General features: G+C 47.1%; 1 protein-coding gene across 1 annotated transcript; it reads left to right on the top strand.

Moving 5' to 3' along the window:
* The first annotated feature begins 21,592 nt into the window (after positions 1-21,592).
* LOC8041175 (coatomer subunit epsilon) lies at positions 21,593-54,323 on the top strand. Its single transcript, XM_029968548.3, has 10 exons — positions 21,593-21,810; positions 24,418-24,584; positions 26,779-26,881; positions 29,067-29,116; positions 31,056-31,109; positions 33,065-33,146; positions 48,371-48,526; positions 49,607-49,675; positions 51,773-51,847; positions 54,213-54,323. Exons 1-10 carry the CDS (start codon positions 21,712-21,714, stop codon positions 54,252-54,254), a joined length of 897 nt encoding a protein of 298 aa, XP_029824408.2. The 5' UTR covers positions 21,593-21,711; the 3' UTR covers positions 54,255-54,323.
* Positions 54,324-72,089: the final 17,766 nt, after the last annotated feature.

Raw genomic sequence — 72,089 nt, 5'->3', positions numbered from 1 at the left:
TTGCGGTTGAAAGCATTCACGAAAAATCATGGTGTTTCCTGTATTAGGCAATGCCGACGCATATCGTTGTCGGTGTTAACTTTTCAAAAGGCGCAAATGCGCTGTGAACTTAGGCACCGACATCGTCTGTGCCGGTATAAGATTTGTTCTCTGACATGTCGCCAGTAGTGACAATAAGTGAACCACTTGACCCCCTGGTATCAGGACTCTTCGCATCAATCTTCCAAAAGCGCTAACGTGCTGGACTTTGGTGCTGCAGGCGGACTGTGAGGTCGGCCTGAACTTTAGAGTGCGTGCAAATGAGCACAAAGTTTCATGTAAAGAATCTGCATGCTGAAAGGACTTCACTCAAGATAAACTTTTCGAAACAAACAAGTTCAAGCAAACTGTCTAACACCACAGCAATGGGACGAGGTTGTGTAGCAGGAAAACGATCCCAAGATCATCTCTTCAAGAAAACAAGTCCTTAGGGGGAATAGTGTAGCGGCGTGCTAAGGCGCGTGCCGGGAACCACCGAAGACGACGACGAAGCGCGTGCAGACGGCGCGTGACACACTTCTAATTTGGTCTGATTTGGCTATGGACGTCCTTTTGTAAATTAAAAACGTAACAATATGGTGAGAGCTGAGGAAAAAAGCTCTCTAAGCAGCTTGACTGGTCGTCAGCCCCCCCCCCCCCCCCCCCCAAAGGTACACAGCGGTTGCAAAAGCATACACAAGAAATTATATAAAGAAAAAGACAATAAAGGCTTAACCTAAAGACCCGTAATACCCAGCGGCGTACCGACTTGTTTTTGAGTGTGTGTGTGTGGGGGGGGGGGGGAGGGGAAGGGCAAACCAGACCTCCCCCCGCCCCCCCCCCCCCCCCCCCCCCCCCCCAGGGCCGGGGCAGTGTCCTTGCTATCCGTTGGGCGCCGCCTCCAGTGTTTGCTCTGTCCAGTGGCGGCTGTTACAGGGGGGGAGGGGGGGGGGGGGGGCAAAACACATGCCTTGCCCCCCACTCTGAGAACTGGGGGGGCAAGCGCCCCCTTGCCCCCCCCCCCCCCCCCCCCGGGTTGGTACGCCCGTGGTAATACCTATTTTTGCCCAACAGCCAATGCGAATGACGGAGCATATTCCTGTGGAACAAAATGGCGTCGTTCATTTCAGTCGACGTTGATAGGAGTCTTCTGCTGTGCGCCGCCATTCGCTTCCTACACTGTTAGCAAAAATAACACGCCCAGACGTGTAAACCGTTGTCCCATAGCGGACACGTCGAAACGTGTTCGCTTTACATGAGGCCATCTGTGTTTTTCGTCTACACATGAGTTGCTGTGTAAACTTAACACGTTACACCGTGTCTGCCTTCCGCAAAACCGTTTCGAGCGTGTTCCTTATGAAACATGGCGGCCAGAGGCCGAGAACAGGCGAGAGACGAGCCCAGCGAGCCGCGCGCCTTTCAGCCGAATTGAAAGCACACAGGGCGCGTTAGTTCTCGTTCGATGTCTTTTATACACAGTAAAGTCTCCAAGCGGCGGACGTAGCTACTTGCAAAGGTACGTACGTGTGTTGTCGGCGGTCGGCGGCGTCAATAGCTTCAACGAGCCGCTAGACAAAAAAAGAAAAAAAACGAATGCCGAACTCACCTGGATAAATAACTTGAGCAAACTATTTAGAATCGGGCGGTAACTTGCGCCACCTATCGAGATTTCTAGCAGCCTGTTTTTTTAAAAAAAGACGAGTCTGTTAACACTGGGAACGACCACGGCCACACAGCAACCCTACATACAACGCAGGCAACACAGCACACAGCTACACGGCACCGACATATACACAAACACAACAACCGACACAACGCCCGACACTTCCTACTCGACACTTCCTACTCGACTTCCATGTCTCCCCGCGGCGCATATAAGCTTGACATGTGCGGGTGAGCTCCTTGGTCACTGACCATTACAGATTTATAGAAGAATACGCAAAACACGGCGCAATGGACAGCCGTGTGTTAGAACTGTTTGCATTTAAAAAGTATGGAGGCAAAATCTATAATGCTAGTCCGTTGCAATAAATAATGATATGCTAACAATAAATCTTAAACCGGTCATGAAAAAGTTCAAATTTTTGTTATTTTCTTGCTTGACCAGTGTTATGAGCAGTCCGACTGGCATGAATCAGATAGAAAAACAAATTATTGGGATTTTGTCATTACGTATACAATAATTAATGAAAATGATCCTTGCGCAAAGCATTTTTTAAATATTTTTGTGAAGGACATCCGGACATCCGTCCAACATTTCACTTCCGCTAGTTGCAGCAGTTGCAGTACGGGAGCAGACGCCTTCACTTTTGGGGCGTTTTGATGCAGTTTGTCGTGTCGGTGTCGAGAAGAGCGGTGAGGCTTGGGAGTTTGTGACCGGTGTTATTCGTGAACACTGGTGTGGGGCGCTGATGCGTCTTTTTTTTACACTGCCACCACCCCGAACTTTGAAGATACACGGGCCCGTAGCAGTGTATTATGCTGAATCGCGAGCTCCTTCTCTGTTGACGTCGCTTTCCTGGTACCACTCGTGGATACTGCAAGCGTTTAAACAGTGTGCACCGTCTCGCCTACATCCCCGGTGACGTACTCGACCTGTTGAAACTTATTGCTTCCGTCGTTTTAGAGTACGCAAGGCAGATATCTCGTTGTTCTGGTTTCGGATATAAAAGCAAGGCAAAACGCTCGTAGTTCCCGCCCTCAGTACACGTTGGACATCTTCCACACTTTGACACCGGATAACTGAATGAACGAGGATTTACATTCACTTCCGAGGTTACTCTCGCCGCTTCCTCACCGTTGAGCAGCAGGATGAGCTGGCGACAAGCCGCGGATGAAAGGCTGGAGCATCAACAGCCCAAGCGCACTCGGTGCCGATGCGGGCGACGCGGGTTTCTGTCAACCGGGAGGCCAGCACAAACCGTGACCATTCCAGCTCTTCGTCATGACACGGTGTTGCAGAGAGCACGGTAAAATACAGCTACACGGATCACCGAAGCAAACGACTGCTATCTTAAATCTTGGCTTGTGATTGCGCCTTTGTAGTAGATCATCTTATTCGTTTTGCTGGAGAGACGCAAAAGACGGGCGTAACAAAATCGCTTGCATATTCCGCATATCTCACAAAAGCATTTACCCTGTCACCTTGCGAAAAGCGCGAAACACGGAGTCCGCACCGTCCTAGCTTCCCGTTTTTTACCTGCTTTAGAGCAGTTTGTACCTGCTAGTAGATATGCCTACTGAAACTGAAACAGGGCAGTGCCAGAGAGAAAGAGACAAAGTTGAGAAAGCTTGCTCGCTCTCTAATTTCTCAACTCTCAAGTGATTGTACCATAATAAATGCACCAACGCGTCTTCCAAAATAAAGAAAGAGCACTGTAGAGGACGCTAGTGTAGCGACAGAACATTAGGGAGGCTCAAGTGAGGGTGGGTGCAACTGCTAGATCGGCGATCACGGGACATGGACGCCATTTAATTGCTAAATTTTGCTGGTAGTCTATGGGGCGAAGGGTCGTTTTCTTTCCTAACTCGGGTCATAAAAGCCCAATAAGGTGCTTGAATAATTTACACAAGGTATAAATGATTACTTTTCCATAGCCACCAGTTTTGTTGCGATAGGTTAAGTATTTTTTTAACGCGAAAAATGGTAAATTCCGCCATCTTGGACGTTGCTGCTTGTCTGGCAACTTTGCTTTCTCCGCTCGACGTTTGCAATTCTCGGAGCGAGAAGGAAGCGAGAGAGGCTGCGCCAAGGCGCTCGTTGCTTGCAATGGGAGGCGAGAGGAGGAAAGGCGCATGGAGGAACAGAGTTGCAACAGAGCGGGCGCCTGCTCTCGTGCAGGCAACACTGGCGCATATCCTTTCTCGAATCCTCTCCCTCTGGCGCCGCCATTAAATTGCAAACGCTCTCCAGGTTTTGAGTTGCGCCCACCCTCACTACAGCCTCCCTACAGAACATCTATGAATCGTGGCGCCACCTTCGGGTTTTGGAATGGTGTATTTAAACAAAGTGCGGAATAAACCGGGGGCTTTTTTCTCAACCGATCCACGTGGCTGGCGGGTCCACTCACTCTCGGCCGCCCCGGCCGCTCGCGCCTGATCCTTGCGCGCTCGAGCCTTCTTCATGGTGTCGGAAGTGCCAAGATGCCCGACACCCAGGAAACTTCCGCTGTCTCGCCGCTCCTGCCGTCAGCTGCTGCCTTCTCGCTACGGGCCCCGCCGCCGTTCACGTTCGACGAAGCCAGCCTGTGGCCTGCCTGGCTCCAGCAATTTGAAGATTACTCCTTCGCATCGGGCCTGTCCGTCGCTTCGGAGGAAACCAAAGTGCGCACCCTCCTATACTGCATGGGTCCCCAAGCTCGCGTGGTCCTTTCGTCCATCATGCCGGACGACGAGGCCTACCGCTCCTACGCCGACGTCGCAGCCAAGCTCACGGGCTACTTCGTGCACCCCGTCAACGAGGTGTATGAGTCAAGTCGCTTCCACAAGCGCACGCAGTTGGCGGGCGAGACCGTCGACGCGTTCTTCACGGCGTTGCGTAGCCTCGTCAAAAAGTGCAACTACCCGGCACCGGAGGTGGAAGACCGCATCGTACGAGACCGGTTCGTCGTCGGGCTGCACGACTCGCGTCTGTCCGACCAACTTTGCCGGAACCCGAAATTGACGCTCCAAGAAGCGCTCCTGCTGGCTCGGCAACACGAGGACGCTGAAAACGAGAAGAAACGTCAAGCAACCACTTCGCAGCCGAGTCCCCTCAACATTGACGCTGCGTCACGAAAGTCAACCAAGATGGCGCCTGCCTCCAAAGTTCGAGAACCTTCTCGAAGCCGGGACCAGGGCCGGGACAGCTACCCTCGTGGGTCGAAAGCGTCGTGTGACTACTGCGGCAACGCACCGCATTCACGTTCTGAGTGTCCAGCCAGGAGAGCTACATGCAACCACTGCCGAAAAAAGGGACATTTCGCAGCAGTTTGCCGCTCCAGAACGAAGCGCCTCAGCCTTATCCAGCTGCACTCCGTTGAGTCGTCGCAAGCGTCCGGCCGGTACGTCGTTGTACGCGTCAACGGCCTCCCCCTACGGTTCAAGGTGGATTCCGGCGCGGACGTTTCTGTTGTCCCCCGCTCTTTTCCGGGATGTCCTGCCTCGTTGGACCAACCCACGGGCGAGCAACTCGTCGGTCCGGGACGCTGCCGTCTCAATCTTCTCGGTACGTTCCCGGCTACCCTGGCATGGCGAGGTCGGACAGTGCACCAGAAGCTGTACGTTGTCGGCGGCGTAGACACTCCTCTGCTAGGCTACGCTGCAATCGTCGCTCTAGGGGTCGTCAATTTTGTCGATTCAATAACCGACGCCGACCTGCCGAAGACGACACCGTCGCCGCCCGCCCCGTCGTCGCCTGCCCCGACGCCGCTTGCAGCTGCGGCTCCGCTCTTCACGGGACTGGGTACAATGCCTGATGTGTACCATATTCGCATCAAGCCCGGAGCTGTGCCCTTCTCGCTAAGCGTACCCAGAAGGATCCCCATTCCTCTCCGCGGGGTGGTGAAAGATGAACTCGACAGAATGGAGAGAGAAGGCGTCATCCGACGTGTTGAGACGCCTACGGCGTGGTGCGCCGGACTTGTAGTACCCAAGGCTGCTGGTGGCTATCGCCTCTGCGTTGACCTGACCAAGCTTAACCAGGTCGTTCTACGGGAGAGACACCTGATGCCGACCATCGACCAGGTCCTGGGACTACTGGGAAACGCTGTCGTCTTCTCGAAACTCGATGCGTCGTCAGGGTTTCATCAAGTTCGTCTCTCCGAAAGCAGCCAGGAATACACAACATTCATCACGCCCTTTGGGCGTTACTGCTACGGGCGCCTTCCCTTCGGCATCACCTCGGCCCCAGAGGTGTTCCAACGCCAGATGTCGCGCATTCTCGAGGGTCTCGACGGGTGCGTCAACATGGTGGATGATATCCTCGTTTTCGGCAGGGACAGACCGGAGCACGATGCTAGACTCGACGCCGTCCTCAAGAGACTCCAGCAGTCTGGCGTCACCCTTAACGCCTCCAAGTGTCAGTTTGGTGTGTCATCCGTCAAGTTCCTGGGGGTGATCGTCAGTGCCAAAGGCATCGCACCTGACCCAGACAAGGTTTCCGCCATCACGAATATGCGACCTCCGACGGATGTACATGGGGTGCGACGCCTCCTGGGCCTTCTGAACCACGTTGGACGATTCTTGCCGAATGTGTCGGCCACGACTGCTCCGATCAGACTCCTCCTCAACAAGGATACAGTATGGACCTGGGGATCAGCCCAAGCTTCAGCCTTCGAGTCGCTGAAGAAGATGGTGGCCTCCAGCTCTTGCGTCGCCCGCTACAACCCAGAGTACCCCACGACTGTATCTGCTGATGCCAGCTCGTACGGCCTGGGCGCCGTACTCCTACAGGAGCAACCGTCAGGGGAACGCCGAGCGGTCGCGTTTGCATCGCGTGCCTTGACACCCGCTGAAGAACGGTACAGTCAGATAGAAAAAGAAGCGCTCGGAGTCTCGTGGGCAGTGCAGCGCTTTGAAGAGTTTTTGCGTGGCCTCAGCTTCACTGTGGAGACTGATCACCAGCCACTCGTCAGGTTGTTAGGCACTGCCGACCTCGACCTTATGCCTCCCCGCATCCAGCGTTTCCGCATCAGACTTCTGCGGTACCAGTTTTCTGTACGGTACGTTCCGGGGAAGTACCTGGCCACTGCTGACACGCTGTCACGGGATCCCGAAGGCCCCTCTCTAGCTGCCTCTTCCACCGACAGTGTCGAGCTCTTTGTGTCGCAAGTCGTGACAGCCCTTCCTTCGACTCTGGCGGTGCGCCTCGACGACTTCAGAAGGCATCAAGCGTCTGATGCCGAGTGCTCCGCGCTGAGGGTCTACTGCACTAGAGGTTGGCCAAGACGAGATAGACTCCCCTTGAATATGACCCGTTACTGGGACCACCGGGGCGACTTCTCCATTTGCGAAGACCTGCTGCTCATGGGTGGACGGCTCGTCGTGCCTTCGCTGCTGCGCAAGGACATCGTTGGCCTGCTCCACGACGGACACCAAGGTGTGAACCGGTGTCTGGCCCTGGCCAAAGACTCTGTGTGGTGGCCGGACCTCAAGAACCAGGTCAAGACTGCCGTTGAGAACTGTACTGCGTGTGCAAGCACCCGAGTTCAGCGTTGCGAACCCATGCTTGCCACCGAAACCCCTTCAGTGCCATGGGAGCGGGTTGCTGCTGACTTGTTCTACTTAGATGGCCAGGACTTCCTTCTCGTTGTGGACTACCGTTCGAGGTACCCCGAGGTCATAACGCTCCGGTCGACGTCTGCGGATGCAGTCATCTGTGCCATCAAGAGCATTTTCGCGAGGCACGGCATTCCACAGACCTTCTTCAGTGACAACGGGCCGCAGTTTGCCTGCAAAGCGTTCCGGGACTTCGCGAAATCCTACGGATTTACACACCTCACGAGTAGTCCTCGCTACCCTCAATCGAATGGTGAGGCTGAGAGGATGGTCCGCACAATCAAAGAACTGTTCCGGAAAGCGGAGGACCCCTTTCTGGCACTGCTAGCCTACCGGAACACTCCCGGTGTGTCGGGATACAGCCCTGCCCAGCTCCTGATGGGACGTTCTCTACGAACACGCCTACCCGTCACCGCCGCAAGCCTGGTTCCGGATTGGCCTCAAGTCAAGGACTTTAACGAGCGCGACGCTGCCCAGCGTCGTAGACAGCAGAAAGACTTCAATTCTCGCCACTGTACGCGGGATCTTCGCCCTCTCCAAGACGGGGAGGAAGTGTGGGTACAAGACGCCCAGTCCACAGCAACGGTTCTGAGTCCTGCTCAGAGGCCACGGTCGTATGTCGTCCAGACGCCCAGCGGTGTTCTCGTGCGAAACCGGAGACACCTCGTTCCCTGCAGCAGCCCTCCATCTTCTGCAACTCCTCAAACAACTGACGAATCGGCAGCTCTGCAGCAGGCTTCCGAGGACAGCGACAGCGGCGGAGCACCTCTTGCATCTCTGCGAGCACCTCCAGCTTCTCCAGGGACTTCACGACCGCGCTACTCCCGTTATGGACGGCGTGTGATTACCCCTAAAAGACTGAACTTGTAGGGCATGTTCTTTTTGTTCTGCTGCGCATAGGGCAGGACTAGACTGAGCATATTTCCGTTGCTCTTGTGTATCTAGGCATTGCTTCTCTTTACGGACTGGGCTGCGTAAAGTCTGCCAAAGGTTTCATTGTAAGGCTTTCCTTTAAGCTTCTAAGTTTCGTAAGCATAGGGCTCCCGAAGGGGGGATGTAGAGGACGCTAGTGTAGCGACAGAACATCTATGAATCGTGGCGCCACCTTCGGGTTTTGGAATGGTGTATTTAAACAAAGTGCGGAATAAACCGGGGGCTTTTTTCTCAACCGATCCACGTGGCTGGCGGGTCCACTCACTCTCGGCCGCCCCGGCCGCTCGCGCCTGATCCTTGCGCGCTCGAGCCTTCTTCAAGCACTACGCTCACAACATAAAAAATGGTCTCAGTACATGCATCTGTGAGCAGGTAGGAAACCTTGCCCTTATTTATTCACGCCGCATGATTGCCGCAACAAACTCGTTGCAGGACCGAATCATACTCGAGCGGTGTGCGTCGCTATGCAAACGCAGTCCAACACGAAGCATAAAAAACGGCAGATTTAACACAACAATCCGGAGTCCATTATTCAATTAAAACAACGTAATTTTGTAAAAAACGCCCGCTGCTTCTTACTCACGGTATGTGTCGGGATACTTCCACAGTTCGAAACGGAACGAGGGAAGATTTACTTTTAAAAACGCTCGCTGCGTCCTCCCGGACCAGCTGGACCGGATCAGCTGACGACGACGGGACTGTACCCGTTGAACCTCCACCACGCAACAAACAATTTGCGCTCCGTGTTAAAAGCGTGGTTCAAACAGACCCGGAATACAAAGCACCGCACCACACACGACGAATGTTTCAGCTCTTTTTCGCATCGCCGGGTTGCACCAAACAGAACGAGATCGCCGAAGTCAACGCCGCGCTGTCGTGAACCTTGGCTTGTGGTTGCGAACTCGTGGACCCTGTGACTCCCTTCGCTTTCAAAGCACACACGACGATTACGAATGCTACTTTCCGTCTTCCAGGAACATCACAGGGGCACTTCTCCGGTCACGTCTTCACTATGTGCTCGCAAACTCCGAAGCTCTATGCGAAGCTTCTCGCGTCCCGTCGAACCAAAACAGTAGCGACGCCATGCGTACTTGCCAGATTTTCTCCGGTCAAACAAAAACAACGAAAGCCAACCGGCGCTTGCTTCCAGCGTACATCGGCTTGCGCTTGCGCCGTGGCCAGATCGCCAGATCGCTTGCAGTTGAAGGTTGAAGCAAAAACGAAACCAACTGCAATGTCACGTGTTCACATCGAGGACACGCTTTTTATATCCATTTTAACTGTTTGGAACGAATAATTAGACCCATAACTTTATTTGTGGTGTTCAAGAAACTGTTATCAGGACCCCTAAACTAAATACAAACATGGGCGACATGAAGCAAGCCGCATTGCCATCGACCAGAAGATGGCGGCGAGCCCGGTAAGCGTGGGTTTCGCCAACGTCCTGCGACATGGCGCAATTGCTTTTGGTGCATATCTGTCTCCGAGACATGTTTCTTTCCGCGGCATTTGTCTCGACGGTCCTTTCTAAGTGTGTCCCCAAGCATTCCGGTGCTTCGATAGCCAGCAATGCCGCGGTCGTCGACGGGGGCGATGCGTGTTTTCGACGTCGGCTACACGGTTATGCGTGTATGACCGAACCAAAACACGTTTCTTACAACCTCGCATGATTTCTGAACGAATTATCCGTTACTCATCGTGTAAATTTATGGTAATTTGTGTAAATGGCGTGTTTTTCACCCCAAATATTCGCCAAATACACGGGACTTGCTAACAGTGTAATAGCTGCACCATCGCGCAGTGGGCGCATCAAAGACGTGTCACTACTTGTAGAAAGCACGAAGGGCTTCTACAGCCCTTACTACCCGGTCGGAAAATTGAGAGTCGCTGAGGTGTGGACGCATGGGCAGCGTCTGACGTACCGCACAGCAGCTCTACAGCGCATGCCCAGAGAGCTTCCTACAGTCTAGGAGACAAAAATGGCAGCGCGCAGAATGCGAATTGGCAATGCAGTTACATGTAGTCAAAGGTACGCCACGCGTACCCCCTCAAAGTTTTAGCGCTAATTAAAGCTGTCCGCGCCCTCTCGTCCTTTCCTCAAAATTTGCCCCCCCCCCCCCCTTTGCTTGTAGCGTTGGTTTCCACAAAAACGCAGTCTCAGGACATTTTAGTGACTTCAGAGGCAAGGGCATAGCCAGGGGGAAGGCTTATTAAGCTGCAGCCCTCCCCCCCCCCCCCCCCCCCCCCCCCGAAATACACATGCATTTTGACCCCCCTCCCCCTATCCACACCCCTAGTCATGGACATCCCAGCGTGGCGATTCCGAGTCAAGAGGTCCAACGAGTCAAGAGTTCCAATAATGGATCTCTTGACGCAGTGGTTCTCAAATAGGGGTCCCCGGACCCTTTGGGGTCCGCGAAGGCATTCCAGGAATCCGCGAAGCCCTTCCTCGTCGGTCAAGCCCGGCAATAAAAGCTGTCTTTTATGCGGTTGAGAAGGAGCGTTGCGATTTTCGGGTGAGTTTTCTCGTGTATATGTCAATGAGAGAAGTCTACCTCGCACCACCCCTTGGTAATATCCACTTATTAAATCATTATCATAATCAACCTACACCTTTCCCTTCCGCCGATCAACAAAGGGTCCGCGAATCATCAATGTTTGAGAACCACTGTCTTGACGCATTGGACCTCCTGACGCGTTGGACCTCTTGACTCGCAGTGGATCTCTAGACTCGTTGGACCTCTTGGCCCATATTGGATCTCTTGACTTGTGCCTCGATGTGTCAAGAGGTCCAACGCGTCAAGAGGTCCAATATTGGATATCTTGACTCGTTGCATCTCTTGGTGTGAAATATGTACAGGCAAGAAGTGTGAAATAAAAACAAGCAAAACAAAATAGAAAAAAAAAAAAAAAACTACGGGGCGTCTAAGCTTTCTCTTATGATGTGAGAATGCGCGAGCACTACCTTTGCCCGAGTTGTGTTGCCGCAGCGGATAGCGCGCTAGTTTCAAGATCAAGAGGGCCTAGGTTTGAAACCAGGCATTGTAAAAGCTTGGTCTGCTGGGCAAGTTGGTAGTGGACATTCATATTAAAAATAGCGCAAAAGAGACGGGACAAAAAGACGAAGAAGCACACAGGACAAACGCTAACTGGCAACTAAACTTTATTGAAAGCTTCCAACTTTGCTATCGCCATGCACGTGCTTAGTCTCGTTCAACAGAGACAGGGCGTACCGCCAAATCCGCACAATCATACCGCCCACCGCCTGTTCCAAAAAGTCAGCAAAACAGCTACATCACCCCGCCGCACAATCCGAACGAGAAAAGAATAGAAAAAACGCCGCTTTAATATTGTCAAGTTAGATAGTGTTAATGAAATGGTACTCTTTCTGCTGCATATACACCGATGCGACGCTTATGCAAACGTCTTTGTCACAATCATGTATTTTTGCTGCCTCCAACAACTCTCGTTCCCTCCTTCCTTTGTTTCGTCCCTCCACCTTCACACCGTCCAGCTTGGGGGAACAACCACAAGTTCTACAATGCCCCGGTAAGTGGGAACCGTAATTGTTGCCAAGAGAAGCCGCATGCTCTCGAAGTCGATCATTTAAGCAACGTCCCGTCTGCCCTATGTAAACACGGCCACACGTTAGAGGAATCCTGTAAACCACCTCAGTGGCACAAGGTACAAACTTTGTCACGTGTTTCTTGCTACAAACAGGTTTCTTCACTTTCGGCCCGCTCACCATAGCGCACAATTTTGACAATCTGCACGGGGCAGTGAAGACAACGTCCACGTCGAACTTTGATGCTATCCTTTTCAGATTGTGCGACACCTTATGAATATAAGGTAGCACTACAAAATTCTTTGGTTTCCTCTTAGGTACAACGGAAGAGCATTTCAACTTCTTTAGAAGGGATTCCGCAACTCCCTGTATTAAAACCGAGGGAAACCCGGAGTGTTCCAAGCGAAGTGTCTGGAGGTCAAAACTTTCACTAACTACATGCGGACAGGACTTGAACAGAGCCGACCGGAGGCAGAGCGATGCGATGCCCCTCTTTATCAATTTAGAGTGGGCTGAGTCAAAGGCTAAAAGGGCCTTTTTTGTGCGTGGCCTGTACATCCAGCACACATGGTCAAGGGAGTTAAAAGACAACCGGACATCTAAAAACTGTAAAAAACCTTCCAACGGAAGTTCGTAGGTGAAATGTAAATGCTTAGAAGATTTGCTAAAAACTTCCAGAGTAGTCTCGACTAAAGAGACCAGGCTTTGCTCTGCAGGAACACTAACAAAAATAATAAAATCGTCGCAGACGGGACGTTGCTTAAATGATCGACTTCGAGAGCATGCGCCTTCTCTTGGCAACAATTACGGTTCCCACTTACCGGGGCATTGTAGAACTTGTGGTTGTTCCCCCAAGCTGGACGGTGCGAAGGTGGAGGGACGAAACAAAGGAAGGAGGGAACGAGAGTTGTTGGAGGCAGCAAAAATACATGATTGTGACAAAGACGTTTGCATAAGCGTCGCATCGGTGTATATGCAGCAGAAAGAGTACCATTTCATTAACACTATCTAACTTGACAATATTAAAGCGGCGTTTTTTCTATTCTTTTCTCGTTCGGATTGTGCGGCGGGGTGATGTAGCTGTTTTGCTGACTTTTTGGAACAGGCGGTGGGCGGTATGATTGTGCGGATTTGGCGGTACGCCCTGTCTCTGTTGAACGAGACTAAGCACGTGCATGGCGATAGCAAAGTTGGAAGCTTTCAATAAAGTTTAGTTGCCAGTTAGCGTTTGTCCTGTGTGCTTCTTCGTCTTTTTGTCCCGTCTCTTTTGCGCTATTTTTAATATGAATTGAAACCAGGCCTAGGTTCGAAACCAGGATGGTTTAGTGCTCACGGAACCAAAGGGGTCACGTGACCAGCGGTTTTTTTCTCGGTTTGGTCACGTGACCACAGTTTTTTTTGTTCACGTGACCAGAGAAATGCACGTGACCAGATCTTTCTTTTTTTTTGGATTGTGTTGGATTAGTCACGGATTTTGCCGACGGCTTTTTTGCTGACTGAGCCAGGTAATGCTGACGCATTAAAAAAGCAGACCAACAGAGGTGCTACCAAAATAAGAGGGAAAAGAAAAATGTCGGAAAAAGAGCGAAAGGTTAAGCTGTGAAGACGTCCACATGGCAGGGGGGATCTCACCAACACGGCTTTCATACATTGTTTCTGGCCGGTGATGTAATCAGTGTCCGTGCGTATGACCCGTGATTTGCTTGGTTTCTAAAGCGACAGATACGCGCGCGCTGGGGTGTGGGGATCGCATGCTGGGCACTGGATTTGTAAACATCAGAAATCATCGTTGTTATAAACTGTCAAGCTTATAGCAACATTGGCATGTTGGGGACCTGCAGCCCTTGCAGTGTTGTGTGCCTTTGCTTTTCTACCCCTGACCACAAAGTCGTAAATCTGCATCTCCCGTGTTGCTCTCCCCCGCGAATATCGAACACGTCACCGCAATGGTCTTAACATTCCACAATTTGTGATGCCTCTTTTGTTTAGGCAGTGACTACTTCGACATCCGGGTTCAAAATAATTGTAAAACTACTTTGAACACAGCCTTCGTCACATACGAAAGATATGTCTATAGTTATTTGCTATTTCGATGTCTACCAACACACTAAAGCACTATTACGGCGTTTGACGTCATGATAACTGAAAATAGTTTGTTTTTTCTTCTGTGACATCATTTTTAAAAGTTGTAGTAATTGTTTAAATTCGTTCACGTCCCGTCAAAATAACCTCTTTCATATCTAGAAGTCCTTGGTTTTTGATGAACTTGAAAAGACAGTTTGCCCTGGCGCAGCTAGTCATGTAAAGTTAGTCATTTTTCCATTCGCCATGGCCTATCACTCGACACACTAGATCTATCGGCTTCAGAGATCAACGTACTTTCCGACACGAACAGTTCTTCAATCGACTTCGATCTTTATGATCCAATTTCCTAAAAATGATTGAGCAACTAACCTACCATCTTACAATTCTACCCGACTAACACATCGCGTAATTTCAACTAAAAATAAATTGTATCGACAGACAAGTGTTCGGCAATTCATGGCAAAAATGCTTAATCATGAAACGTTCCGTTTCATGGTTTATTTCACAGCATTCTTAAAAATAAAGAGCAGAAAAGGAGTTACATATCGCTAACATAAGTATTTGTGGCTGATCCGGGCTTTTGAGTGAGCGAACGGCCCAGATTAACGCGCTAGCTTGCAGCAGTCATAACGTTTCAAGGATACGATGGGGAATTGTAGTAGACTGTTCCCGCAGCCCGCTAAGCACCCGGATAGCACTCCGTAATCCGCCAGAAGACCTTGAACTATGCAGAGAAGGCTGGTAGCGCGCATGCGCAGCTGCGGCGTTTTCTTCACGGATACCGTAGCGGAGGAGAAAAACAGTCTACTACAATTCCCTATTGCTCGCATTCATTTGCAACACTCTATTGGACGCCAAGTGGCGTAATTTGGACTCGTTTAAAGACGTCCTCCTATGATATTTGAGATTCTTCCCATGTTGTGTCATTTACCTCTTTAGTGATTCGGTGAAGTCAGCGAATAAAAACTAAAGCATAAAATAGTAGCGCATCATATTTTCAATACAACATACGAGAACCCGGGACTTGACAAAGTTACTTAAGGAAGTTTTTGCGATTACAAATACTGAAAGCGAAGGCTAAACGCGAGATGGGCTGATATACATTTGTATTTTATATCTCGGGAATTTGAGAGAAACTTCCATAGAAGTGGCATAAATGTGTCCTAGAACAGAGAGACTGGAACAGAGATACTAAGTTCTACAAGTCCAAAATATGTCGCCAGGCACTATTCATTATTTAACACTCAAATACATATACCTTGTGGCAAATAGTATATGTCTACTTGTCGCCAATAGCCATGTAATAGTTGTATTGTCCAAAATCATTCAAATAGGTCAAACAGTAAGTAACCGTCAAAAGCAGCCCATTAATAGCAATATAATTATAAACAAAGAAGATAAAAAATGAAAGCCGTTTACAACTCCCTGTAACGCCGAATTAGAGCGCAGCTCTTGAGGAGGAGGAGGGAAGGGTACTGGGGGGTGGGTCAAGTGACCTCGGGGGGCGGGGGGTCACGTGACCTTGGGGGTCACGTGACCTTGTGGGTCACGTGACCTTGTGGGAGTCACGTGACCTTGGGGCGTCACGTGACGTCGGGGGGTCACGTGACCTGGGGCCACGTGACGATACCGATGACGTCATCAGTAGCGTCACTGATGACGCCATCAGTGATGATGATGACGATGCGGATGCCGGTGACGTCATCAGTGACGTCACTAATGACGTCATCAGTGATGATGACGATGACGATGCGGATGCCGGTGACGTCATCAGTGACGTCACTGACGACGTCATCAGTGCCTATGACGTCAACGGGGGGTCACGTGACCTCGGGGGTATCCCCAGGTCACGTGACCCCAGGGGGGGGTCACGACCTGGGTAACCATCGTGACCCTCGTGAGGGTAACCCTAGTAACCCTTGTGAGGGCAACTCTCGTGACCCTCGTGAGGGTAACTCTCGTGACCCTCGTAAGGGTAACTCTCATAACCCTCGTGACCCTCGTGAGGGTAACTAACCCTCGTAACCCTCGTGAGGGTTACGAGGGTGAGTAACCCTCGTGAGGGTAACTCTCATAACCCTCGTGACCCTCGTGAGGGTAACCCTCGTGAAGGTTACCCTCACGAGGGTTACTAACCCTCGTAACCCTCAAAAGGGTTACCTTCACGAGGGTTACCCTCACGAGGGTTACTAACCCTCGTAACCCTCGTGAGGGTTACAAGGGTAAGTAACCCTCGTGAGGGTAACCCTCGTGAAGGTAACCCTTTTGAGGGTAACTAACCCTCGTAACCCTCGTGAGGGTTACGAGGGTAAGTAACCCTCGTGGCCCTCGTGATCCTCGTGAGGGTAACCCTCATGAGATTAACCCTCGTAACCCTCGTAACCCTCACGAGGGTTACGAGGGTTGCGGTTACGCCGACGCCGACGCCGACGCCGACGGCGACGCCGCTCAAGCCGGGAACGGGCCCCTAAGAGCTGCGCTCTAAAATAAGGCTCGATGGACCTCTTGACGCGTTGGACTTCTTGACGCGTTGGACCTCTTGACTCGTTGGACCTTTGACGCGTTGGGCCTCTTGACACTAATTGGACCTTTTGACTCGTTGGACCTCTTGACGCGTTGGACCTCTTGACTCGAATTGCACCTTTTGACTCGTTGGACCTCTTGACTCGACTGTCACGCGGCTATTGCACCTGTTGACTCGTTGGACCTCTTGACCATAAGCACTCAGCCCCCCCCCCCCCCCCTCCCCCCTAAAAAAAAAGATTCCTGGCTACGCCACTCTCCAGAGCAGTGTTGCGGAATGGGCACACCCATTCCATTCCAATTCCATTCCGGGAATTAGATTTTTCAATAATTTAATTCCTTTCAACTCCTAGGAATGGGGACACTGGGCCCATTCCCACTCCTGGAATGGCTGAATCGTTCAATTCCATTCCTCTAATTCCTAAACGTAAAAATTGGCTCTTGACAGCTACATTGTGTTGCAGGGTTGGGCAGAAATACTGAGAAAATGTATTTGGAAATGCAAATACTGGTGTACTTGAGAATTTCCGATACGTATCGGAAATACATTTTAAAAATAGGCAAAAAGTCTTTGGAAATACAAATACAAGAACACATTTTAGGGAGGGTAGAAATACGAATACTGATAATGCAATACATTTCGTCATTCTTGTCCAGCTCGCTTGCCCCTTTGCTTTTAGTTGCATAATAATTATAACATTTTTCAAATTTGTTTAAGACACCAACTAAGGTGAAGTTTGAAGTGGAAGTTTTTTTTATCCCGAAATTTCTTTTCCGCAGGCTTGGCACTTCGCTTTGAGGGTAGCGGTTCCGGACGAAGAGTCTTCAATGGGCTCAATAAACGTTCCATCAAGGATTGACCGCGGTCCCTTCCCTGAAATCCTGTCTGTCTGAGGAGTGATGCGAAAAGACTTCGACCTCTAAATAAATTCTATGTCACCCTAAATTTTATCAAAATACCACCACTCCCCTGCCTAATAAGGGCGCCCCTGTCAACATTGATCACATGACGTCACGGTGGAATCAACAAGTATTTTTGTTTCTGTAGGTGTTGCCTTGAACATGAAACTTTACACACGCTACTGTATGAAAGGACACGTACTTTCGTTGCAGGCAACCTTGTTGAAGATCGTGCAGACAGTGTAATTTGGAATTTTCGAGAATAGTGGACCACCTGAAGCATCCTGGAACACATGTGTCTTATCTTCTGTTACGGTTGAAAAAATCGATACGGTGGCATCCCTGTTGTAACGGTCCTTCCTGCCAACCCTCCGCCTCCAAAACATGGATGGCAGTCCTCAAGTTTTGCCTAGCATCATCCAAACAGAGACCTCGTGGATTGCGACCTGAGATGGCCGGCACAGGTGCCAGCTCTCCGAGAAACAGCGCGCTCGAGACGAGTCGCGACATCGCGACTCGCAGGTGTATGAAGTCTGGGCCACCGTGGTCTGGGCCACCATGGTCTGGGTCGGCACAGCGAGGCCACGTCTGGCCTCTTTCCTGGTTATCGGATCACCATAGCAGCGGGTCACGTCCACGTCGACTGATGACGTACCATTGAGCCGTGCAATACTGCGGGCGCAGATTCATTTGGATATCGGTTGAACTTCACTGCGTGAGTCATCCTATGATTTCAAGTCAACCACCGCCAGGCTCGTGTTGCAGCGGACTGTGACTCAGCTACTCGGCCACAGACCAAGCAATACTTCCTTTGATTTCCTGTTTCTCGGGTCTCTAACTAACTAGCAGCGGGCATCGTATGCCAGTAAACGATAGGAAATTGTAGTAGACCGTTCCAGCAGCCCGCTAAGCACCCGGATAGCGCTCCGTAAACCGCCACAAGACCTTGAACTATGCAGACAAGGCTGGCGGCGCGCATTCGCAGCTGCGGCGTTTTCTTCGGGGATACCGTAGCGGAGGAGAAAAACGATCTACTACAACTACCTAATGACTCACAAAATCCGTACCTTGGGACCTGGGGTAGAAGATGCTCCGACTCAGCTCGCACGCTACCTGTTTCGAGTCCCGACTACGTACGCAACATTTCTCAGAAGAGAAAAATAAGCCCTAATGCTCTCAGAAGTAAAAAAAAAAAAAAAAAAAAAAAAAAAAAAAAAGAAGAAGCGTTTCGATTTGTATTTTGTTCTTCGGGGAAAGGGGGGGGGGGGGGGGGGGGAGTATTAGATTTCTTCAGAAATGCAACGAAATACATTTCATCCTGATTGCATTGCGATAAAAAGAAACATTCCAAATGTATTTCGATACAGGAATACAGATACTGGTGAAAATTTTTTTTTTTTTTGCAATACAGAAACACAGATACGAAATATATTGCTAAAATAAAATGTATCGCGAGACATGCCCAACCTGTTGTTGTCGGATAGGCAGCATAAAGCTGACATTATCAAACGCCTCGACAATTGCAAAAAAAAAAAAGCTAAATGCCTCAAAAAGGCCCCAATTTTACTAAGCACGCTGCTGGATGGCTTGGGATGACTAGTAGTGTCCGCAGTGGTCCATCGCAAGGTGAAACAAGGTATGCAGAAATTGCAGAGACTAAGTTCAAAGGAAATGAGCGGGCATCCGCTAGCTTGCTTGTAACCCTAACCCACTTGAATGTAAAACATATAACACAGAAGACAAGCATCGGAACAAAGGCCAAGTAAAAGGCAGACGACTTTAAAGTGAAAGTGCTGTATAAAAAAACAAGCGTCGGAGCAAGGCGCAAGAGAAGAGAGAAGTGAATCGAATGCCAAAGCAAACCCACATTTCGCACTTCAAAGGAGTGCGCGCGAATGAACGTGGAAGGCAGCAGGGTTGGCCACCTGCTAAACAACGCTCCACGAACTATAAGAAAACAAAAACTGATAATGATCATCTTTCGGCGGCGCCGAGTCAACGAGTTATCAGAGCTCTGCGAGTTATGAGTCGCCTTCCGCTTTTAAATCTCAGCCTGTGCGCGCGCGCGCATCCGCCATGCCGTCGAAAAAAAAAAAAAAAAAAAAAAGCAAGACAAGAAGGACGATGAGGAGCCGTCGCATGAGGGTTTTCTTTCTTTGCCGCTCCCTTCCTTTCTTTTGTTTGGTGCTTGGCTTCTTGTTTCGCTCTCGTGTAACACCAGTGGAGCCCGTCGCCTGCGTGAAAGGCGCCACCGCCACCGCCCCCCCCCCCCCCCCCTCACCTCTTTGCTTGGACGCTTGTTTTTTGTTTTTTGTTTTTCTTTTCATATAAGTTTTTCAGGGTTCCACGCGGACTAGCAGTTCCCCGCTCGAGCAACTGACTCGTTGATTGCCCAGTAGGCTCAGCTTCGGAATTGACCTTCTTCCCCACTTCGTCGCAGAAGAACATAACTGGCTAAGCCACTGCCATGGGCGGAGTATGTTTCTTCGATCTTCCTTTTAACCCATCATAAAGTGAAACTGGAGAGGCGCTCACCGCCCGTCGTTGTAAGCCGCTGGATCGCGCATTCCCGCTTGTTCGCTGCATTGCAAGTACAGCCACCAGACGGCCATCATGCAGGTACCAAATCGGCTTTTTGGAGCGTTGCAGAGGCTGGGCGGCAGCATGCTGATGACAACGTTTTTTGGTAGTTCGGCATCGTTCGTGGAATACGTTGCATAAAACCTTATGTAAACGGCCGTAGTTGCCTTTGAGAATACGGGAAAAGTTTTACGAGAGCCCAGTACCGCAGGAAAAAGGCGCAACTCGTCGAACGCAAGTCCCGCTGGTCTCGCGGCGTTGTCAAAGCTTCAATTGGCACGTCATTGTGCTGCGTCTCTGCACTCTGTGCATTCGCACGCTTGTATATACCGATTGAGAATCGACGCCGTGTGGATAAGTTTTGCGAGTGCAACGTTCGTGAAGACGTTTTACTTTACTCTAGCTGACAACTGTATTCGCCACTCGCGGTCCAGAAACAAGCTCGATCCAGTGCGACGGAAGAAGGGGAGGGGTGTACTGCGGTAGCGACGGCGACAGATTCCACACGACCATATGGGCCGCATTTAAAAATATTTCGATCTCGCCGTTTCATACTTTTGCGTTCGAAAACCTACTTTCCACGGGGTTGCTCTATTTGTGCTGCCATGCGTTTCATTTGAGTAGATTTGGAACATAGCCATGGTTAATAGTGCTTAAAAGCAACCAGCGATTTTTTCCTCTCTTTATTGATGAAAAAAAATGAAAGACGTTTACAACACCTTGTAACGCCGAATTAGAGTGCAGCTCTTGAGGAGGAGGAGAGAAGGGTACTGAGGGGAGGGTATACCCCTCCTTCCTCCTCATCCTCCCCGCTACTCCTTCTCCCCTCCTCCTTCCTCCTTCCTCCTCCACCCCTCTTCCCTTCTCCTCTACCCCCTCCTCCCGCTCCTCCTGTTTCCTCCTCCCGTCCTTCTCCCCCTCCTCCCCTCCCCCTCGTCCTCCTCCCTTTAAGCCTCCCCGCGCGTTGCATCATGGGAAATGTCCCATAATGCACCGCGCGGTTACGCCGACAGCGGCGGCGACGGCGACGCCACTCAAGCCGGAAACGGGCGCCTAAGAGCTGCGCTCTAAAAACTCGCGATCCAGAACTCCGTGGCCGACACATGATACAAAGACATCTACGTGTGACACACCTTCAAGTCTTTGCGACGGCATCTATTCTTTATATGTATCCAGGTTTTGGAAGGCGCAGAGGCACTGTGCCTTCGACGGCACAGTGTCTCTGTTGCATTTCGGCGTACAAAGAAAGCTTTGATCACGCCGCAAGTCCAGTGAGACTTGCGTTCGACGAGTTGTGCGTATTTCCTCCAGTGCTATGCTTTCCTAAAAATTCCCACGTGTTCTCAAAGTCAATTACTACCGTTCGCACAAAGCCTTAAAAAACTTCTTGGCGAATGACGGCGAACAAGCAGAAAACGTGCCTTCCGCACGCTGCCGCCCAACCTCTCCAACGCTCCAAAACGTAGAAACTGTACATGCAAAATGGCCGGCCGGTAGCCGCATTCGCGGAGCAGTGTGGCGCGATCCAGCAATTGTTGTAGAAAGTCAGTGGCTTAAAGGGTATTCAATTTAAAACGTATGCTAGTCGTTTTTCTTGTGGAAATGCTTATTTTTACACGTATGATTTTGATCTTTTTCGTGCTATTGTCAAATATTTCTTTTAAAACGTTTAGAAGATTCCAGATATTTGTGAAGGCAACACTGATTCTGGCTCTTTTTATGTTTGAAGTTGCTATTAGAGACAATCCAATCCATCCGGAATCCGTTTGTGCGAGTGCCACGGTGTCTGTTTCGTTTTTGCAGCCTTCAAATCGTCGAATTTTGGCCGTTTCATCAACAAATCTCGCAAAATGTCATCTCAAAACCAGCCGGACCCACTTTTCGACATCAAGAACGCTTTTTATATCGGAAACTACCAGTATTGCATCACCGAAGCCCAGAAAGGAAAGGTACCGCCGAGTGTATTTGTCCGAGTTCTCGCGTTTCTCTTGTATGACTACTGCATTCATACCAGCGTGTTCGAAAGCTACTCCGTGATTTTGTATTTAACAATGAGAAGTGGCTTTCGTTATTTTTTTGCTTTAAAATCAGCTGTCCGCGTTATTTCTGGTTGTCGGCACGGAACATGCGGCCGCACCTTCCCAGCGACAGTTTGCGGCTTTGCTACGGAAACATCGCTCTCGCTTATCGGTTTGTTCGTAAACTATCGTCTAACCTGACTAACTTCATCATTTATTCGTCAAAAAAAAAAGAAGCAAAGTTGTTGCTTTTTTAGATTTAGTTCTAGCGTGTTTAATGTGGCGAGTTGCGTTTGATGACAGCCAGAACCTATTTCTGTGAAAAAAATCGTAAGGATGCAGGCGAGCTGGTGAATATTAACCATGTTGAATTAACCTGAGACTGGGGTAGAGAAAAAACATCAAACCGTAGAAGGCACAGAAAATAGACAGGACGACGTCTCAATTCTGTGCTCGCAAATAACGCATACGTTGTTGTTGTTATGTCCCTACGCTTGTGGCTGTGGTGTGACGCATTAGCCTATCTTGCTAAACATGGGGCTAGGGTTTACCTTCCTCATTATACACCCAAAAAATACTGAAATGACTGACATCGGTCCAAAAGTCTCGAACCAGAAAAGAAAAAGGAATCGGTATTTTAAAATTTATTTTCTTCACTTCGCAAGGACTACAGAGACGTTTCAGAATGAAATGATGACAAAGCAGCAACAGAGAAGATTGAGTGGTTCATCTAAAAGTTGTTTATTTGGAGTGGCTTTTTGAAAGCCCACATCTTGAGAGCCTATGCCTTTTGGAGGATTTATCGTGTAGCAGTCCCTTCAAAATGAAACGACGCCAAAGTGCACAATTGTGGCATCAAAGTAAACTTTGTGCCCTAGTCAATAGACGAGTCACGAGCCACCTCGATGGCGCCGAGTCAAGGCACCAGCCTACGAGTCCCCACTTGGCGGGTTCGAATCCCGGCCAAGATGCCCGCAATCTGGTGGGGGCTCGTTGCGGAGAAGGCGCTGTGTAACACGGGTTTCGGCTGTGCGTCGGAAGATCCCCAGGTGGTCGAAATCAGACCTCGGTTTTTCACAAGGCATCCTCAAGCAGTTATTTGTGCAAACAGACGAGGGGTAGTTGACAAACGGCACTCTGGCTTAATCCCTGCAGCATGATATGCACTTCAGCGACGACTCGAGGAGGTCTTTTCGGTTTAGAGCAAGCACTCTGATTCTGAACCATAAACTCAAACTTTCGCAGGACTTTGAGTGACACAAACTTGACTTTTGCGTCAATTTGTGCGACAATGATATCTTCAATACCTTGGGAAAAGAAGTCTGTTAAGTACCTAGGACATGATAGAAAGGGTCATAGATTTAATTGCTTTTAAGAAAGGTTGTCTTCTGACTGGTCATGTTTGTTAGACTGATTGCTATATGTTGAGGCTTTATTTTTTCATTCTCAATGTCTGGAGATTCTGTTCCTAGTTTGAATTCCTAACAAAAAGGAGTGCAACGCAAATTTGGGGATATACTCGTGAATGTGCATTTTTTTCAGCGGTGTGGCATGAAATAAATAGTTTTATTATGGTTTTCTCTTTATGATGTTAGAATGTATACGACAGTGAACAAATTGTAGTTGTTGACTGTCACGCAAAAACTGTTAATTTGTTTCTTTTATTGAACAAAGCATCTTTTTTTATAGGTGTTGAAAAATTGGCCAATAATCTCCCCATCAATATTTGAATGCAAACGTTTTAAATATATTAATGAAAATAAGTGACAAAAAAAAACGCTTTGCATTTCCAAAAAAACATGAACACAAAATATGAAAACTTTGTTAGCTTTGTTCGTGTATTTTGTGTTGTGTCACCTCTGAATTCCGTTCAATCCCTTTCTGCCCCGGATCTCTTGCCCATTGCTGGAGTCTTGCATCTGAGAATGAAAACACGAGCATCACCTTGGTGAATGAATGGGTGAATCGATAAACACATCCAAACTTTTTGAACCGGGTGGCAGGTTGCGCCACCTATCCAGTGTTTCATTTCTGCCATTCTCCCTGCACATGCTCTCATTCCCTTCATTCACTAGATGCTGTTCCAAGGCACTGGAAATGCAGATTGACTGATGCTCACATGTTTTCGGTTTTCTTGAAGACTACTGCGCTCTCTATACTTGCCTTGTGCACATTGTTCATGCTCATCACACTGAAGCTGTCGAACTTTGTGCTTTTTAAGACAATTTCCATAGTGGTACGGGGATGTTCCACCGCTTGCGTGGGACATCACTCTAGACTAGTTGCAGTTATTCTTGCTTATTGCTTGCTTCGAAGTAGTATCCCTAGTGTGTAAAATTGATATGGCAGATTGCGACACATTGGCCAACAGAGTCCCATCCTTAAACGCTATTCCTAAAAGATGACAGTGTGTTACACCAAGCAACATCCATGCTAGTCACGTGGTTGGAAGGCTTGCTGTGTCAGAAATCAATTCCTATGTTCCTAAACTTTGTAAAGTATGAATCTGAGTTCTTTTCTTTTTTCTTGACTTTCCAGAACACGAGCCCGGAGGTGAAGCTGGAGAAGGACATTTTCCTGTACCGCGCATACATCGCTCAGCGCAAGTATGGCGTGGTCCTGGACGAAATACGGTCCATGGCGGCAGAGGAACTGCGCTGTATACGGCTGTTGGCCGACTACCTTTCAGGAGACCGAGCGCGCAAGTAAGGGCACTGGCCACTTCGTCTTCTTTTTTTTTTTTTTTTCTATCGCGTAATGACTAGAGTTTTCAGACAACAGTTTATATTTTGTGTTGTGTTGTTCATTATCCTATTTCTCAAGTTTCATGGTTTAGATTATGATATTTCCTAATCAGCTGGCGTGCATACTTTTTTTTAGGTTTTAGATTATGATGTTTCTTAACCCCTTAACTGGAAACTTCCTTGACCTAAACAAATATGAGCGAAATGGGAGATTTTCTGTCCCAATTTTGTCAATATTTTTTGGTACCGCACGTATCTCGTCAAACTCATTTGTGCTGCCATCTATGCATTGGTTTCTAAAGGAAAGTTTTCCCCCATGTTCAGGGATAAATGGCACTTCCTCCTGTGTGGTGAAAAGGGTGCGCATTTAAAGACTCCCATCCCAAGCTGCAGTCAAAATTGTTGCGCGTCTGAAGACGCGCTCCCCAGCCAGAGGTTTAATCAGCTGGCATGCACACCTTCGCCTCTTGCGAAAGCTGTTGCTTTACCGCGATAAAGCGCGAAACACATGTACGACGAAACCTTCCGATCCGACGTGCGGACTGCCGGAATGACCTTGGGGGGAGAGGGTTTTCGTAGCATCGGAGAGCGTTGAAAACCCTCGCCCCCGACCGTCGTATTGCGTGGTCGGACGTCGGATTCGACGGTTTCATCGTACATGTGTTTCGCGCTTTAATCGACGTAGTTATAAGGTGTCGGTCACCGTCCAATGCTCGAAAAAGAAAATCCCAAAGCCTGCTGTGGCTTGACCAGGACGCGTCGTAACATTGGCGGCGAAGCGAGCGCGCTACCGCAGAGCCACGCCAGTTACTTCGACGCACCGCCCAATGAACTGCACGTGTTAGGACGGCTGCGCACACGTACGATTCTCAAAGATCGTTCACCAGACTGCCGCAGTGGTCGTGGCGGCGCATTACGCCCCTCGAGGGTCGCGCTGCGTCCGTCGAGCCGCAGTCGCGCTGCCCGTGTGTCGTACAAAAGACGCAGTGCACGCTGCAGACACAATGGCAGAATGGTCTACGGACGACGAACCTCAGGCACGTTCGAAGCCCGTCTGCTTCATTACATGTAGGCCTGTGTCTAAAGACTGTCTCTTTATAGCCAATGTTACTGGACCGTCGTTTTAGGAAGGAACACGTCCTATTCAGCCCCTGCACACTGTCTTTTGTGCAATGTTTTAGCGGCTAGACTGCAAATAAAAGCGTCGAAATACACGAGTGCGTCACCCTCCGAGCGGACATTGACGACGGCTCCTCCACTTAAAGTGCCGACCGCGGCGTAGGATGCATTAGGGTCCGATAAGGTTTCGTTGTGACCGCTGTGGATCCACACAAGGCTGATAATTTTTTTACAGTGAAGCTTTTTATGGCTAGGATTTTGTGGTTTTTTCGTGTGCGTGACCAAAACTTCTATGCTCGCACCGTCGCACGCGCACGCCTTCCCCGTACGGAAGATTCGAAGTAAATAATCAAAGTGAGGCGAGGACGAACGTGCGTGATGCCATTTGTTTTAGGCTTTTGCTTTAGAACAGTCACTGTTGCAGACGCCAGCGTGTGCAGCACGTGGAACACCATTCCCTGCATTCTCCTTGGTGCTTGAAAAATTTAGCAATAGGTCTGTTCGGTAGGTTAGTTATCAATAGGCACCATTTTCAAGATCAGTAGATTCTCGGGTTGATAATAAGGGTCTCTCAAAGATTTGCCGCCGTGCAACCCACGTCGGCCACGTTTACGCTCGCACCGCCCTCTCTTTGTCGTCGTTCCAAGCGCTTGCGTGCCTAGTTTCCTTTCCTCTCACTCTCCTGGGGTGGCGTTCCCGTCGCACGTGTCTACTTTCCGCCGGGTGGCAGTTCCGTCTGTCGCGAGTGTCTAGTTTTCTCGGGCTCTTTGGGGCGGGTCTGTGTCGTGTGTTAAACAGCTTCGCTGGCCATCCCCCTTCGCAGAGTAAAATTGTTCATGATATTTTTTTCTTTCTTTTTTTTTTTTAAGATGCTGGTATGCAAGGATGTGATTGTTCCCAATAACAAAAACATGTTTACGCTCGCTCAGTCACTTTTTCGAGTTGAGCGGTCGCCCGCTTTCTTTCAAGCGTCGTCCGCTTTCTTTCAAGCGTCGTCCGAGTCGCTCTAATTCTCGTTGCACCTCCCTCCGGCCAGGGACCAAGTGGCGAGGGAGCTGGACCAGAGCATGGCAAAGAGCATGGACGTCAACAACGTGATCCTTCCCCTCGTCGCAGCCACCATATACTATCACGAGCAGGTACGTTTGCCCGTTGTAGTCGCCCGTAACAGAGGCTGGACCCAAACTTCGTACGGAGCCTCCAAGAAATTGCGGCTCTCTAAACCTGGGGTATTGAGCCCGCGGCCCGTGGGCCGCGTCCTAGCGAGCCCCCGTTCCCACGTCTCGAGTGCTAGACATGGCACGCGCCGTAGTGATCTCAAGCTGCCAATTCATTTCCGCTTGAAATGTGGCTCTACTCTCACAACCTATTCCCACAGTTTACGTTATTCCGGTTTAAATTGCCTGGTGCTCTGTTTTTATTTTTACTTTCCAGCTTTCTGTCACTTTAATTCTAGTAGCGGAGTATGACAACTCCGCTACTGGGCTGCAAGCACGAGCTCTTTGCTCCAAGACACACCTCGACTGCACCAACTCTCGCTCGGCGGATGCAACTACCGAAGATAAAGCTACGAGCTCGGGATTCGTCCAGAGAGCAAGATCTGTCGTACTAAGAGATTTTTGTTTCTTAGAGGCACGTGGAGCTCGATTAATTCCCAAGTGAATTGAGCGTCAGGAATGACGGTGTGCTTCGTCTCTTGTTGTATGAAAAAATGGCTGCACGTTAGTGAGGCGATGCCATTTTAACTCGTTATCACGTTAGGTAAGGGCCTAAAGTAAAGTCATATAAACAAATTAAAGCTAAAGATGTCACTGGTGAAACTGGGAGTTTATAAAAGGCAGAAAGTATGAGGTCCCTTCTCTGTAACACCTTTTGGGTTAGCATGAACCACGGCATTGGTGCGTTTCCACTGTATACTGGCATGTACGGGTTTGCATCCGACACCGAATTTTGTTGCCTACTGTAATATGTGGATGCATTGTCCTCCACTCCAGCAACTGGAAGTCATCAAAAAAGTGGGAACGGTCAGTTTTTCGGTGTCTACGTTTCGGAAAAAGTTGGGAACTATTTGGAGTCCTTTGTGCCGCAAGTACTCGTGAAATTAAGACTGCTGCTCGAAATCAGCTGTCGTTTCGTCACTAGTGCATGCATGACAAGGAGCGACAGTGTTTTTCGCATTCTCGCGTGACCGAAAGGCGGACGTGACGGCTTCTGAAAATTTAAGTGAGCGCATTTCGTTTAGGAACACTTGTGACAGACAGAAGTGGCAAGCTTTTGCATCATCTTGTATGGTACGTGCGTGCGACGAAAATGGATGCCTGCATTCCTGCGGCGGCAGGATTAATGTACGGTCGAAGCCTACGAAAGCACTGGGCATGAAGAAGTTGGGATGTCTCATTCGTGTTTGTGCGTGGTGTCTGAGCAAATTCAATCGTCGTCTGCTCAAAAAAAAAAAAAAAAAAAAGCTTTATCATGCAAGGTTTATGGTGTCCTTGCAGTGCAGCAAGATTTTCAGACAGTGTCAACTGCAGCTTAAATGGGGCACACATTGGAGTAACGTATCCTGAACTGCAGAGATTAACTGGCAGTTGTTTGTAAACAAGATGGAGCTTCTTTCTCTTATCTCCTTTCTCTTTCCTTTATCGCGGATGTCCTCCAACATAGCCTGTGGTAGCAACAGTCCGGGAGTATGAGCGTTTGTCGACCTCGCAGTCTGTGGTTTGGGCTTTGGCGGAGTGTGGTAATGTTCCGGAATTCTTTGGGCAGAGATGGTCTTGCCTCTATTTACAAAGCTACGAAAGCCTCTGTGCTCTTCTAGCCGTTCTTCTACTAGCGTTGGCTGGACTCTGCTAGAAGAATGAACTGGAAATGAGGTTTTCGAAAAGAATGTCTGGTGTAGCCTTTGAAATGAAATGGTTGTTTCACTTTGAAGTTACACCTTTTCAAGTGGTGCGTCTATTTAAAATCTTACCTATTGCTTCAAGGGTGTGCAGTGCAGCTCTTCGTGTTCTGTTCCCAAGGTGACTCACGATGTATTCCTAGCGAAATATAATATGTCAAATTGTCCCAAAGTGTAAAGTCTGAAATTAGAACTTATTTTGCACAGTTGAGTGTCCCTGACAAGGTATGAATGCCACGTGGTTTACGAGCCTAAATCTAAAATTGGAATTAAATTTACATGTCGTACTCGGTTTGCCCATTATAGCGGCAAAAAAAGTAAGTCGTACAAAAAATACCAATTCTAAACAAACTTGGGGCTTTTAGTGTTTTGTGGTGCACTGTTTTGAAGCTGATAATAACCTTATTCTCTTCTATAACTTCCAGAACTATGAGGCTGCCTTGCGAGTTCTCCACCAGACGGATTCTCTCGAGTGGTTAGTGTCATTTAAAGCATATCATCAGCATAGTGCATGGCAGTAACAAAACTAAAATTGAAGTGAAAAAAAAAAATATATTTTAAACCTTTTTATTGTGTGGTTTTTTAACACAAGATGTGTTCTAGGACGACTTTCTAAACCTAGAGTGTCGCAAACATAACGAAAGTATAACACGGACAGTTTTTTTACAGAAGTCTGCGTCTCTCAGAGGGAACCCTCTCTCTACCCAGTGCTAGTGGAGCGGCTATGGTATTCATGGTTATAGTTGCCATGTACTCGTGTTGCCACAGAAACATTGTTGCCCAAATGAGCCCAGCCTGCTTCTCTGTACCTGGCCAAACGCTATTTTCTCTCTTCCGGCGTCTTCTTGGCACGAAAAAAACACAGAGCTTCAGTGTCTTCAGTCCCCTTTCTCTTGCAAACACTTCCAGCAAGCGTACGACTTAAATGCTGATAATAATAGCTCTATATCCACCATGCAAGTGTGATGGAAGATAAGGAAAGAAAGCTGTCCAAGCAACTTGTGCTCCTCAGCCCCCTCAAGCACAAAAGAGTAATGAGAAAAAAAAAATAGAATGAACGCAGAAATTATACTGTAATATGAGGTACTACTGCCATCATGAAAACGACGACATAATCAGCAAGAATGCAGTGGACAACAGTGACATTTGCCCACATTAAGATGAAATAATTGGAAAGCTGAGCGCAAGAAAGGATAAAAAAGGTGATTCAACAAAATTATTTTTAACATATGTCAGTAGCTCAGGATTACATTTAAAAAAGTCGTGCTTTCACGCTGTACGAAGTTCACCGTACAGTCGAATCTCGTTAATTTGTATTCGAGGGGGATCGAAAATTTCTTTGAATACAGAATAGAGACTCAGATGGCACCTGCATGTTAGTTTGAATTATCCGCAAGTTTGAATTAAGAGAGTTTAAATTAACAAGATTCTACTGTATCTGTGAGCCTTACCTGTCAAAATTAACAAGATGATTGCAATTTAATAGAGATAATAATGAATACCGGAAGCATTCTTTCCCGGAGTTTCTTCGAGTTGTGGGTTTTATCCAGTTCTCTCTAGGTGTTGTAGAGTAACTAAAACTTTTTATTTTGCAGTTCTGCCAAAAATGTGACTCCTTGCGTTCAGTTGTGCCTCAGCTTCACTACTCCTCGTGCGGCTTGCATGTATCGTGGTGTTCGGTTTGCGAAACAATGTAATAAGGTTAGATTTATTAATCATTGCGTCGCAAGTTCCCCCTTGGTGCGGTGTGGTTGAGCGCTTGGCTCACATACCGGGGGTGCTTGGTTCGATTCCTGTCGAGGGACATGCAGAATTGTGTTCTTTCTTCTCAGTTCATCTACTTCTCACTCTTCCGCGCATGAGCATTCGTTTCGTGGTACAACTCTTAATTTTCCCTGGGGGGGCTGCCGAAAGAAATGCTGTCGCATTTGATATACCTGGCTATGCCTCTGATGCAGTGGTGTCGCACTATGTAAGGTCACGATGCCTTGTCACGATGCCTTGTAACGTCACCTCATAGCCACGTGACATCATTTCACGTGGTCACATTACGTCATAAGGTGTAATCAACTGGCTCATTGTTGCTTGCATCATCCATGTGACTATATTGTCGAGATTGGTTATAACGAAGTCATTGGGAATCGCAAATCACTTCGCTATATCCGCTATTTCGTTATAGCTGACTTCGTTATAACCGGTCTCGACAGTGGTGAGACTTCTCACGTAATCATCTGACCCATAGTGACCGATGACGTAGTAGATCATGCGACCTCACGTAGGGAATCGCCGGCTGCGGCTCTTAACAGCTAAAATGATAGTGCTAAAACTTGGGTGAGCAACAGTTCGGCTAAATGTCGTTCTTCCCCTTGGCCGTCTAATCTCGCTGATTTGATGACGTCAACTTCTGTGCGCAGTGCCGCGCTCACTCTGCAGTGCCTCCTGAAATTGGACAGACTGGATTTGGCCAGGTGAGTGTTTGCCATGTCTGAGCTTGTAGTGAGCTCTCACTCTGCAAAATATTTTGAATAAGAAAATGGCGATCTCGAATTCAGAGTACCGGACTGGATAAAGTGTCTTAAGTTTATTCCGATTGTTTATACATGTCTCAGCGGTACCTCCAACAATATTGACTGAACGATAATCGAAAGGAACGATTCATAGCCTCGGAAGTTGAGTGATCAATCAATCCACTGATCGTACTAGCATTTAAAATATGCGAGCCAAGAGAGTTAGCCTTTGCTGACCATAGCAGTTCGGGGTTATCAGTCTGTTTCTAACTCCTAGTGCTTGCCACATTTTAGTCTTTGTTGGGAAGAAATCAAAGGTATCGTAGCAAGTTTCAGAGGAAGATTATTCTTTTGAGTGCAAAGGATCTTAGCAAAGCTCATAAATTTAAGATTGACAATCTTGAGGCTTTATTTTTTATTCTGTTGTGTTATGACTTGCGTACTGTTCTGTGCGACCAGCACTTGTCATCTCACATCTGTTGTCATTCGGGGTTTCGCTAGTTGTCCTTCTTTGTTTTTTACTACTTGATTAGTTAGGGCTTTTAACAACCAAAATCAAGGAAAACCTGACATTGGTGTGAAACTTAGTCAGCCTATGGAAGTGTGTGTACTGTCAGATGGTAAGGTCGAAACGTAGCCCTAGATAAATTATGAAGGCCATTGAGTGCTGGTAGGTCGCAGTTAAAAAGGAACCCCCCCCGCAAGCCTCGCAGCAGCATCTGCCATTTTGCCAGTAGACGCTTTTCGAGATTCAGCCTGTCCACCTGAATAGCCATCATCATCTAAGAGTATATCATCTGTACATGCGAATATCTGTACATGCTAATGGCTGCAGTTTGATGGCCGATGAAGGAAGAATTTGAAGGTACGCTACAGACGTTATCCCGTCGTTTTCTTGTTCGATGTCAGCATGGCGAGGCTCTTATGCGTCACGCATTTGAGGGTGTCACGTGAATCATTAGAATGATCGATTTCAGCACTTCCCAGACTGCTCATGACAATAAAGCGTAAATATTATCGCGAGATTTGCTCAAGTAAGAGCCTCGTGCATAGTGGTAGTTTTTTGGCACCATTGAGGCCGAAAAAAAATAGAGAAAGCACTGTACTGCAAAGAGCACCCTAACCTTTGTTTATCTGCCGTTGACGAATGGCTGTTAGATTTTACCTGCCATTCGCATACAAAATTTCGACAGAATATTTGAAAGGGTCTATACCCCTCTTCTGAGGGGCATTAAAATATACCGAAATAAATAAATAGTACTCTACTATGTTAGCTCTCCGAGTGCCATGCCCAAGTGAACACGGACGCACTCCCTTGTGCTTACAGTTTCTGTTTGCGTTCTGCCACTCTTAAACTGGGCTATAATTTTTCTTTTACATGTGGTGCCATGCATAACCAGGCAATAAAGGCAGTGTTTTATTTTGTGGTGTCGCTTTTTGACGGCACACAAACGTGACTGTTTACACGCTTTTGGTTTTGGTACGCCTCCTAGTTGCAGGACGACTAATCTATGTTGTTCAACCTCTCGCTTCATGTCGAATGCCGAGATCTAGAAACTACTAATTAGCTCTGAACTAGATTACTGAAAAAACAGAAAAGTTACTGTTTCAACAAAAACAAAAAAACGTAACGTCGAGCAAGGCCCTTAGAAAGAATGGCCTCGAGGCACAAGGTCAAGGTGCCACTGCAGGCTGCCATATCTCGAAAAGTGTCTTAGGTTGGAATCATACAGATCTCAATTAACTTTTTGCCCATAGAACAATGTATCATTGATAAATGAATATTTTTTGACAAAGCATGCTACAGCATTACATGCATACAGAAAGAAAACCAAAAAAACAGCACTTCAAGGGTTAATGTGAAAACTTGTTGCTTGTGCAAGTGTGTGTGCGTAAAACTGGGACTTGCGTTACAGGAAGGAGTTGAAGCGGATGCAGGAGAAAGACGACGACGCTACGCTGACGCAGCTGGCACAGGCTTGGGTCAACTTGTACATTGTGAGCCACCCTGTTCTTCTTCAAACGCTTCTTCGAAAAAAAAAAAAAAATTTAGAGGTGAATTTGAATATCACGTTCGTTTTCCTGGAAGATGTAGCTAAACTCGGAAAACCTCCGACCAGGCGTGATGTTATACGAGGATAGTTGGGCCGCCAGCGCGTGTCACTCGTGTGGGTAGCTCGGGCAATTACAGGCTTGCCAGGTGTATTTCCCCATGCTGACACCATTCGTGATGTCTTTTTCTGACCTTTTTGAAAATGTCAAGAGTGCACGTGCATAGCTTTGACAGGCGCCGATGATGCGCGAGAGTGAAGATTCCGAAAACTCCCGATGTGACGTCACGTTCCCGGGAAAGAGGGGCTTCAGTGATACTTTGAAAATTAATTTCAGTAGCCTTCGTGCACCAAATTGAAAAATAATCTCAGTATTCGTGATTCTGGAAGCCAATTGAAGACTATTTTGGTGTTTTTCCTCTAGTACAGAACCCAATGTTTCCCTTTAAGGGAGGACGTGGGGAATGATTATGAACTTTCTTATTTCTAGAGGTATCTGAGCGATATTTACTGGGTGTGCTTATAACACAGACATAAGAGTAACTAAAGTTTCATAGATCTTTGAATATTATTTCTTAAGTTATAATATTTATCAAAATCATCCATATCCACCTTATCCAAGACCTGCAGAATTTGAAAAGGTAGTAAAAAGGTAGTGGCAGTATACAATTCGTTATGGTGACCCCCCAAATAGGATCCTCAGGGCATAAAAGAGCCTTTTTATTTCTTTGTCTCGATCTTTTATCATAAATTTATGACACAGTTTTCTAAGAAGAGGGCTCTGTTATGCCCTCGCAAAGTTATATAGGAGCCGAATAAAAAAATACAGTATGAAAATTCATTGAGCAGTTCATGAGATATCGCTGGGACGAGCAGCCACGGCAGTGAAAGAATCCATTCTGAGAAAACAGCATTTGAAAGTTGTACACAGATTTTCGGCTTTAGCACGACCCTGCAGAGTGGTCCGAAGTGTCCTTGCGCACTTTCTTCTTTTCCCACCTATCCAACTCCTCTGGATGTCGTTTGCTGGCCTTGCACAGACGTAGGGCATTTTTTTTCAGCAGCTCGCTGGAGGACTAGATGGGCCGACTGGAGTCCCACTGCGACCGAGATTTGTACCATTGCCCCATAGCAGCCAGCGTTGAACCTCAACACCGCTTCATGCACTGCAGTTTTGACAGCGATCAGCGACGCATGCTGTTCCTTAGTCATCAGAGACTACAGAACCAAGTGGAAAGACTCAGATGCATTCTGTGTTTTTGCTCCCAAGCAGCTTCGAAGCAGAGAAACCTGCGACAGGCGTTGGTAAACAAGCAGCATAGCCATAGCGACATAGCCTGGGAGTTTGTGCTTGTGCTGGGGCTGTGGCTCACCTTTTGCCTCGGCAACTCTATGACGGCACCATGCTTGAGCTCCCTCTGGGCAGAGTTCATGGTGAGGCTCCTGGTCAGTCGTCGTGACACGATGGTAGGTGGCCATAGCAGCACGCCGCATCGCTGCCACATCCTTGGAGTTTTTCCCGGAGGGCGCAGCAATAGTAGTCGGTGAGCTTGTTGATGAGGGCCTTCATCAACCTGCCCTTACCGCTCGACAGCTTGTCGCTCTTCTGGACGAGGTTGCGCAGTGCCGTTCCCATCCTCTTTTCGACATGGCTCAAACACTTTTCTTTCTCGAAGGGGACTAGCTCATGGACGTTATCTTCTGTAAGGGCAGAGAAGGTCCTGCTGTCCTTGTCGGATACGAGTGCCGTTTACTGCAGGCTGGCTTGGAGACAGAGCGCTTGAAGAGGGTTGGGGCTGCCTTGACCTCCATCCTACCGGATTTGGCGTCTGTGTTTTCCTGGCAGACATGATGCATGCGTCACCTGTCATACCTTTGATCTCCAGGTTTGAGTGCTGTTTAGCACCCAAGGCGGAGGTTGGATAAAACCTTGGCGTTTAAGATGAGGCCTGTGTGGTATTTTGGGATTGACCCGACTCCAATTTGAGATGTGTGCCCTCTCTTGTGCCATGTGCCGTTGTACACCACAGTGATATCCTTGCAGAACCCCGGGTTCATCTTCTGACAGGCTGCCTTCACCGCAAAAGCTGACTCAGCATAAAACTTGTCCATGGACAGCTCCTTTCGCTGTCTGAAGATCTTTTTCAGGTGCTCCTGAAACGTCTTGTGGTGGAAACCTCTGTGGGAGACGTTCATAGCTGCCCAAAAGTCATTGAAAGCTGCCTGCCCCTTTCCTATCTACTTGATCGCCATGATGGAGTCAATGTTGACTTCGGAGGCCCTCGAGTCTTGTTGGCGTGGTGAAGTCCAGGAACTTGAAAGAATGACACGATGGAGGCTTTAGACCTTGAGCTCTGCTGAAAGTCCGAGTTTGGTGCCTTCTTGAACAGTCCGTCCAGTTCCCGAGCAATGCTTGCACACTGTGCAGCAGAGCAAGTTGCTCAAAACATCTATCTGAACGAGGCAGAACTTTGCACATTCGCTCGTGCAGAGGCAGGTGTGGGATTGGGCAGCGTGGCTTCAAACTTCCTCTGGGTTGCTGGCACAGCTCCAAGTTCGGCTTGAGCAATATCACGACGTTTAGATCCTGCTTTGATCTCCTCGCGCGTCAGGAAATGCGTCCGCACATGGGTGCTGGACGACACGTTTCCACTCAGTGCGGCAGGTAAAAGACCGGCGCTGGGACCCGCAATCTGTGGTAGAACCATGACGGTCAACACTCTCAATACTCCGTGTGTGAGCGGGGCGATGCATTCTTTCTCGGCAAGAGCTGATGGCACAGGAATTCCATCACTGGCAACATTGACTTAATCACCATGGACGGCACGCTGTGCAGATACTTCCAGCTTCACCGTCCGCAGTAACTTCGTGGGCCAGTTCCGCACGCCGAATGCTCGCACCGTCTTGTACTTGGAACCTCGCATCATGTGCGACCACAGAGCAGACGGGCACGCTACATGAAACTACAGTGGACTCCTATTAAACGAAACTCGCTTAAACAGAAAATTCGGATAAACGGTACTCTAAAGGTTGTTTCGGTTGGTTTCTATGTATTTAATGATAAATTCTTCGGGTAATCGGAACCCCCTTTTTTGCTAACTTCGGTTAAACGGGACCGAAACTACCCATGGCGACCGCGGACATCGGAAATCGCTACAGCAGTCTCACAACCATGGAGTACGCAATAGCCAAGACGGAGGACACTTTAAAAGGGAAAGGGGTTGTGTTAGAGCAAAATTTATATGAATATTAAAAAAAAAGGGATGACAAAATGTTAGGCTAGGTGATGCAAGGTGCCGCTCGTTACAAAGGGTACAGCCATTGACTCCATTAGTGTGACGTCATGGGTCCAAACAAACCGTTGCTAGGGCCGTTGTTATGGACAAATACATGTGGCTAGGTTTCACTACGAAAACCCGACCGGTCAAAAATCGGGAGTAGGATTTAAACTTCTAAAAGTCACAGATACAGAGAGCTTGAATGTCATATGTGTTTTGACAGAAGTGTGCCGGTAATCGCTTGTTTCTGAAATATTCACGACTGCAACTTTCGGTCGTCCCGATGCCTGCAGCAGACGATGAATGCAAGAAGTATGCCGTCTGCCACATGTCGTTTGGATCATGTGAATAAAGACAGTATTCTGATATTGCACTTGTTTGAAATATAATGAGTTTCAGACACTTATAAGAATTCATAGTGGGGTGCGAGGCGAAATATGGTTTATCGAAATTTTGGGCGTCGATTAAGATGATCGTCCGCTAAAAGATCTCGGTGCACCTGTGAGAAAAGCACTTTGCGCGATCCGTCGGGATCCCAAATTTTGTTTATGGACTCGCGCTATTGGAGGGTGCGTCGCACCTGGAGCGATGGTTACTGAAAGATTGCGATAGAATCGAATTCTTGAATATAACCTGACAACCTTAATATTAATAATAATAAACTAATTGCCTTGACGGCATTCGATTTGTTTCTCATACTGGCCTACACTGCGCCGGTAACGCACTTCAGGTCGTCATCCTAGATGATCTGCATGACATGGTTTGCTTTTACGGCATTTTCACCCCTCTGAACTAAGCTGGGTTCTTCACAGAAAAAAAAAAAAAAAAAAAACGCACATTGCGGAGGTTTCTACGGCCACGGAAATGCACTTGTTTTTGTCGCTTGTTTACCGATGCCATTCAATAAGACGCCGACTGTAACAGAGGCCAGCAAATCTATCGTGTCGCTGCTACCAAAGCAAAGCGGAGTGTAATACTTCAGAAATGGCTTTCATTGTTGCAATATTTATTTATTTATTTATTTATTTATTTTTATTTATTTACATACCCTCAAGGCCCTGGGGGCGTTACAGAGGGGAGCGAGTGAAAAAAAAAAACAACAAACAGTAATAGAAGACATGGAATAGGTCACAGGTCACTTTCGCAAAAATAATTAGTAACAGCACTTTTAAACACATCTAACGAGGGTAATAATATTAATGACGCCGGAAGGTGGTTCCACTCTGGTGATGTCCTAGGAATGAAAGATTCGTGATAGGCTGATGTTCGAGAATGAGGAATGCCGACCTTGTACTGATGATCAATGCGTGGAGAAACGTAAGGTGGGACGAGGAAGAGCTTTTCTTTAAGAATGGGGTTAGAATTATATATTTTATAGAAAAGACATAGACGAGAACACTTACGGCGCAAAGAAAGCAGTGGCAAGGAGAGAAGAGATTTCATGGATGATACACTAGCTGTACGGTGATAATTGTTAAGTATGAAACGAGCGCCGCGGTTCTGAACTGACTCGAGATGAGAAGTGAGCGTCGTCTGACCAGGATCCCAGATTGAAGCTGCATACTCTAATTTTGAGCGAACCAAAGATTTGAATAATATTAGTTTGAGAGAAACTGGTGCTAGAGAAAAGTTACGTTTTAGGTAGCCTAACATAGAATTGGCATTAGCAATGATGTGGTTAATATGAATATGCCAGGAGAGGTTAGAAGTAATATGCACACCGAGGTATTTATATGAAGTCACACATTCTAAAGAAACGTTATCAAGATGATAGATAAAAGGCGTAGTGTTACGGCGAGACACTTTCATTGTTTTACATTTTTTAGTATTAAGTGTCATGGACCACAGCTTGCACCAATCAAGAACAGCATTTAAGTCGTTTTGAAGAAGGAGAGAGTCAGAATCATTAGTAATCTTACGATAAATAACGCGGTCATCCGCGAATAAACTAAGCGATGATGAGACACACAACGGCAAGTCATTGATGTATATGAGGAATAACAAAGGACCGAGAACGGAGCCTTGAGGGACGCCAGAAGTAACAGAAGACACTGAAGAATTAGAGTTATTTACATGAACAAACTGTGAACGATTTGTAAGAAAACACTCAATCCAAGTTAGTATCTGAGGGTCGAGGTTGAGTCTGCTAAGCTTGAAGAGTAGTAGTTGGTGAGAAACTTTATCAAATGCTTTGCTGAAATCAAGAAAAATACAGTCAACCTGGGATCCATGATCAAGTAATGAAAATAAATCGTTAGTAAAGACGAGAAGTTGTGTTTCGCAAGAAAGAAATTTACGAAAGCCATGCTGTGAGGACGAGAAAAAAGAGTTGGATTCGAGATATTTAACAAGATGTGAATAAATAATATGCTCTAACATTTTACAAGGAGTACTGGTTACGGAAATGGGTCTATAATTGTCGGGGCAGTGTTTGTCGCCTGATTTATGAAGTGGAACCACCTTGCCGGTTTTCCAATCTTCAGGAAGGACACCAGTAAGAATAGATTGCTCAAAAATCTTAGTAAGAAAAATTGCACTGTAAATTTTAGTATGCTTTAGAAACTTAGTGTTAATATTATCAATACCACATGATGAAGACACTTTGAGGTTGTCAATCAGCTTAACAATGCCATCAAAATCAAACACAAGCGGGTCCATTGGAAAGAAATCATGATTAGGGTAAGTAACAATAGAACAGTTTACATCTCTAGAAAACGATTGAACAAACACCTCATTAAGGATTTTCGCAGAGTCATCGTCAGACATAACAATGCCATCAGAGTCATAAAGCAAAATAGCCTTGTCTTTCTTGCCATTAATAACACTCCAAAACATTTTGACACTAGTTGATAACAGACGGGGCAAGGTTTGGCTGAAGAAAGTTTGTTTGGCGTCCTTAATTGCATTTTTGTATAAATTTTCTGTGTTGTGGTAAACCGTCCAGCTCTCAACAGTGTCTGCACGCTTAGCAGTGCGGAACAGGCGTTTCTTTTTATTTGAAAGTCTTTTCAAGGCATTATTAAACCATGGGGACGTGGAGCTATTAGTAAGAAAGCGACGTGGGACGAAAGAATTGATAAGGGAATTGACTTTATTTTTGAACATTGTCCAATTAACCTCGACAGAGCGTTCGGAAAAATTGGATAGGAAGAAGTCAAGAAATTGCGCTAACTCGCGGTTTATACCCTCAAAATCAGCTTTGCCATAATCAAGAAAAGAGTTATTCTTCGCTTTTGCAAAGGCAGATACAGGAGCGCTTAGGTGAAAGTGAAGTAAACAGTGATCGCTGATGGCAGGTAGATACGTAAGAGAGGATGCAAGATCAGGCGCGGTAGAAAGAATAAGGTCCAGCACGTTCTCAGAAGTTGCCGTAACACGAGTCGGCCTAGTAACTATCTGCGTTAACGAAAAATCGGAGCAGAGACTTAAAAACTCTGAACACGCAGCAGAATTTGAAGATATGGTAGGATATAGACCAGACCAGTCAATGCCGGGGAGATTAAAATCGCCCAAAAGAAACAAAGGCAAGGCAGGAAACCTTGTACGAATTGTATTCAGAGCATCGTGTAAATCTATAAAAAAGTTTTCTGTGGCATTGGGAGGACGGTAGCACGCGCACAAAATAACCTGTTTATGGCTAAAACGCAAGCGCACGCCAATAAACTCGAGAGATGTAACAATGTTGATAAGACAAGACTCAATGCTATCATTTACCGCGATTATGACACCACCACCACGCCTAGATAGCCTATCGCATCGATAAAAAGAGAAACGCTTCTCGCAACAAAAAATTTCGCTGTTGCGTACAACACTAGATAGCCAAGTTTCAGTGAGTACAACAATGTCGGCGAGTGAAGAATCGATGGCTGAAGACAAGTCATCACGATTGCGAAGAACACTTCGAATGTTGGTGAAAAGCACTGAAAGATAAGGACTAGGATTGTTCCGTATCAGGTTATGTTATTGTGATGACGTTGACAAATCAACCACAGGGTCAGCATTAACACGAATGGAACTCGTGCTCGGCGTGATAAAATCGCGGACCTCACAAACGGCATCGCTGGCCGCGCAGTAAGAAAAACATTTGTCATCAAAAAACACTTTGTTATAGCGTAGACTAAAAGACTGTGTATGAGCCTTAGCAAATTCGAGCAGCTTTCTTCTAGCAAGACGAGTGGCAGGGGAAAAATCCTCTGCGACGGAAGTGGCACTACCGCGCAGTTTGCCTCTGGAGGAAAAAACATGGTCTTTCGTTTTGAATAATGAGAATTTCACTAAAACTGGCCGACATTTACTGGGGTTAAAAACACGACCGAGCCTATGTGCACGGATGATACCCTCAGGGGGAACGATGATCTTCATTTCGTTTGCAATGATGTCACGCACTTTGCTTTCAGATACAGCCCAGGTCTCAGAGTTTGAGTCGGGAACACCGTAAAATATTAGATTATCTCTTCGAGACCTGTCCTCAAATTCATCAAGACGTGTTCGCAGACTGGCGTTCTCGCGTGACAGGAAGGTTACAGTTTCTTTTACATCTGTCAACTCACGCTCCAAACTGTCTAAACTGGCTATCTTTGCTTCCACAGTACTAAGCCTCCCTTGAATATCGGTTACCATTAATTCAATTGACTCTTGCCCAGTCTTGATAGCTTGAATATCCCCCATGATTCGGTTCTGTCCAGCTTCAAAATTTGCCTGACGAGCGTTTAAGCCTCTCAGTAAAACAAGCATCTCACTCATCTCTTTTGTCTGAACTTCTTTCTTATCTGGGCCAGGATTAAGTTCAATATCACCAGACAGGAGAAGCTTCAGACCCGAAATACATTCGCAAGAACATGAAAAGAGCACTTGTGGGCATGGGAACACCAGAAGACAGAGGTTGTTGGACTTTTTACAATGCAAAGAGGGAAACGGACCAACCTGTACGAAGAAAAAGCAGAAAGCGTTAGCTGACTGCATGACTGGCTGTTCCACATGCCCACTGAAGGGCCGAGGGGCGTGCCGGCAGTTTAAATCCAGTGACGATGTCAATGTCGATGCCGTTGGACTGCTGTGCTGAGGCGACGCGACGATTGGGAGTGCAGCAGAAACCCAAGGTTGCCGGGAGGAGTAGATGTCTGGTTGTGGCAGCACGGAAACTTGCGGCAAGCGCGCTCCCTCCAAGGCATACCACGGGCTTGATGACACTGAGATGACAAGAACATCTTCATAATTAGATATGAAGAAGTTAGGTTGCCTGCAAAAAAATTATTTACTTGTAAGCAAAAATCCAGCCTCATGTGGAGTCTCCATGCATTAGTCCATAGCAACACCCTTAGCAACGGTTTGTTTGAACCCAGACGCCATGTTGTGACGTCATCACTTACGGGGTCAATTCAGAGCCGTATATGTAGAGAGTTTGGTCAATGGGAGGCGCGGGTAGAGTCAGGGCATGCGGCAGAGTCGGAAAGAGGGCTTGGCATACTCTCTTGACCAACCAGAAGCCGAAAAGAATCCCCTAGTGGTGGTAGTGGCAAACAGTTCTGATCGAAAGTCTATGTTCATATATGGTTTTAATAAGCACGTAAGAGTGAAGTGTAGTAACTCTTCGTGGTTGAAAATAGGGTGCATGTGTTGTTTTGATCATGATCATGCAGAAAGGTGTAAGAAACGAATGCGCCGCGCAAATCTGTTTTGCGCGGACAGAGTGTGACCGCTCGGACGGCAAATTCCCGGCCCTCGGCGCTTGGCGTACGGATTATGTCGATCATTCCGCTACTCGCACTCTTCCACCATCATTTTGGATTATTGTGATTGAAACATCACGTGTACCACATTTTCAGACATTGAGAGTTACTCCATTGCAGTTATCAGGTTTGTTTCTCGCGACCACCGCCAGGGTATTATTTCTGGCTTCTGGTTGGTCACATTCGAATTTCTGAAGACGCCCTGGAACACGCCCAGCCCGCTTTCGGCCAATGGCGCCTCCTCATTTGTCTCCTATACTTCCCAACGAATGGCCAAACTCTCTACATATACGGCTCTGGGTCAATTACCATCCATCCATCCATCCAAGCCATTATAATAAGGCAACCTTAATCCAATCCAGTCTTTCTACCGCCATTAGGGTTAGCGCCTCGTCTGTTGCACGTCACGTTTACCATCGAGTACGCAAACTTCAGTCGTTCCAACCAGCGTCCGCTTGCCGTGTTGTGATGGGAGCGGTAAAAAAGCGGCCGCACCAAGCGATATCACTTGCTACGGAAATGAAGATCCTTCAAGAGCTGGATCGTGGTGACCTCTCGAAGACTGAGATTGCAAAGAAGTTCAATATCCCGAAGTCTACACTCTCAAGGATATCAAAGCACAAAGAAAAGATTCAAGACGCTGTAAAGCGTGGAAGCTTTGCCACCGACCGAAGGCGGATGCGAAAGACGCCTTTTGAGGAAATAGAGAACGTCCTTTTTCTCTGGTTTAAGCGCGCGCGAAGTGCTAATTTCCCGATCAGCGGCCTCATTCTCGAAGAAAAGGCTGGAGAGATTGCGTCTCAGTTGGGAATTGACAACTTCAAAATGATCGACGGTTGGCTCAGCCATTTTAAAAAGTGCCACGGCCTAGTCTTTAAAACTATTTCTGGGGAAAGTGCAGCAGTTAACAGAAACCTTTGTAGCAACTGGCAGCAGGGGCGGTTGCAAGAAATTCTGCAAACCTTTGAAGCACGAGATGTATACAACGCCGACGAGCTGGGACCGTTCTACAAGGCACTCCCGACCAAGACCCTCACCTTCAAAGGGGAAACCTGTACTGGGGGTAAGCGAAGTAAAGAGCGCATCACAGTGCTGGTAGGTGCCAATATGGACGGCAGTGAGAAGTTGAGGCTGGTGGCAGTGGGAAAAGCGCAAAACCCTCGTTGTTTCAAGGGTGTGGTACTGCAAAGTCGAAGAAAGCAGCAAAGAAAAGCAGAGCGTGGAAAACTACAAGGACAAAAGAAGCAGCAGGACAATGTATCCAGTGGGCGCCATTCCTCGGTGTGTTTTAAAGGCATCCGGGAGCTGCCCTTCACTTATTATGCAAACGGAAAAGCGTGGATGACTAAACGATTTTCGAAACCTGGCTGTGAGGGCAGGAAAGTCGTCTTTATTGTAGACAACTGCCCCGCCCATGGTGAAGCGGATGGGCTTGAGTCCATCATCCTTGAGTTCCTGCCACCGAACGCAACTGCAGTAATCCAGCCAATGTACCAAGGCGTTATTCAAAACCTGAAAGTGTACTACCGCCGCCAGCTACTCCACCGAATGCTTCTTTGTGCAGACGGTGGGAAAGACTATAGTGTGAACTTGCTTTCGGCACTTCACATGCTGACCTATGCCTGGGAGCAAGTTAAAGTCTCAACCGTGCAAAGATGCTTTCACCACGCTGGCTTCGCAAGACAAGAAGTCATTCCAGAGGAGGAAGGGGATACTGCTGATGCTGATGCGGCTGATGCTGACATCCTTTTCGGTCAGCTGGTCTCTTGCACTTCTTTCACACGACAAGATTATGAAACGTTAGATGCAAACATCACCACATGCTGTGAAGAGAGCATTGAAGAGCTGGTAGCTGAAGTTCAAGGTGAGGAGGCCTCGAGCTCCAGTGAAGATGAGGTGGAATGCAGTGACCCCGGTCCTGCTGCAGTGCCAGACTGCACAGCGAGGGAGGCTGTTGCTCTCTTGCAGCGCTACTTTGAATCTGAAGGCTGTGCGGAATTTCTGCGCAACCTCCAAGGCATGCACACCTACTTCGTCAAAAAGCGATTACAAAATGCAAAACAAACTGCCATTACCTCTTTTTTCTAGTCAGCTACATTAGCTGGACATCATGCTTGTGAAATAAAGTCATATTTCACTCATTTTATGTACTTTGCTTAAATGAAACTTCTGATAAACGGAAAAAATTTTTCTGTCCCTTCGAGTTCCGTTTAAGAAAAGAAAGAAAGGTCAGAAAACGATCGTAAATTTGGCGAAAAATGAAGCGGAGCTGACAAAGTGAGGGCGTGAGCAAGCAGACCACTGCCGAGAGCAGACGACGCGAGCGGCGACAACGGAAGGAATGAAGTAAAAGCAGTGCTTCGTGAGCGGAGAAATCGTGTCCTAGCCAATAAAAGTCGCACGCTCCTCGAGCGCGCGCTCTGTCCAGTCACGTTGTCGCAATTGCGACGTGGAAGAACAGCAAACAAGCCATAACCACGAGGCCGACGCCATTTTGGGGAGCCGGAAAGTGAAAGAGAACAAAATTCACCGTCAAAACAAGACCAAGATGGTGGCCGTTGGTAAAATGCGTCAAGAACGGCAAGCGCATGAAGTTGAGGTTGATTTGATGTTTGACCGTCACTTGTACACTACCCACCCAGGCCTTGTAAATATTTGTTTTTAAAAATTTTCTCGTTGTATTAGGTGCTGATAATTACAGAGAAGGTAGTTTATGAGATATGCAACCCAAAAATATGGTTTTCTAAACGTAAACTTTTTCACGATTTTTCGGTTTTCAAAGTTTGCATCCCGATCCTGAACCATCTATTTTTAACCATTTTTCTAGAGCCTTCCTTAAAGGGATACTGAACCGAAACTTGGATTTCGCGAAATAAGGCCGCAAAGGCGTTGAACGGGATGCTACAAACTCCAAAACATCACTCGCACATCACTATTTCAAACGGACGGCCATACTTTTGGAAAAGAAAAGCGCAATCAAGCGAGGTCTTTGACGTAATTGTCCTCCGAGAGAATTTGAGAATGAGGAGAACCGGCCTCGCTTCTCTCCTCCTCGCTTCGGTTCACCAGCTCGATGGGGCGTAGCGAGGAGGAAAGGGGATGGGAATCGTGACGTGCTTTGTTCCGTCGGCCGTGTTCAATCGCTCACTTCTTTTCCAAAAATGCGGCGATCCATTAGAGATATTGCTGTATGAGTGATGTTTTTGGGTTTTGCATAGTCCCTCCTGCCAGCCTTGTTTTGTGAGCTTGAAATTTCGGTTTAGTTTCCCATCAGCCATCTGTGAACTTCCTATCATGGTGAAAAGTGAACACAAGTTTCTAGGTCTTTTCTTGAATTCAAAGATTCAAAGAAAAATTCATTGAAGATGGCAGTTTGTTTCGCAGATTAAGGAATTAAAGTCAAAATGTGTCAAATCACTCAGCATTCTCAAAGTGTTGTCCCATCAATCTTGGGGTTCTGATCGACTCTGTCTCCTGCGCATTTACTGCCCAGTAGTTTGGTCCCGACTCGATTATGGCAGTTTTGTGTATAGTTCAGCCTAAACATCAGCATCGAACATGCAGAATTCCATTCGTGATCAGGGGGTGCAGCTAGCCACCGGTGATTTCCGCACCTCTGATGGCCAGCCTCTATGCAGAGGCTGATGAATATTCTCTAGAGAAAAGATGTTTTGCTGTGGGGCTTATGTATTCACTTTGAGTGAAATCAGTTCCTCTCCATCCAGGTGTTGAATCTGATAAAAAATCAAGTTTGAGAGGACTTTTCAAGATAGGCCAGGTATTGTCCCTCTCTTCTTTGCATTGAGGCACACTGAGGCAGCAGAGGGCTTTGACCTTGACCCAAAGCGCTCCTGTGGAAAGTACATAAGCTCTGCAGCTCCTTGGAATTATTCCCTCGTTCATTGGAACTTCACTTTGACAAAACAGAGAAAGAAAGACACTCCTGATGAAGTGCTGAGGCAAGAGTTTTTTGTAATACAAAGCCAGTACCAGCACCACTTCAGCATTTACACAGCTAGTACTGAAACCAATCCTTTTGTTGGTTGTGCAACGGTTAAAGCATTTGTTCGCCATGTGAAACAACTCAACCCTTCTGCCACAATTTCAACGGCAGAGTTGCACGGTTTATTACTTGCTTGGAATATACAGGTAAAAAAAAGCTTTGTCGCTCAATGGCGTACACAAACTCTTTCAGAGCATGAAAAGCGCCTGTTTCACTGAATTTAGCCACAAACTCTTTAGTTGCTCAACTGCAAGATAATTTCAGCCATCAAAAATGGGTATGAAATTATCTTCTGCTGGGTGCCAAGTCACGTTGGCATCCCGGGCAACGAGGACAAAGATCGGGCTGCTCGCCCTGCCATCACACTCTTTGTGGACACGGGAGAAAAAACCCAAAAGATGATCGCAAGGCGGAGAAACGTTCCGCAATGCAGAAACGGCAACATGAGTGGGATCGCGAAGTAAACAAGTTGCATATGGTGAAGCACTTGCTGAAAGAAGGGGAGAGTGCCCGGCATTGCAGGCGTTTTTACGAGGTGATTCTCTGCCGTCTGAGGATTGGCCATATGCGACCAACACACGGGCCCCGGAGTGTGAGCATTGCCATAGCCATCTAACCATACATCATATTTTACTGCACATGGCCCAGAACACCGTAACCAGTTTTTGCAGTTATACAAAGAGTGTACCATTACATATCAAGATTTTACTTGGCGACGAACCTCTTATTCCACACTCTTGCGTTTTTAATTTCCTGAAAGCAATTGGCCTTCTACAGCGACTGTGATTCTACTCTCTTAGGTCCCTGAATTCGTGTTCATACTTTTTACACTTATGCGCACCTCATGTTCGTAGTTTTATCCTATCATCTGCTACTAGAAGTCTTCTTCCTAACCCTTTTCAGCGATAGTTCATGTACCTGGCACATTATAGCCTTAGGCACTTTAGTGCCACAAATATCCAATCCAATCCACACCTGCGCTGAGATAAAGCAAAAAAATTAATATTTTATTATTGGTTGACTCTAATATTTGGAGAAGTAGCAGAAGAAAAGACAAATTGTACAGTTATGAATGTCAGTGTCTCACTCACCGTATAGTTTGTTTCGTCTTAGGACAGGGCACAGTTGAAGGCTCGAACACGTACAACGACAAACACAGATACTAAAAGCTCAAGTCGCAGGGCATTCGCTGTACTTGATTGGTTCAGCCGATGAAAGAACACATACAAGAAAATGATGAATGCGACGACGTCGCGCTTTGACACTGCGAATCAACCGGCCAGAGCCTTTGATGCCGAGCATCAGCCGCTCTGGCCGATCGCTGCACTGGAACGAAAGAGCAGCAAACTTTGGTGTTACTGTGATTCCTGCACCGCTAAAGAGTTACGTCACCTTTGTAGGCTTTTACAGTATTTTGGGATGGTTGTTTTGCAGTTTTTGATATTAGTCTTGAGTTTTGTATGCTCATTAAACTTACGGACCCATTTTAATTGGTAGGTGTGTTAGCGGCGGATATGCTGGTTCTTGCTTCCATTTTACAGAAATTATATTTACAGGATAAGTAAATTATCGGCTACAAAATGGGGGATTTATTTCAATGAAGTTTTGCACTATGATTCACTTTTCAACCATTTTAAATACCCATTGTAAATGAAACCTATTGTGACTTGTTTAAGAAGACTGTGTATTTAAGAAGACTGTGTGCCTTTTATGCCCAATCTATTCTTATCACAAACGGTCATAAGTAATACTGTCAAGACCGGTTATAACAAAGTCGGTTATAACGAAATAGCGGTTACAGCGAAGCGATCACGATTTCCCATTCCCTTCTGCACTTCATTATAACCGAAGTCGGTTATAACCAAATAGCGGATATAGCGAATTGATTTCCGATTCCCGTTGACTTCATTATAACCGGTCTCGACGGTATGCTCAAACATCAAAGAGAAACCCCAGATCACTATCATAAATGAACTCATTTAGAGATGCAATCCCTTTTTCATTCTCAAATGATATGCTAACAGATGTTGGCATCTGCTCCAAAGGCTTCAGTGGTTGCTCCGAACCGAGCTTTTGCCTGCTACTGAACCTGCTACTGAACCTACTACCAAAGGTCAAATGCCATTTCCCTCACCGGGTATGTTTCTGGGCTTCCTTGCAGGGTGGAGAGAAGCTTCAGGAGGCCTTCTACATCTACCAAGAGCTGGCTGAAAAGAACACCAGCACGCCGCTGCTGCTGAATGGTCAGGCGACCGCTTACATTGCTCAGGGAAAATACGAGGAAGCTGAAGCGCTCCTGCAGGAGGCCATTGAGAAGGTGACTGTCTTCACCGCACTTAATACAGCTTTGCTTTTGTCAGCATACCGCGAGGCCGAGCACTTGGAGCGAAAGCTCGCACTGCAGAACCCAGGGATCCTGGGCTCTATCCCCACCGCTGCCCGTTTCGATCTGGATGAGCATCGTACCAGCATGCGGTCGTCTAGGTATCACTTCCGCATGATGCGCAATACAGACCCCCCAGTCTAGCGGTGGTACCACACTGGCTAAATTTTCTATGTATGGCGAAGACGTCGGACATCTACTGGGACTGACTAACTTTTTCCTGTCTAGATGTACAGATAACAGAATGAAACTTTTAACGAATTTTGAATATGAGCATTTCTTTTCTGTTAAGAACATTTTGAAAAATATGGCAGCCACCATGACATACAAGTGGTGCAGCTGAAATGGTACTGTTGGCACCCATGACTGTAAGTGTGGAAAAAGCAAGCGTGTACGTTGCATCTTGCACACCGTGTTTCTGTTTCAACATTCGGTTTCTTCAGCTTTGTGGGTTATAACTGCAGAAACGCGGTTGTTCGGTGTGGCGTGAATCGAGTCATTAGTGTTTGCTTATTAATGTTTATTGTTTATTCTATTTTTATGCAACAAGCAGTTCATTGGTTTCAGATACACACGGTATACAGAAACTTAAGATATATAAACAAAAGTGGAATGGTGTCATTACAAAATAATTAAAACTGATATAGAAGACAGGGAATGTCAGTAGTAATACCCTAGCAAGTCTCCTTTGACTGCTATAAGGTTCTGCCTATGCAAACAAGTACAAATGTGGCCTAATACGTATGTCATTAAAAGGCTGCATATTAAGGTCCCAGCAAGAAACCGAGTGCAGTCATTATTGCCCAGATGGGTACACAATGGTGCAATGCCCTATGCCACTTAACATAAGTTTAAAATAATGACAGCCAGATGAAAAGGCGCTCTTTTTATTTTGTCATTACGCTCATTTCGATTATGGTTACTGGTTAAGTACTAAGATTTTTTATATATATATATTTTTGTCATGTTCCGCAAAATGCTTCAATGATTGTTTTGTTTTTTATTACTTTCCAGGACAGCAATCATGTTGAGACATTGATAAACCTGGTGGTGCTTTCTCAGCACTTGGGAAAATCGCCAGAGGTAAGTGCTCGTCTTCATTGTACGAAATTATTTGTTTTATTGGGCAGGGACTAAGTGTACTGCATGAGCCAATGTCTAAGTCATCATTCTTTATGGTGTAGTGTAATTAGCGGGTGGATATGCACTGGAAGTTGCAGTGCTAGTGTGTCCTGAAATGTGTATAAAAAATAAAGCATGATTTCAGCTGGTGTGTCCCTTTAAACCTTTCAGCCCTCATTTCTTTTATTTTGACTGCAGATTTTTTTTTTTACTTAAACGTTTAAGTAACATGTTCACAAAAAAAAATGTAGTATAAATATTTATTGATTTAGTGGTATGGTATCCAATTATCACATCAGGTCATAGAGGTTGTGGAATCAAATAAGGGAAAACTATTCAGTACAAACGTCTTCAGTCGGAACAAACAACTACCTTACTATTTCGGAGCATGGCAGTGCAATTAATTAGGTAGTGGATGTACACTGTCGAAGGTGTTGTCCTGAAATATGGGTGAAAAATAAGGCAGATTATTTTAGTTGGTGTCCCCTTAAACTATAGGAAATTCAATAACAGCACTCTGCTCTACTAGACACTCTCTGTGGCACAATACATGATTGGGATACTAACTGTGAAGTTTTTCTTTTGTCCGCAAAACCCTTTCCGCAAAACTAAATATCCTAGCTCAGCACAATTCTTTTCTTTATTTTTCCGGAATGTTATTATGGTTAATAGAGAAATATTTCTTTAAATTTTTAACACTCTTCTTGCACCCACTAAATTGTTATTAAGCATGTATGCTTCTACCACTTAGTTGTTTGTCTGGGGGAAATTGCCTTTCACTACATTTATTAACTGACTTGTGGGCTCTAATGCTGCAAAATTTCAACTTAAGTGGTCCTACGGTACTGGACCACACAAGCTAGTTACTTACCGTAAAATCCGCGGAAGTGTCCACTTCCTTCAAGTGCGCACTATTAACATTTCGCGAACTTCGGAATTCTGCAAATGTATACTTTAAGTGCCCGATTTGACATGACAAGCGCCCACGCCTAGATTAACCCAGTCTTCAGTGAAAGTGGAGTGGGCGCTTCCTCGGTACTTTACGACAAGTTACTAATAATGGGAGTTTGCCACGTCCACTTTCTACGATATTGGTTTGCCGTGTCGCATAAATTCGGAGACTCTGTAATAAAGACAGACTGTGGACGAGAGTAAACAGTTGTCATGAGGTTAGCAATTCACGCTTTGGTACCTTACCCCCACTACAAACTTGCATGATACAGGGAATTCATACTGCAGATAGCAGACATGGTAAACTTGCATTTCATGCTTCTTTTTCCTAACTCTGAAAATGTTATGATGAGTGTCATTAGTTGGAACGGAAGCTAACAACGGTCCTTGCAGAGGTGGTTATTCGCATCAGTAGGCTGAAGGTCTCTTTTAATTGCCGTTCCCGCTATCGGCTATTGATATTGTGGCAATTGAAATCACGTGCAGATAGAATCAATCTTTTTGTTGTGCTTTTCTAGGTTTTCGGGCATTAACTTTGAGACTGTGAGCACGTTATCAGTAGTGTTATCTACTGTCGGCAGAAATGTGGAAAAAATGATTGCATAGCGTTCTCTCCATACTGTCGCCGGCGGCCGGACGCCTTCGAAAGCATTTGCATCGAGTGGCTTTAGAAAACCGTCCGGTATTCGGACGAAACTACAGAAATAACCTAACGTCTGGGATATCGAGGTACCCCCAAGACAAAATATATGAAAGGAACAGCGGGCAGGAACAGAATCGGAAACTTCAAATTAAACGCGAGTGAATATGTAAGGCATAGGCTAAAACTTGAGTGTCACAAATCCACACCCTAGCACTTGGAACCCAGGATTTTGAGAAGCCAGCAGGACAGGTAACAAAGATGCTAGGTCATGCCAAATTGTCGAGCTAGTACCTGAGGCCCCGAGGTGAATGGTAAACCTAACGATACTAGAAGGGTTCAAAAGCCTCATTGTGGCACATGGACGGTTACTGAAGCATCGCCCCGTGCTGCGATGCTCGACGTTGGAACGAGCAAGTGTCAAAACCAACCGCTTATTCACACCGCCCGTGTTTGCGGTCGGTCAGGTGACAAGCCGCCTGCTGAGCCAGCTGCGCGACACCAACAACAGCCACCCCTTTGTCCAGGAATACCATAACAAGGTAAGGTTGCTCGTGTCCCATCATTTGGCGACGTTTGTGTTGCCTGGTCGTTTGCGCGAATTACGCGTAAAGCGGGTTACCGTCTGTCGTGCAACGCAAGGTAGGCGGTTGAAGGGGATATGTGTTGGCTGCGCGCTCATGCGCCAAGTTCACGAGATGCCAGATTGTTACTGACGACGGGAAACTTGCATTGGAGGCGGGGCAGCCGAAAAAACTTCCCATCATTTTCATCCTGTCGGTGTTTTACACCTTTCCAAGAAACACGCGACCCCAGTCACTGGGTTTGAGGCTAGACTCTTACCGGCATCCCCGCTAACCCTAACCGAGTGGACTGTGATTTTGATGGGCGCAGCCTGCGTAGGCGCGGTTTCAAACACCGCTGGTGGACAAATTCTCGTCTTTTCCCGCTGTATTTTGTGTTTCATGGTGCATGTATTTTCCCCAGGTCATTGAGAAAGCATTGTACCACATTTGAAGAAGAAAAAAAAAAAAACAATAAAAAGCTATAAACTATTTTTGTTGGGTATGCGCGCAACAGAACGAATGCGACCGGAATGTATAGTTCTAGTTTTTTTGTTTTTTTTACGGTAATCCTTGACGGCTCCACGCGATTCGCCGCATGACAAATGATAAAGCACTTAGCTGTCAAAAATAAATTTCAACAGAAGAGGGCCGAAAGTCATGCATTTTTCACGCTCACAAATAACGTGTTTACCGATGGACTGGACACGGACATACAATTTTAAGGAAGTGTTAACATTCGAACAATATATTGTACGTACCACACAATGCAGTGTTATCCAAAAAGAATTTATTTGAGAAAGATCTCAAATAACACAGTCACAGTCGACGACAGTCACATCTTGACGATCGTACAGAATCTAAGATGACTTCGTTTTGGGGCACGTTTTGGGGAGAGCTTCTTTTTTTCACAACAGCACCAAGTCAAAGCAACGAATGCGACTGACCCGTTTCCCACCCTAACCCGGACAACTATTTTTGGAGATGACTGAGGATTCTACGCGGATTATTCTTGGGAGGGGGGGAACAATGTTCGCAAAATCGCGTCGAGGGTCGTTCGACGCCGTTCGACGGCTCCTTCGTTTCCCGTGAATGTCGAGCAGAAAAGCTTGAATGGCAGGCACTTACCAGCCTTATTTGTCACAATGGAGGATAACACAGAAAGGTTACGCAGCACGCATAAAAGAATTAAGTGGAAAATTTCAAGAAGGGTGAGAAAACGTCGAATACAAAACCGCAAAAACGTAGGTAGAGAACAGCGCTGAGCAGGTCTTCACAGTCCAAGAGAGTGGCAGAAAATTTCTAGCTGATAGAGGGCGCGAGAGTCGCACCAGCCGCCTCAGCATCAGCAACATAGCAGCGGCCTAGGAGTGTTTTTTTTGGAAAGGTGTATAGTAGCTGCGTCTTTTACGGAACCGCAAGTGTGGCTTCCCAGCTGCTACTACGCACAGGAATGTAACTGGGGCAGAATTGCGATTGCTCATGCTAGTGCACACGAGCAGACGTTGTGGTGGTCAAATGCCCCGCTTAATGTCATGTATATCTGCTAAACGTTTTTTTTTCTATGTATTTTCTAGTTTTTTCATTCTTGAGTGAATTGGTATCTCAAATTTTGTAACGCTTGGATGGTGCGAGGATGGAGAAATAAGCAAACAGCGCGGGAGACAACACATGCGCTTCTTTCATGCCGTATGTTGTGTCCTGTCCCGATTTTTTGTTCTTTTCTTACCATTACCAACATGCGAGTTCATTCTCTTACCACCAACAAACGAGTTCATTTGGCATTGAAGTGGCAATGCAAAAATGTATTTTAGTAGGGGAAAAGTCGTTGGATCATTCATGTATACTTATTGTACAGAAAAAATGACATGCTCACATGGAAACAAAGCGTTACAAAATTGAGCCACCTTTTTTTAAATCTAAGAAAGTTACGAGGAATTAGGGTTTGTGTTCGGGAGCTTATATGGCACAAAATTTTCCTACAGAGAATTCATTCTGTGCCTGCAATCCATATGCTCTCCCAAGACTTCGTGGCGATGTACCCATTTTGGCTTGACGCTGCTCATTTCACGTTTATCAGCCAATACTACTTTGCATTATGCCACTTTATAGACCAACAGGCCGCTTAGAAACAAGCCCGCACTCTCCCACGCCAGGTGTGGGCAGTCCGCGTGTGCGGAAACCATTTTCACGCGAGACTGCACATGTGCCGTGCCGACAGCAGCCCCACCACAGCAACATGACGTCAAAGCCACGTGTTGTGAAACAGAGAAGGCTAATAGGTACCGTGTATAACAGAGCTCATCGCTCACATTCTACGTTCCAATCTTTCTTTTCATTTCAGGAACAGGAGTTTGATCGGCTTTGCCGACAGTACGCTCCGTGAGAAGACAGGACCAAGTTTCCTCACACTATGCTGCATTCCTGAATTAAATCTAGAAACTTGCGATGTCAACTCGTTTTCTGGTTTACACGGCCCGCAGGCCGGCCTGTCCATTACACGCAATTGTGACGTTTATTTCTTCTCTTGCTTAAAACCCCGATTGTCAACTGGCTCCTGCTGCTGGTAATGGATGTGTGGTTCTCCCTTGCAAATTGGGCAGCTCTACGTACCTCCGAACTATGCACAGGGAAGGCTAGTAGGAAGAGACTCTTCTCTCGCTCCCCATGCGATGGCGCTGCGGTCGGGATGCGAAATGCACTCCTGGAACCAGTGCGGCTTTATTATGCCGTAGCTTTATTTCATTTCTGCACGTCTCGTCGATTTGGTCTGCGCTAGGCGCTCGAGACGTTTGTTTCCTTACGCATCCACCGGTTGCATTTGAACATTGACGTCACGTGAATTAAGGGCGTTTTCCTAGAGATTAAAACAAACAGATTTTTTTGCATTAGAGGGGAAGATTAGCGTGCTCATCGACAGACAGCGGAAAGTGATAGCAGCTACCTGAATATATACTCATTAAATAAAAAAAAAAAAAAAAAAAGAATCGTCAGGCTAAAATCTAAAATTTCCCGCTTTTTTGCCCGGTTTCGATATTTACTTGCTTAATATGTTTCATTGTGTCTTTTTTTTTTTTTTTTTTTTTTTTTTTTTTTTTTTTTTGACAAGCATTTTTGTGTACGACATATGTCTCTCATCCCACAATGTGCACCCCTCTGTGTAAAGTTTAATATTTATGCATTAAAAAGAAATATTCGAGTTTTCCGGAAGTACCTGGAACAATCGTCCTGCATAGAATGCGTTCTTGGATCAGTTAATCTCGGTGCTATCTTTTGCGTACCGAGACTCCTCTAATGAAAGTGCTGCGCCATTTGCGCCAAAGTGCCATTCTCGCCAGAGTTTGCGCCAGGTGTGCGCCGAAATAGACTTGAAGCAAAATAAATTTTGTGTTATTAGTGATTGACTAATATTCAGAGAAGTAGGCGGCAAGCAAAAATAGTACAAATATGTATTTCACAACGCCTCTACTCACCGCATAGTTTGTTCCTTTAGGCCAGAGCACAGTTGAAAGCTTTAAAACATACAACAACGAACGCACACTACAAGAGCACTTGATTTAGTTGACGAAAGATGGACGGAAGTCATGATGTCGCGCTTTTACACCGTTTCCCTGATTCTATTGGCTCGTGGCATCGGCAGCTCTTATAATAAAGACGAAACGAAGCATAGAGATTGTTCGTCAAGCGCGCTGGCCGGATGATGCGCTGGCGGGTTGATCGCCGACATCGTCTAAGTTTTCGGATAATGTTGGCGATGTCATGAGCTAAAAGTCGCTAGAAAACATTGCATAGTAGTAAGATGGCAACTTCTATTATGAGAAAGACAGAACGAGGTCTTGCACTCCTGACGAGATCACTTGATTATCATGTCGGCCGCATGTTTTCGTGTCATCTCTCACCAGCGCGCTGTCGAGCTTCACCGCTTTACACCAGTGTGCTAGGAACGGCGGCTGACATGGGTTAGTGCGATAGATTTGGAAATTACGCTTAGTGCAATTACAGGTCTGCCTTCTTTAGTCTTGATTGTAAGTTAATATATATATATATATATATATATATATATATATATATATATATACATACACACACACACACACACACACACACACATACGGTGAAGAGGTTCAACGGGCCGGTTGGACGTAATACGAAAGTGGAGGAGCTCCAGGAAAGGCCTTTCTTTACTGCAGCAACGTTTCAAGCGGGGACCGCTTTTCTTCAGGGCGGGATGGTTGTGAAATGTCCTCTTCTTCTTGTTGATGTTCGTGTGGAAGAGGAAGAGTTGCTATGAAGGGTATTAAAAATATTCGGAACAGGAGCAAAAAAATTATCGTAAATCTTTGAAATTAGTAATTATAAACAATGTTAATCAAAATCAACAAATCAAAATCAACAAAGACTGCGGCAAATACTACAAATCAATTTATTTCGTTTTATTGATTTTGATTAACATTGTTTATAATTACTAATTTCAAAGATTCACGATAATTTTTTTGCTCCTGTTCCGAATATTTTTAGTACCCTTTATAGCAACTCTTCCTCTTCCACACGAACATCAACAAGAAGAAGAGGACATTTCACAACCATCCCACTCTGAAGAAAAGCGGTCCCCGCTTGAAACGTTGGTGCAGTAAAGAAAGGCCTTTCCTGGAGCTCCTCCACTTTCGTTATATATATATATTAAATTGCGTCGAGAAAGAAAGAGGATGCAAGTTTGTTTAAATAAATACGGTAGTCAAAGTTGTTTGTGCAGCTGTCGATCGAAAGAGCAGCAAACTAACTCGAATTCCGGCGCCGCGGAAGAGCAGTGTCACTTTGAAAGCACAGGTGTAGGTTTACATGATATTTTCTGCGGTTGTTTTTGCATTTTTATGTTGGAGTCGAGTTTGGTAGGTTATTAAAACTTGGGGGACACTTTTATTGATGGGCCTGTTAGTGGATACGCTCGTTTTTGCTTCAATTTTATAGAAATGTTTACAGGCTAAATAAACTAACGAATCTAGAAGTACAAAGGGAAAAAGGCTCTATTCCAACTGAAATGTTGTGCTTTAAGTCATTTTTTACTTTGGAAATAATACCAGACCATCAACCTTGACGGTGTTGGTTTAGGAAGCGGTGACAAGCAGCTTTACACACCATCGAAATTGTCGCGGGCGATTGATAATCATAGTAGTGACGCCACAGACAGGAACAATTAAAGAGAACCACCGAAACATCTCGTCGCCAATAGGAGGCGCTAGTTGGGTTCTAGCTGACGAGAGTCTAACAGCGCAGCAGCGCTGTTAGATAAAAAAAAAAACGCAACACAAAGGACGTGTAATAAAAAAAAATGAAAGACATTTACCATCCCCTGTAACGCCGAATTAGAGCGCAGCTCTTAGCGGGAAATATTTCCCGCTAAATTTACGGGAAAATTTCCGCCTAAATTTAGCGAGGAAATTTACCCCTAATGCAACGCGCGGTGATGTCACTCGTGACCCTCGAGACATCACACGTGTCGTCACGTGTGACGTCATCATGGGAAACGTTCCATAATGCTGCGCGCGGCTACGCCGACGCCGCCCAAGCCGGAAACGGGCGCCTGGGAGCTGCGCTCTAAAAACAACGAGGAGCGGCTTGAGGTCGGCATTGATGAATCTCGAAGACTCCTTTGGGTGCCTCGGACGACGTCCTCAACAGTGGAAGTCACAAGTTTGGCGATACCGATGCTACGGCCTGCACCTCGCTGGGAAAATCTGCAACGTTGCCAGACACGCCAACAAAACGCCGTCAATTGTAACGAGAATCCACGAAAGGCGGAGGGCGTTCGTGCAGCCCTAGCAAAAAAGCTCCCCCATCCCCGTGGGATGTTTTTGCGCGGCACCGCGCAAAAAAAGCTTGACGTTGTTACCACGTGATGCGCGTCCCGGGGGCCAAAGCGAGGGATTTCTCCTGAAGTGTGAATACCCCTTTAACAACTGCCACCTTGTAGTAAAATAATAAAAACATATACAAATTTCGGCCCTGTCATTGTCCAACCCATACAAAAAATGCTTTTGCGAGGCAAGTGTTTGAACGAACTCAGAAAACCACAGGCGCCCTATGAAGAATGCACAGCTTCTCATACAGGGTCTATATATTTTTCTTTCAAAGGTAGTAGGAAAAGGAACAGGAGTTGGTCAGTTGTCCTTCAGAAAACTGATGTAATATCCTGAAATATGAGAGGGGACAAAAATATATAATTATTAATATGAGAAGGAGGCCCTCCGATTCTGGAAGCAAACTTTAACATAACTAAGCAACTTTAAGTTACAGAAAGGGTTATTTAATCTAGTTAGCCGGTGTGTACTACTCACACCTCGTCGTATAACTTCGTCAGTATTGGGTATAATTCTGAACAACCCGGCTTGTAAGTCTGGAAGTCAAGGTCAGCGACAAGGATGCATCGAGAGCTTCCCTGGGAAATGTTCAGGTGTAGAAGATCGTTCATATTATCATCTGACAGGTAAGCGTATAGTAATGGCAGATTTCGATCTCGACGAGACCTAACAATGGAGTAACATGTACATTCCCCGAAATTCGAATTTTCTAGTCGCTGTCCTGTGCACAGTTCGAAAAGCGGCGCTCTGCCCGGTATATAGGGAAAGCGGGTCGATGTTAAATAACGATTGCTCTGCCTATCTATGAGGGTGGCGGCCATAGAAATACCAGCGCAGAGCTTTTCCCGATGCAGATTATAGTCAGGAATATAAGTTAGAAACTTGAGTGCTTTCGTCGTGACATATGGGCAAATCTCGGCACTAATGTTGTACGGTCGAATCTCATGGGTCATAAAGAAGAAAAAATCCACCAGGTCCGGAGGCATCGAGCCTACGGTTACGTTGTCTCCGTAGGGAAGAATGAGCGTCATCAGCGCTGAGAGATTGTTCACACTCAAGAGCTTTCTCACATTAGCGAAAAGAGCTGAAAGTGTGTTGTGAACGTCGGAAGGCTGGCAGGCGCCCGTGGGCACAACCCAGTGGATGGCGATCCCGTCCAGGCGAAGGTCGACCATCATGGTCACGATGTCGACGACCAGGGTGTCCATGGCCGCGGGGTCTCTGCCCAGCCTTGAGAATTGGGGACTGTCTTCTGGGTACCCGCCGAGGGCCACCAGAACCTTGGTTTTGTTTCCACTGAGGCGGTCGGAAGTATTCTTCAGCTCCGAGATGCCGTACAAGTTGTCAAATGCTGGAACTCTACTTCTTACTAGGCCATCATCGATGCTCATTGACCAATAGATGACATATGGGCAAAGGTCGAATGGTAGGTGCTCCGGGAGGTAGTGGAAGTCCTCCTGTTTGCGGAATCTTGAGTTGTTAAACAGACAAAAAAAAACTGAGGTTTTTGTGATGTGGCATCGAAAAATTGCTGACATTACGGCACAGGCCGCTGATGTCGTCCTCCAGGGTTACCGCACCAGAGCAATTTAAGTCGACGGCTGTCAAGGGATTTAGAGTTGTCCTTCGACCGGCAGTGGAACCCGTCATCAAGACCGCAGTGGTGCTGCTGCTGTTGCGGGAAGTCTTGTCGAAATGTGACAGGTACCCAAGGAGCATCAGGCCGATGGGAATCAACATGGTACCCGCACTTGCGATGCAGAAGAACCACATCTGAAGACACCTGGTGTTCGCTTCCACCTCTTCGCCGTTGAACTCTTCAGTGGAGGAGACGTTTTGTCGGAAATTGACTGGACTGGGAGCATGGGCGGTATCGGGAACTGCCCGATTCCACCTTTTAGCTGGCGAGGTCCCTGTTCGTGGTACAGTGAGTGTTCGGGAGAAATCCCCTTCTTTCGTTGTTTGATGGTGACTCTGCGAAGTGGGCTCGGCTCTGGCTTCGACGGAATGGGTACCATCACTGTCTTGTGTCCCGGTGGAGGTACTCCCGGAGAATTTCGAACTACCGCTGGTTACGTCGTGTTTGTTAAAGTCTTCAGAAGTAGGGCTAACGCTCTCCATTTTCGCATCCAGTGAGCTGCTGCGAGGTGTGCACAAGGACGTTCGACAACAGCAATAGGCGCGCGAGTTGGACCAGCCGGTGCTGTGCGTGCAAAAGCGCGAGTCTCAGCATGGGACTTATTTTTTTTTTTTCATGCACACTTAATGAGGACACGCTGGGCGCGTGAAGCGAAAACTCGTGGTGCCGGTTTCCAATCAACCCAGGATCCCTGGGTTGATTGAACCCAGGGACTCTGGGTTCAATCCCCACCCCTGCACGTTACGATCTCAATGAGCGTCGTACCGGCGCGCGGTCGTGTATGATAACCATTTTGTTCTTAGCCCGAGACTGAGGCAGAAAAAGAGGAAAGTTTCGAAGTAGAAGAAAAATGAACAGTCGAAGACACGTCTCTAACACAGCTGTGTTAGAGACGTGTCTTCGACTGTTCATTTTTCTTCTACTTCGAAACTTTCCTCTTTTTCTGCCTCAGTCTCGGGCTAAGAACAAAATGGTTAACATCCACCAGCTCGCCTGCGCAATCAATACATTATCCCTAATGATACACGAGCGCGCGCCGACACAATGCTCATTCAGATCGAAACGGGCAGGGGTTGGAATTGAACCCAGGGTCCTAAAGCCCCTCTATCCTGGGAAAAGTGGCGCCATTCATTGTTGTGGAAATGCTCGAGACACGTGCCGCGCGCCACTTCTGGGAAGAACATGGCGTCTGAAATCTAGCTCAGTGCTGCGCTGTGCCGCTATGATCTTCCCAAGGGCTGCACGTTGCACGTGCCTCGTGCACAGGCGCACCTTGCGCTACTTTTGAAACATGAAGGGGCTCTACACAATCCTGGGTTGACTCCACGCGCCCAGCACGTCCTCATTAAACGTGCATGAAAAATGAAAGCCGCTTACAACTCCCTGTAACGCCGAATTAGAGCGCAGCTCTTGAGGAGGAGGAGGGAAGGGCACTGGGGGGGGGGGTTAAACTAACCAGGGGGGGGTCACGTTACCTTGGGGGTCACGTGACCCCCAATGCCGATGATGTCATCACTGACGTCACTGATGACGTCATCAGTGACGATGACGATGCGGGTACCGATGACGTCATTAGTGACGTCACTGATGACTTCACCAGTGATGATGACGATGCGAATGTCGGTGACGTCATCAGTGACGTCGCTGATGACGTCATCAGTGATGATGACGATGCGGATGCCGGTGACGACATCAGTGACGTCACTGATGACGTCATCAGTGATGATGACGATGACAATGCGGATGTCGGTGACGTCATCAGTGATGATGACGATGACGATGTGGATGCCGGTGACGTCATCAGTGATGATGACGATGACGATGTGGATGCCGGTGACGTCATCAGTGATGATGACGATGACGATGTGGATGCCGGTGACGTCATCAGTGATGATGACGATGCGGATGCCGGTGACGTCATCAGTGATGATGACGATGACGATGTGGATGCCGGTGACGTCATCAGTGATGATGACGATGACGATGTGGATGCCGGTGACGTCATCAGTGATGATGACGATGACGATGCGGATGCCGGTGACGTCATCAGTGATGATGACGATGACGATGCGGATGCCGGTGACGTCATCAGTGATGATGACGATGACGATGTGGATGCCGGTGACGTCATCAGTGATGATGACGATGACGATGTGGATGCCGGTGACGTCATCAGTGACGATGACGTCATCGGGGGGTCACGCGACATCGGCGGGGGTCACGTGACCTCGAGGAGGGGGCCACGTGACCTCAGGGGAGTCACGTGACTTCGGGGGGTCACGTGACCCCCCACGAGGTCACGTGACCTTGGTGGGGGGCTCGCGCGGTGCATTATGGGACATTTCCCATGATGCACCGCGCGGTTACGCCGACGGCGACGGCGACGGCGACGGCGACGGCGACGCCGACGCCGACGGCGACGCCGACGCCGACGGCGACGCCGCTCAAGCCGGAAACGGGCCCCTAAGAGCTGCGCTCTAAAAGACAAAAACGTGTTGTGAAAGACTCGCGCTTTTGCCATCACAGCACCGGCTGTTCCAACTTGCGGGCGTATTGCTGTTGGCGAACGTCCCTGTATACACCTCGCAGCGGCTCAGTGTACTCGAAAATGGAGAGCGTTAGCCCTACTTCTGAAGACGCTAACACGTACGAGGTTACAAGCGGGAGTTCAATATTCTCCGGGAGAACCTCCACCGGAACACCAGCCAGCGACGGTACCCATTCCGTAAAAGCCAGAGCCGAAGCCACTTCGAAGAGTCATCATCAAACAGCGAAAGAAGGGGATTTCTCCCGGACACGCAGTGCACCACGAACCAGAACCTCGCCAGCTAAAATATGGAATCAGGCAGTTCCCGATACCGCTTGTGCTCCGAGTCCAGTCGATTTCAGACAAAACGGCTCCTCCACTGAAGAGGAGTTCAACGGCGAAGAGGTGGAAGAGGGCACCAGGTGCCTTAAGATGTGGTTCTTCTGCATCGGAAGTGCGGGAACCATGTTGATTCCCATCGGCCTGGTGCTTCTTGAATACCTGTCACATTTTAACAAGATTCCATTCAACAGCAGCAGCACCACTGTGGTCTTGATGACGCGTTCCACCGCAGGTCTAAGGACAACTCTAAATCCCTTGACAGCCGTCGACTTGAATTGCTCTGGTGCAGTAATCTTGAACGACGACATCAACGGTCTATGCCGTAATGCTAGCAATTTTTCAATGCCACATCACAAAAACCTGTTTTTTTTTTGTGTGTTTAACAACTCAAGATTCCAGAAACGTGAAGACTTCCTCTACCTCCCGGAGCATCTACCATTCGACCTTTGCCCATATGTCATCTATTGGTCAATGAGCATCGATAATGGCCAAGTAAGAAGTCGAGTTCCAGCGTTTGACGAGTTGTACGGCATCTCGGAGCTGAAGAATACTTCCGACCGCCTCAGTGGGAACAAAATCAAGGTTCTGATGGCCCTCGATGGGTACCCGGAAGACAGTACTCAATTCTCAAAGCTGGGCAGAGACACCGTGGCCATGGACACCCTAGTCGTCGACATCGTGACGATGATGGTCGACCTTCGCCTGGACGGGATCGCCATCCACTGGGTGGTGCCCACAGGCGCCTGCCAGCCTTCCGACGTTCACAACATACTGTCAGCTCTTTTCGCTAACGTCAGGAAGCTTCTGAATCTGAACAATCTCTCAACGCTGATGACGCTCATTCTCCCCTACGGAGACAACGTAACCGTAGGCTCGATGCCGCCGGACATGGTGGATTTTTTCTTCTTCATGACCCACGAGTTTTTAACGAACACCGCTAACACTGGCGTTTGACAGTACGTCACGACGAAAACACTGGAGTTCCTCACAAATATTTCTGGCTATAATGAGCATCAGGGAAAGCTCTGCGTGTGTATTTCTATGGCTGCCATCCGCTTTATTGACCAAGAGGCCCGTTATTTAATATCGACCAGCTTTCCCTATATTCCGGGCCGGGCGCCGCTTTTCGAATTGTGCACAGGACAACTACCAGGAGAATTGAAATATTAGAACTGCACATTTTACGCAGATCTGACCTCGCGATCCAATAGGGACGTACTTTACGCGTACCCGTCAGCAGATAAGATAAACGAGCTCCTTCACCTGCACCTTTCAAACGGAAGCTCTCGATGCACCCTTGTCGCTGACCTTGACTTCGAGACTTACAAGCCGGGCTGTTCAAAGTCATGCCCAATGCTGACAAGGCTATACCAAGAGGTGTGAGTAGTACACACCGGCTAACTAAATTAGGTAAACCTTTATATAATTTAAAGTTGTCTTAGTTTTGTAGAAGTTACCTTCCAGAAATGGAGGACTTCTTGCTCATACCCTTAAGTATATATTTTGTCTGCCCTAGAGAGAATAATATTTTCTCATTTTTTGGAATCATATATGAACCATCTCCTGTTTCCTTTCCTAGTACTTCTGATAAATTATAAACCAGGCACGAGGAGCAGTGCATCCATTTGTGCGTCTGTGGTTTTCTTTGTTCGTTCAAATACTTGCCTCTCAAGAGCATTTCTTGTTTGGGTTGAGAAATGGTAAGGCAGGGCCTGTTTGCTCGAAGCGCTAACCGCGGCTAAAGTTAGCTGGAGTACCTAGGAGAGGGATTTTGAAATCACGTGACTGGCTCGGTAGGGATGCGGGGAAGCATGGCGGTGCTTCGGTGAGTGAGAGCTGCTCGCTTTGGAACTAATATGTCGTTGTACAGCAGACTTGTATGTAATCCGTTTCAAGTGAAGAAATTACTTGTAATCCCTTACATTTATCAGTAATTTAGTAACGGAATAATTACATATTTTCTAGAGTAATTTTAAAGTAATTCCCTTACATTTTTGACGTAACGGATTACTTGTAAGCCGTTACATTTTTTTTTTGTCAGAACCAACCCCCCTCCCCCCCCCCCCTCCCGCGCCCCTTCTAAATAAAGCTTTCTTTTTCGCTTTTGTAAAGTCGAGCGCAGTGACACGGTCACGCGAATTGACCGGCGCAAACCGCTCATTCACACTGGAAGCGGATCCACGCTCGCAATCCGGTTGCGAACGCGGTTGTATAAAGATCCAGTGCAATTGCACGAGCACTCGATGACATCAAGTGCGCGTGCAATTGTACTGGATCTTTATACACGAACTCAACTCTGTGACGTCACGGCGCGGTGGTGGCGCGTCGGTCGCACTTCCGGTCTGGGGCTGTGGGCAGAAGTCCGCATGCCAGACGTGTATTCCTGCGTTGCTTTGAAAGGAACCAAACAAAAACCTGCCTTCTCGTCAAAACGCCGAGACTGGGGCCGTACCAAAAGTGTCGAGAAAGGTTTGAAGGTTAGTTTTCACGTGCTCGGTTCGTCCGAGCTGGATATGTGCCGTGAAAAGGGAAAAGCAGACGCCGTCGGACAACGATGGCTTCGTCTGCTCTTTCAAACGTTTCTGCTTGTCGTCTGCTCTCTTAGACGACGCCGGCCCGTAGACCAAATGTTGTCCCGGTACCTGCGATAAGAAGTAAGTGCAGGCCTCAAAAGATTTAAATTTGAAGGTCGGTAAGCAGGCTCGATGTAAACAATAGATACAAAAAGATGTTGATCATTGTTACCAGTGACCATCACCGACTTGTTATCTCTAATTCACTTGTCCGATTCTGCTTGCGATTTTCAGTATCGACGTCGACTATCTCGGCTACGGTTCACGCTTTTGCAGCCCGAGCGGCGTCGCGACTGAAAATTGCGAGCGTGATCGCATCATGCGAATCAGGCTTTAGCGTGCATACTGCGGCGTCCACGCGGAATGAATCGCCACATGTCACATTATTCACGCGAAGTTTTTCGGTGTAACGAGCCTCGGTAATTTCGCTGACGCCGCTCAAGTAGTCAGATATCGGCAGGAAGACGTAGAATCAACAATTCGAACGCGCAAAAAGGGCAGGGGGACTCACACCAACGCCGACAACATCGCATTCCAATGGTTTGTTTATGGGCGACGGCGAGCTTCTTGCCCACACCCCCATCGCGCATGCGCGGCGCCGGTGGCGTCCGCTGGGGCGCTCCGGTTTGTTTGTAAACAAGGGGTGAGGAATGGATGAGTAATGTAAGCAAGAAAGATAGAAACGCAGCTAAGAAGTTTTGGGAGCACTTGAACTCACTCGGTGAAACGACGCAAGCTAGACAGAGGTTCATACTCTCGCATCAGGGAGATCAATTAGAGGGAGATGATGCGATACGATATATAGGAGCAGTGATGGAGGAGAAATTTTGGGAACGGGTACATGTGGAAGATAGCAGAACCGAAGGAAGTAGCAGTCCAGCTTGTGACATCGCGGATTTTGGACAAAGAGAATGGGAAAAGGCGGAACGAAGAATCCCTAGTGGCACATCGACAGGCACAGATGGGATCCCAATCAGGCTGGTGAAGAATTTGGGTCCTAAATCTAAGGCAAAACTAAGGGAGGTAGTGAGCACTATGATAACAAAAGGAAATATTCCAGATGAATGGAGGCTTAGTAGGATGAGTATGATATATAAGGGAAATGGAGATAAGTCTGATATTAGGAATTATCGTCCCGTAACCGTGACACCAGTTATTTACAGGTTGGTAATGCAGGTTATAAAAACAGACTGGAGGAATGGGTAGATTGCGAGGGCATACTGGGCGAGTTACAGAACGGGTTTTGGAAACAAAGAAGGTTGGAGGACAATATATTTTCTCTAACCCAGTGTATAGAAATAGCGCAAAAACATAACAGAGCTCTGGCTGGCATTTCTGGATATCAAGGGTACCTATGACAATGTGAACCAAAGGAACCTGTGGGACGTAGTGGAGAGCTTAAACCTAGATGAAGGACTAACAGCCCTATTAAGGAACATTTACAAAGATAATAAGGTGATTATAACATGGGAAGGAAAGGCGTCGGGGAAAATAGAGATAAGACGAGGCCTTAGGCAGGGGTGCCCGTTATCGCCTTTGCTGTTTATGTTGTATCTGAGAGGATTGGAGGATAGACTAGAGAAAAGTGGGCTTGGACCACTTTTCCGACCGTACAGTAAGCTAGGCCAAAAAATTCAGCAATCCTTACCGGGATTGATGTATGCGGATGATATTGTACTAATGGTTAACAACAGGACAGAGTTGCAGGAATTAATGAGCATCTGTGGTAAGGAAGGAGAGGAATTAGGTTTAGAATTCAGTAGTGAAAAATCAGCAGTCATGATTTTTAACAATGATGAAGTTGAGAGGCTGAGAATACAGAATATTACAGTTGAGAGAGCTAGTAAATACAAGTATCTAGGAGTATGGATATGTGACGGTGCAGAATATCTCAGTGAGCATGAAAAGTATATAATAGGTAAGGACAACAGAAATGCAGCTGTAATGAAAAATAGAGCACTTTGGAATTACAACAGGTATGAGGTGGTGAGAGAGATTTGGAAAGGGGGTCATGGTCCCTGGCTTGACTTTTGGAAACGCAGTACTATGCATGAAATCCGAAGTGCATGCAAGACTAGAAATAAAACAGCGCGGAGTAGGTTTGCTGGCTTTGGGGGCACATTGCAAAACGCCAAACCAGGGAGTACAAGGAGACATGGGATGGGCGTCTTTTGAGAGCAGGGAAGCGGTGAGCAAGATAGAATTTGAGGATCGGTTGAGGTAAATGGGTGGGGACGAATGGGCACGAAAGGTTTTCAGCTATTTATACATGAGCATAAACACAAAGTGGAGACAGCGCACTAGGAAATTAAGAGGAAAGTTTTTAGGCTATAGTGGAGGTACGGAAGAGCAAGTCTCAGTTAAGAAGAAAGTTAAGGCCACAGAAAGAGATCGGTGGCTAGACGGAATGCAGACAAAGACGGATCTGGAAAGCTATAGATTAAACAAAACAGTTATTGCCAAAGAAAGCATTTATGATAATTCTAGGGGAAGCTCATTGTTGTTTGAGGCGAGGACGGGTGTTCTGCGAACCAGAACATACAGAGCGAGGTACCAGGAAATGGATACAGTGTGCACTGCTTGTGGAGAGGAGGAGGAGACGGCTGAGCACTTGATACTCTTCTGTAAAGGGCTTCACCCTATGCCTACCGAAGACAACATGGATTTAATAAAGTCATTGGGTTTTAGAGACAGCGAAGGGAGAGTGGATTGCAAGACTGTAGAGATTACCAAGCAAAGATTAAGTGAATGGTGGCAGAAAGCGAGGGAAAACTAGGTATTTTCTTATTAACTGATGGCAAGGGGGTTTTATAGCCCTACTTTCTTTGCAGTGGGGAGTGAATATATATTTCACATTTAAATATTCTAAGCTTAAATGGTAAAACAAAATGGCTAGGTGGCATAAGCTACCGCCCGATCCAAAGGGCTCAGCCGCATTCATCCATCCATCCATCCATCCAAACATGAGTTGGTGGATACAACCGCGTTCGCAACCGCTTTGCGAACGCGGATCCGCTTCCAGTGTGAATGAGCGAAAAGGGAGGCTTGGCGCTCTTCAGTTCCGCAAAGCCTTTTTTTTTTTTTGCAACACCAAGCCCCTGAATCTATTTTAGTTTTAGTATTTTTTTTAGACCCTAACAACAATGTCACAAATTCCAAATGAACATTTCTACAAAAAAAAAAGGGGGGGGGGGGCAAGTTATTTCCGCTTTTTTTAGTCCCCTTGTTTTTTCTTTGCAATCGAAGACGGGGAGAGGAGGACACCAAGTGATTGTATGCCTCTTCGAGAAGCTCGAGGCGGTAAGTGCACTGAAGAGGATTAACAATGTTCTTCCCGGTTATAGTGACTACGACCGTTTTCATAATGTCACCACACGAGACAACGCTCCGTCTACCCTACCCTTTTTGGATTACGAGACGGAATGTCCAACGAGCCTGAATGTCCAACGAGACGGAAGATCCAATAATGAATATTCAGGCACGTTGGACATTCAGGCGCATTGGACATTCCGTCTCGGTTGGATCTTTCGTCTCGATGGAGATTCAGGCTCGTTGGACATTCCGTCTCGGTTGGATCTGTCGTCGCGATGGACATTCAGGCTCGTTGTATATTCCGTCTCGGTTGGATCTTTCGTCTCGTTGGACATTCAGGCACGTTAGACATTCCGTCTCGCCTGTCACGTGCTAGAATAATTTTCCTTCTGAAATATACAAACTTGTGTGTATATTTAGTCCGCGTTCCTTCAGGCATTGTTGTAGTTTCATCATACTAAAATGTCGTACCACAAAAGCCGACCTTGACGAACCGACAAAGAAACGTAGCAGACACAAGGAAGTCTTGATGGTTAGTTAGCTGAGTGCCGATGCGCAGCTATGTACCAATCGGTTAAAGGTGTCGATTGTACGACGCCAAACGCTCCTTTGATATTAAGAGTTCAAATGTTTGGAATGTTCCGATGACATAGGTCAGCCAGTTTGAAATATATTATAGGGATGCAATGTCCGGGTGTTCTAGTACCTCACAATTGGGGGACGTCTATGAAAGCCGCGCTTCAGATCCCAGGAATTTCTAGTTCAGTCCTCATCCCCGCCCATTTCGATTTATATAGATGAGCTACACACGGAGACCCCCATTGTAAACACATGACCGCCCGCCAGCGCCACTGACTATGCGCAGAGTCAATATTTAGTTTTTTTAAAAGGAGCTTTGCGAGCTCTGGGTGCGACGCATCAAGAGTTTGCACAAGCGTAATTTCCCACTCATAAAAATATAGATATCTTTTTTAAAAATAAAATCTACATCTAACGCGTCTATAAATGCATGGGGGTAGTGGGGGGTGTGACCCGACAATTCCTGAGTAAATGCAGAACAATTGTGTGATAATTTGACAAATGTTTATTTTTGTTCGTTTATCTCTGGAACAGACAACTACTCACTGTACACTGCAGTCGCCAGTAGTTTACATACGCATGCATTCCCTGCAAATAGGTTTGTATGTCAGTGAGTAGAGCGATAATACTAGTATCACGCAGTACGCAACTTTTTTTTTTTTGCATGTGACATGCATAGTGGTTTTCAGAAGCCCATGTAATTTAACTGGCTTCTGGAAGCACTCCAAAGCTCTCCCTTCTGTCGAGGTAGTTCATGACGTCTTGGTAGGTGGGAGCTTGACTGCTGATAAAGGACGCGAACGCATCTATCTCCGCGTGCAGCTGAAGCTTCACACCCGGATGTACATCAAGTGTGAATATAACCTGCATCATGTGCGAATATAACAATAGATCGTTCCACGTGGCTTTCTATTCTTGTAGGGTAAGCGTATTGCACCACGAAGTGACATTGATGAGAAAAGTTTTCTGAAACATAAGGCGCAACTGCGAATGTGCGGTGCGAGTGGGGGGTTTGGGTCAAAACTCCCATAGAGCCGAATTCTTATTTTTCATCGTCTTCCTTGCCGTGACCACGGCAGTGGTCGCCGCCGCGAGTGCAGAGAAAAGAAAGATTGAGTGCGTTTTGAACAGCGCCGACGACAAACACTGGAGGGAAGGAACAAACAAGACGGGACAGGCGCTGACTCGCAACTCAAGGTTTTATTACATAAAACATAAAAAGTAAACACGTAAGGCAGCAATCTATCTACACATACGCCAACCTTTCTGCCACATCACATAGGGCACCGGTCATCCACGTGCCGCGTAATCCGCCCCCCCCCCCCCCCCCCCTTTAAAAAAAAAAAAATCCTTTCTTTTACAGATAGCGTCACTGACGGCTCGCTGATGCACTGCGCCCCGCTTGCGGCTATGATGTGGCAGAAAGGTTTGCGTATGTGTAGATTGCTGCCTTACGTGTTTACTTTTTGTGTTTTCTGTAATAAAACCTCGAGTTGCGAGTCAGCGCCTGTCCCGTCTTGTTTGTTCCTTCCTTGTCGTTCAGCACTGTTTTACCTACATTATGTTTAGCCTACACCAACTAGCCTAGCTTTCAACTTTGGTAGAGTGCGTTTTGAATGTCGCCGTGACGACAACGCCACGTGCCTTGCCCTCTCAGTTACGAAGACTCGCAAATTTCACTTCTAGCGTGCTGAAATGAAATACTCGAATACACCCTTACCTAGAAATTGTGATCAAAGGGTATTTGTTACGCTCATAGCCTCTGCTTGGGGAATATTAGTGGCCAGTGGTTGGTCACAAGGTTTGTCAATTATCGCGCCCAAGGTGACTGAAACATTTTCAGCCAATGAGGTGCCGGTATTTTCGCCCTATTCTTAACCAGTTGATGACCAACTCTCGACGTTATCGGCTCTGCAGATGCCATGAAGGGTTGGCGTGACGACGCAGAAAAAGTCCCACTTCCCACAGATGCGTTGAACAAGGCCGAAGCAGATCTGTTATATTGCTTCGTATCTTTGCCTTAAACTTTTGCGTTATCGAGACGGAGATTGATAAAGATAACTATCTTGTCCAATCATATCCCCGCTCTTCGTCCCAACGTCACATTGCGCAGACAGGTCTGCGGACGAGTTTACGGAACGCTCTGAAGAAGCTATAGGTCTCCTAGTGAAACGTCGGCACGCCGTTCTGAGGCTTACCAGAGGCTCCCTCTTCGCGTCTCCAACGTTAGGTGATCTGGGCGGGCTGCCCATTACCTCGCAAACGCCAAGCAGCCCAACGGCATGTCGTCTGTTCGTCAATAGCCTCAGCCAGCGAGAAGTGCAGCATATGGTGCGATACTGGGCGAAGCTCTGACTATAGTTCACAATTCTGCTGAATGCAGGAAGCCGAGTCTTAGGACTGGTTCGCGAGATTCCTTATGTGTGCTTATCGACGAGGACGACGGAGCTGTGCGAGTTTCTCCGGACCGCTTGGCGTGCCCGGATGTCGGTAAGTGGACGCCTTTCCCTTGTTTCCCAGCTAAGCCTCACTCGATGCCTGTTGAAGGCTTCCTTTCGGCCACTTACAGAAATAGCTAGGCAACAACAAACATTTCCAAAAGAGAATTTTTTTTGTGTGTAATGATTTGCGTTTAGGTTAAACTGTCTGAAAAAGAAAGCCTGCCAAGCTAGGGGTGGGCAAGTTCTTTGTACTCAACTTCACGTGCAACTCCGCTCGTGCGCCGACTTTGCAGTCTTTCACGCATTAATTCCGGGTAGGGGTGCGCGCAATTCGGTGGAGGCTTATTGCAGACAAGGCGTTCTGTAACCGAGATTTAACTTGGGAGTCAAAAAGATTCCAGGCGTTGGAAATTAATCCTTCAGTCTCCGCTGTGGCGTGCCAGATGCCCTTCGTTGGTTTGGCACCCAAAACCTACATATTCGACTTCGACACCCATGTTTCTGGAAAGCCGGTACTGGCTGCGCCAACAATTCCTGCGTAGTGTTCATCAGAGAACACGGGGCAATAATTGAAAAGTAATGTTGCGAATTTGAGATAATTCACTCACAAATGTTCTCATTTCGTCTCGTACCCGACGTCCCCCGCGGCCGCGAACATTGTTCCGAGTAAATTAAAAAAAAAAAAAAATTAAAAATAATTATATTGATTGAAGGAAAACACGCCGTGTAGAGCTCGGTGATCTAACTATAGGGGGCGCAGTTTCATTATCACCATCATCATCAACACAATCGCGGTGTGGCAAACAGCTCCGACGCTAGCGCTCGCCTATAGACGCTTTGCAGCAGCTGTGCATGGGCGCCGCCATAAGCGACCTTCAGTTTTTGTTTCCTCTTATTCCGTTCGCTCCACGTCATCATTGCCACAGCAGAACACGTTATTGCGACTTTAG

The sequence above is a fragment of the Ixodes scapularis genome, unplaced genomic scaffold (genome assembly GCF_016920785.2).
Source record: "Ixodes scapularis isolate PalLabHiFi unplaced genomic scaffold, ASM1692078v2 PGA_scaffold11__112_contigs__length_91849675, whole genome shotgun sequence".
Classification (NCBI taxonomy): domain Eukaryota; kingdom Metazoa; phylum Arthropoda; class Arachnida; order Ixodida; family Ixodidae; genus Ixodes; species Ixodes scapularis.
The sequence above is the reverse complement of the archived record's forward strand: the minus strand, read 5'-3'. Positions and strand labels throughout refer to the sequence as shown.

Excerpts from the sequence above, each read along its gene's own strand:
- LOC8041175 (XM_029968548.3), top strand. The coding sequence starts at position 21,712 with ATGTCATCTCAAAACCAGCCGGACCCACTTTTCGACATCAAGAACGCT. Across the intron at positions 21,811-24,417 it reads CCGAAGCCCAGAAAGGAAAG|AACACGAGCCCGGAGGTGAA; the intron begins GTACCGCCGAGT and ends TTGACTTTCCAG. Across the intron at positions 26,882-29,066 it reads CCATATACTATCACGAGCAG|AACTATGAGGCTGCCTTGCG; the intron begins GTACGTTTGCCC and ends TATAACTTCCAG.